Raw genomic sequence first — 72,089 nt, forward strand, 5'->3', positions numbered from 1 at the left:
GTCCCATGATTCTCCGTTGTTGCCGTTTATCTGGTCCTCTGGAAGGTTGCAGACTTTCTTGCAATGAGATGCGTGTGCCCACGTAGGTCGGTCTGCCACCTTAACTGATGCTGCAGTGGTGAGGAGGATCTGGAACGGTCCAAGGAATCTGACAGAGTTCCTGCTTTTCCTCCTACAATTTCCCCCTCCTAAAGCACGGATTTTGGGGTCCGAGTCCCACCTGATGTGCTTGTAAGCAGAGTTGCCAGCAAAGGCATGCTGGCCCCATAACCCAGAGATTGATTGATCAAAACCATTCTCTGTAAAGGCCTGACCTTTACTATCAGTCAAACTACATTTGGACCCGACCTCTATCTAACAATATGTTGAGGAGAAAACTGCTTCCTACCTAGAAATCATCTATTTACGGCCCATAAACCAAATGTCTATGGATCAAGCCATTCTCTTACAATTTCACCTTTCGAAAACAAGAGCATGTGGGCTCAAAGCTTATCTGGGGTTCTTGAAAGCAGAGTAACCATAACCCTGATGTTGATTGATCAACACCATCCTCCACTAATCCTTCCCCTTTGCTACCATAACATGCCCACTACATGTTGAAAAGGAAACAGCTCCTTATTTACACAACGTTTATAGAACAGATGGTCATACTGGTCACAAAACAATTTAAGACCAGTCATGACAACTCAGGAACATCTTCTGACCAGTCATGACAATTCTCCCCTCCTAAACCAAGGATTGTGAATTTGAGTCCCACCTGAGGAGCTTATGAGCAGAGTTATCAGAGGAAGATGCTGGGCCCATAATCCAGAGGTCAATGGATCAAAATCATCCTCTGCTAAGGCCTTTCCTTTGCTACAAAAGGATGTGAACTCATGCAAATATGTGTTGACACGGAAAAAGCTTCCTACCTAGACAACGTGTACTTAACAGGTGTTGATGCTGATCACACAAACGTTCTTGACAATTTCACCTCCCAAACAAAACATTGTTGGTTTGAGTCCTATCTGGCTTCTTCAAAGCAGAATGATGTTTATGGATCAACACCATCCTCCATGAAGTCCTCCCCTTTGCTACCACAACATATGATTCAGGATGTGAACTCATGCCAACTATATGTTGAAAAGGAATCAGCTTCTTATCTCCATAACATTTAATGAACAGGTGGTCATGCTGTTCACAAAACAATTTCAGACCAGTCATGACAACTCATGAACATTTTATGATCAGTCATGACAAGTCTCCCCTTGTAAACCAGCTATTGTGAATTCAAGTCCCATGTAAGGTGCTTGTGAGCAAAGTTCCCAGCAGAAGCAGGCTGGGCCCATAATCCAGAGGTCAATGGATCACAACCGTCCTCATGCTCAACCCATGCTAATATATGTTGACACCGAAAAAGCTTGCTACCTAGACAACGTTTATTTAACAGTTGTTGATGCTGATCGCAAATCAATTTCAGACCAGGCATGAGAACTTTTGACCACTCATAACAATTTACAACCAGTCATGACAATTTTCCCTCACAAATGCATTCTTTGGGATGTGAACTCATGCTAATTGTTGTAATCAAAACAGCTAAGGCATGCTGCCCACATAATCCAGAGTTTGATTGCTCAAAACCATCCTCTCTTGAGAACTTACCTTTACTATCAGACCAAATGCATTTGGACCTAAACTCTAGCTAACTACATGTTGAGGAGGACACTGCTTCTTACCTATAAATCATCTATTTACCAGGTGTTGATGCTGATCGCAAAACATCTTCCAACCATTCATGAAAATCTCCCTCCACTTTTGATGATTTCACCTCCTATACAAGGGATTGTGTGCTCAAGTACCACAGGAGGCTCCCAAAAGCAGAGTGGCGCAGCGGAAGCGTGCTGGGCCCATAACCCAGAGGTCGATGGATCGAAACCATCCTCTGCTAAGGCTTTGTTTTCTGTACCTCAAGATGTGGATTGTACTGATTTCATGTTCAGAACAAAACAGCTTCTTACCAATATAATATGCTCCTAACAGGTGTTCTCTAAACTGATACTGAGTAAGCTTTGAAAAAAAGGGAGCTTCTTACATGTACTTAACAGGTGTTGATGCTGATCACACAAACGTTCTTGACAATTTCACCTCCCAAACAAAACATTGTTGGTTTGAGTCCTATCTGGCTTCTTCAAAGCAGAATGATGTTTATGGATCAACACCATCCTCCATGATGTCCTCCCCTTTGCTACCACAACATATGATTCAGGATGTGAACTCATGCCAACTATATGTTGAAAAGGAATCAGCTTCTTATCTGCTGTTCACAAAACAATTTCAGACCAGTCATGACAACTCATGAACATCTTCTGACCAGTCATGACAAGTCTCCCCTTGTAAACCAGCTATTGTTAATTCAAGTCCCATGTAAGGTGCTCATGAGCAGAGTTCCCAGCAGAAGCAGGCTGGGCCCATAATCCAGAGGTCAATGGATCACAACCGTCCTCTGCTCAACCCATGCTAATATATGTTGACACCGAAAAAGCTTGCTACCTAGACAACGTGTATTTAACAGTTGTTGATGCTGATCACAAAACAATTTCAGACCTGGCATGAGCACTTTTGACCACTCATGACAATTTACAACCGGTCATGACAATTTTCCCTCACAAATGCATTCCTTGGGATGTTACATCATGCTAATTAACAACAAGTATAAACGATGTCAACTAGAAAAAAGTATTTGCTTGCTGTATAAACTGATCATAATGGTGTTACGTAAGCTGTCAAGAATATAGCAATTTCACTGCAGTAAATTGCCAAAATTCTCTATCTTGTTGCCATTGTATATGAAAATGCAGAGTGCATGCAGGCCTCATGACCCATTGTTCAATGGATCAAAACCACAGACTCTTCAGGCCTCTAATTTGCTCCCACAGGATGTCAGCTCATGTATTTGTTGTAAAAAAAACTGCTTATTCCCGACACAACCAGAATCCAACAAGTGCTCATGCTCTTCACAAAAACACTCATGACTACTCACAAATACTTTAAAACCAGTCATGACAAGTTTCCCCTCCTTAACCAGGGATTATCAGTCCGAGTCCCACCTGATGTGCTTATGAGCCGAGCTAAATACTGAGGTTTGCTGCACCCATAATCCAGAGATTGATTGATCAAAACCATCCTCTGTTAATGCCTTTACTATCAGACCAAATGCATTTGGACCTGAACTCTAGCTGACTATATGTTGATGAGGACACTGCTTCTTACCTAGAAATCATCTGTTTACTAGGTGATCGCAAAACATTATTTAACAGATATTAATGTTGATCGCAAAGTGTATTCTTTGGAACCTACAAAAAAGTATTTGCTTGCTGATGAAACTGGTCACAATGGTGTTTCCTAAGCTGTCAAGTATATAGCAGTTTCATAACAGTAAATTGCCAAGAAATAGTTTTTCTACCTTGTTGCCTTGCTCTAAGGGCTCTCGTCTCCTGGTCTAGGTGATTATTGAGCACCTTGTGCAGCTCAACAATTTCACAATTCTTCAGCTGATCTACTTACTGTCTGAGCTGTCTGTGCAGACTCCAACTCATCCGTCAGCACCGGATTTCAATGTGGGCCTTGGCTAGTCGGCACAAAGCCCTTTCCCGCTGCAGACAGGAACCCCCAATACCGACTGCCTGGCCATACCGCAGCCTGACCTCTGCTCCATATGTATTCTCTTTCCATCCCTGGGCATCGACGTCCAGTTGGTGGCCTTGTGCAGGGATGTCCTCTTGATCCTTCAGAGCCATCTGTCTTCTCCAGCAGGGAAGTCCTCTCTCCAAGAAGGTAGACCACTTGTTCTGTAGCACTCCTGTGGATCATGTCCGTTAGTCCATGCTGGCACAGCATTTCAACCACCTTGTTTCTCTGGGTATCTTGCAGAAATATTAGCTGATGCAACTGTCCTCTCTTCTATTGCTTTGGCCAAAAGATTTTTGTCCTCTGTCAAGGCACGGATTGGTGCCAAGGACTTGATTAATTCTGCCATCTCATTGGCATATACCAGGCATGCAAACTTGTCACCTTTTGGCGAAATTTGCCGTTTTGAAACCAAAATTGGTCACCTGGGGGTGGCTTCAATCCATCTGTATGTCGATCTCTCAAAATGTGCGGGCGCCTAGTGTCGTCTGCACCCTGCTGTCACCTGGCTTCAAGAAAAGCCATGATAGGGACATACAAGCTATGTCCCATTTCAGGGGCTTCCGCCTTGTGGGCTGCATTTTAAGACCGAATGCATTACACCGGCACAACGAAGTGCTGGCCCATTCTGAAGGCTCCTTCAAATGCGGTCAAGAAATGAATCCTTGTTTTCCCCGATTTAAACAATATGTTTAAAAAAAAACAATAGATACAATACAACAATATAATCAGTAACAACAGCATCAGACATCACTCCCCTCCTTTCAGAATATTTATAATGGACAAAGAAAAACACATAAATAAATGAGTAAAATAAAAAAATATAAAATAAATAAAAATAATAATTAAGTAAATTAATAAGTGAATCATAATTATAAGAAGAGTTATAATAACAGTATTCATTGTGACAGGTATAGCATTAAAAACAGTACAGGACATACTAACAGTGTAATGCAAGCACTATATTATTCCTTTAGATATTGTTACAGTGCACTCAGCCTTTCTGGTGGTTTACCCAGACCCTTAGTGGTTTATAGAGCCATACAGCGCCCTACGCACCCACCAGGGCCAGCGACCACAGCCAACAGCCCCAGGGAGCACCCAAGACCCCCACAGAACATAACAGCTTCAAGCCTGATCATGGACATCAGTGTTAAGAGAAGTCCTATTCTGTAAAAAGGTTACAAAGCCTCCCCAGCATTCATCAAAAAGTAGTATTTTTTTCCTGAGATTAAACATAATCTTTTCCGAGGGTAAGTATGATGAAAGCTCTCTAAGCCACAAAGATACATCAGGGGGTTCCCCACTTTTCCAGCGAACGGCTATACAATTATTCGCTGCAAATCGGGTAAGCCAGATGAACCGAACATTGCACCTCATATTGATTGGTAAAACTGAGAAGTCCCCCAGAAGTGCCAGTCTCGGGTTAATCTCAACCCCCACAATTATTTTGATGATTCAAGATTCAAGATTCAAGATTTTTTATTTGTCACATACATATACATACTTTCCTACATATATGCAGTGAAATGCAATGCAACGCACCCGGTGATTGCACACAATATGTCCTAGGAAAAAAAATAAAAGTAAAAAATTCCTTAAAATGAAATAAAATGGAATAGATAGAGGGAATATGCCTATGTATATACAGATATGTGCAATTAAAGTGGCATGTGAATTAAAGTGGCATGTGAATGTGAATGAGTGAGTGAGGTAGTGTTTGGGATAATACAGCACAGTATACAACAGTACGGCGCAGCAATAGGGCATCACGAGCAACCCTGAACAGTGACACAGTATGTGGTACAGTATGCTACATACAGTACAGTAGGTAGTGGAGCCTAGTGTATGGCTCAGTTAGGACCCCTGGTGAGGTCATCATTGACAGTTCTAATGGCTTGCGGGAAAAAACTCAGTCTCGTCTCTCTGTTCTCGCTGTGTGACTGCGGAGGCGCTTGCCTGACCGCAGCAGCTGAAACAGTCCGTTGTTGGGGTGATGAGGATCCTTCATGATCCTGCAGGCTCTGCTACTACACCTCCTGGTGTATAGCTCCTGCAAGGGGGGGAGGGTAGTTCCAGTGGTACGTTCAGCTGAACGCACCACCCTCTGCAGGGCCCGCCTGTCCTGGGCAGTACAGTTCCCAAACCAGGCAGTGATGTTGCCTGTCAGGATGCTCTCCACTGCTCCAGAGTAGAAGGACTTGAGGATTCTCACCGAGACCCGGAATTTCCTCAGATGCCTGAGGTGGTAGAGACGCTGCCTCGCCTTTCTCACCAGAGTGTCTGTGTGTACAGTCCATGTTAAGTCCTCTGTGATGTGGACTCCCAGATATCTGAAGCTGCTCACCCTATCGACAGAAGTCCCATTAATCCACAAGGGCGCGTGCGTCCTCGATTGTGATCCACGCCTAAAGTCCACAATAAGCTCCTTGGTTTTGCTGACGTTCAGGTGTAGGCTGTTGTCCTGGCACCAGAGTGACAGGTCAGCCACCTCCTCGCGGTAGGCCTTCTCATCGCAGTCGGTGATCAGGCCCACGACCACGGTGTCGTCAGCAAACTTGATGATGGTGTTGGAGCTGGACCTGGCCACACAGTCATGTGTGTACAGGGAGTACAGTAGGGGGCTGAGGACGCAGCCCTGGGGGGGATCCTGTATTCAGGGTGAGGGAGCTTGACATGTACTTCCCCACCTTGACCACCTGGGGGCGGGCTGTGAGGAAGTCCAGGATCCAGGTGCACAGCGGACCATTCAATCCGAGCTCCATCAGCTTGACAGCCAGTCTGGTGGGGACTATGGTGTTGAAAGCTGAACTATAATCGATTAACTAATCAGATGCGTTAACGTGGTGTGCAGTACCTGAGAGACCGCGTCATCCGTGGATCTGTTTTGCCGGTACGCAAACTGCAAAGGGTCTAAGGTGCGGGGAAGGGAGGCGCAGATGTAATCCTTAATCAGCCTCTCGAAACACTTCATGACCACCGAGGTGAGGGCCACCGGACGGTAGTCATTCAGGCAGGTTGGAGAGGCGATCTTCGGGACAGGAACGACGGTGGACATCTTGAAGCAGGACGGGACCACTGATTCAGCCAGGGAGATGTTGAATATTGTGGTGAACACCGGAGCTAGCTGGTTAGCACAGGTCTTCAGTACTCGCCCAGATATGCCATCTGGGCCCGCAGCTTTCCTGGTGTTCACCCGCATCAGAGCCCTCCTGACCTCGTGCACGGACATTGAGAGGGCGGGCTCATCCCCAGCGGTGTAACTCCAATGAGCCGGCGAGCCAGCGGTGTTGCTGCCAGACTCGAACCGCGCATAAAAGGAGTTCAGTTGGTTGGCTAGGGAGGCGTCCACACTCGTGGCTGGGGAGGAGCTGCTCTTGTAGTTTGTTATTGTTCGCAGCCCCTCCCCTATGGTATCCAAGATAGACCTCCAGTATTGCTCCAGACATCTACACGTCCAGAACATATGTAAAAGAGTCCCTGTTTCAGTCTTACATCTCGGACAATACTCTGAGGAACTGCTACTAATCTTATGGAGGCGTTGAGGTGTCAGGTAAACCCTGTGTATAAGGTTAAACTGTAAGAGTTTGTGTCGACTGTGTCGATATTCTGATGAGAGTAGGGCAATGGGCCTATGGGATCAACAGAGTTCTGGATCTTTGCATGGCTTTAACAGAATTGTAATCAGAGCCTGTTCTAAAGTTTTTGGCAGGTTGTGGATTTCAAGTGCATGCTTAAACATATCCATCAGTGGTGTAATCAGATTAGATGCAAATGCTTTGTAGAAGTCCATAGGAAACCCATCTGGCCCTGGCGATTTTCCTCCCGAAAGCCTTCCTATTGCACCTAGAAGTTCCTGTTTAGCAATGTCAGCTTCTAGACTGTCCCGTGTCTCCGCAGTCAACCCCGGCATGGTGAGTCCCACTAAGAAGTTATTCATTTTATGAGTATCTACACCCTGAGAGGAGTACATGTCCAGGTAGAAGTCCTTGAAGGTTTCATTAATACGTTTAGGATTATGAACGACAGTGACAGCATCATTGATCTTAACTGAGGGGATACATCTTGAGTTGTCCTCTTTTTGGATCTGCCAGGCTAGTTATTTACCACTCTTATCCCTGTGTTCAAATTTATTTTGTTTAGTTCTAGCCATTGCATTTTCAATCACTACAGTGGTTAGCACGTCATACTCATTCCCTTTGTTGTTGAGCAAGTCAAAAGTCATCCCATTTAGCATTTGAATATGCTCCTTTTCAAGATTCTTTATCTCTGATTCAAGTGTTTTGGCCTTTACAAGCTTTTGTTGCATTTTTTTCCATGATGCATAACTTCTAGTCACACCTCTTAAATAAGCCTTTAAGGATTCCCACACAGCAGTTGATGAGGCAGTCCATTTGTTAATGCTAAGAAAACTGTCAATGTTGTTTTATGATAACTTTAACATAATCTGTGTCATTGAGCAGGTGCATGGGGAATTACCAAAGTCTATGACTACTAGCGATATTCTTCTGAGACATCAGGAGCATAAGAGGAGCATGGTCTGAATAAGTTATAGGTAGATATTCACATGAGGATATGAGGTGGATTCTTTCAGCGTGAGCAAGAAATATATCATTCTGGAATAGCTTTTATGAGCATGTGAGTCAAAAGAGTATTCGTGCAACAATTTTTGTCTTTCCCTCTAGACATCTACAAGTTGGAAATCTAACATTTCTTCATGGAGTGCCTTAGCTGCTTGGGTCCATCCTTAGAAGATGACCGATCTAAGGGTGGATCCAAAACTACATTCATATCTCCACAGACTTTGGAAAATTGAGGGCTGTCATAATTCAGGCCATAATATTAACTAGTGTAGTAGATTCACCTGCTATGGTGCCTTTAAGAATCAGGTATCTGCCCTGTGTGTCTTTCTCAACGTTATCCACATGCAAACGGACATTTTTACTGTAAACGATGAATAGAAGATCTGTCCCTGCCATTGACGTGTCAGATTGGCATGTTCAGCATCTGTGAGATGTGTCTCCTGTAGTAGAGCTATGTCTATTTTATGATTTTTTTAGAAAGCTAAGTACCTTTTTACGTTTGGACAGTTTATTGATGTCATAAGTGTTCCATGTCAAATACCGAAGTGCTACAGTTGTCATTTCACGTATCTATTTTTCCCAAAAGGTAATATAAGATCCAATGAAACCAGTTAGGATATTTAGCCCAGGCCACTGTTTTATGTAAGGCGTTCATTTGTATGTCCTGTACCATAGTTGAAGGCAAATATAAAAGAAGAAACAAAAGAAATAAGAAACAAATAAAAAAAACAAAAAAACAAACAAAGGCAAAAAGTCAAACCAAACCCTACATGCACCCCTTTGACCCCACTTCCTGCCCAACTGAGGAAGTGCCAAAACCTTAGTCTTATTGAGACTTTTTTTGTTGCAGCTGTAACCCAACATTATTATACATTAGTAAATGGTACCAATCCTCCTTAAAACTGAAATAGTCTATTAGCCTAATCCACTTGTCATTTAGCCAGGTTCATAACAAAACACAATTTAAACATTTTTCGAAGTAGGACAATTCCCTATAATAACACCTGGGGAGGCTATTCCGGCAACTCTCCCGGTGTGAGAAACCTTGAACATCAAAACCAGAGAAAGTAAAATAAAAACCAACTAAGAGTAAAAGAGCAGCATATGGTAGGATAATCACCTAGACCAGGAGGTGAAAGCCCTTGGAGCGAGGGTGCATTCCCTTGATGCTGAGAAGAGCTCCATGCAAGAGTGGGTGGTATCTCTGCAGGACGACGTGGATTGGCTGGAGTTTGCACTCCAACTGCAGCTGCAAGATGGTAAACAGCAGCTCCTGACTCTACAGGCACAGGCAGACCAGGCCCATGAGATGGCTAAATGTCATGCTTCTGAGTTGGCCCAGATCAACCAGATGCGCAGGATTTTAAATGAGAAGATAATTGCTCAGACAGACTGCCTTGCAAATATGGAGAAAGCAGAGGTAGCACTGCATAATAAGGTGCATCCTTTATCATTTTGAGTAAGCAGTTAGTAAAGGAAGGGATTTTCTAACAGTATAAGGCAGGAGCTACTGTAGATGGGACAAGGGTTGCACAGCAAACAATGTTTAACTTTGCAGCTCTTGGTTTTATGAATTGTTTAAAGATGACAAGACGGACAAACTGACTGTGATGGGAGTGAAAGAAGCAACTTTTTAATTGCTTGCTTATGAGGCCTAGATGTCCAATGCGCTCTCTCCATTAAGATACAGAGACAGAGACACTCTTTGAGTGCGTTCGAAAGGCACATTGACAGAAATAACAAAGAGACACTGTAGGAATTGAAATCCATGACGCCTTCATAAATGTTGCATCACCTGCTACGATGAGGATGGGACTCGAACCCACGCGTGCAGAGCACAATGGATTAGCAGTCCATCACCTTAACCACTCGGCCACCTCATCCGAAAAGGATTGGCACATCCTCAACAACAACCGTGCATACCATTCTTCATCATTTTGAGTTATTCCGGGGAAAGAAAAGTACAGAGTTCTTTTTACACTCCAACTACCTTGCCAAGGACTTACACACTACATGTTTTGGTCTTGTACTGACTCAACTGATGGATAATAAGGAACTGCTCCAGCCAGATTTGAGCAACACACATTGGAGGCAAATTGACAAGATAAAGTCAGGGCAATAATGTAAGGCACGACAATCCAAGAAACCCTCACATGTTTCCCAAAATGGGCATTGGTGGTATAGTGGTGAGCATAGCTGCCTTCCAAGCAGTTGACCTGGGTTCGATTCCCAGCCAATGCAATTTGAGATCTGGTTGTTTATCTAACACTGACTTCCCAGTGTATTTTATATATTTGGAGGCAAATAAACATCAGGGTAATAATTACATTACATTTAGCAGACGCTTTTATCCAAAGCGACTTACAATCATTTAAACACCGATGGACGCAGCCATCAGGAGCAATTAGGGGGTTAAGTGTCTTGCTCAAGGACACTACAGCATGCTAGCAGGAGGAGCCTGGGATCAACCAGCAACCTTTAGATTACTTTAGAAGACTGTGGCAAGTCTGTGCTGTGCCAAGAGTGCAACAGCAACAAAGACCCATCAGCGCGTCATCCAGGGCCCGCCCCATGGAAAACCGATGCCCACGTGAGCACCGTAGATCACAGCGGGAGCGACAGCCGCTGGAAGCCATTCCGTCTGTGACATCCAAATGCACGGATATCTGTGGAAGTATGAACACGTCAAAATCATGCTCCAAAATCTGTCTTGCATTTGTGTATCCTGTGGGCCAAAGAGACCTAGCCATGAAGACCTACATTGTTCTTGATGACCAGAGCAACAAGTCCCTAGGCAAAACTGAATTCTTCCAACAATTCGGAATCCAAGGCACAGGAACAAGATATAATTTGAAGACATGTTCAGGAGTGGTGGATACGGCCGGACGGCGAGCCAGCAACTTCATGGTAGAGTCATAAGATGGCAACATTCACATTCCCTTCCCTACTCTGATTGAGTGCAACATGCTGCCAGACGACAGGTCTGAAATACCATCACCAGACGTAGCCAGACACCATCCTCACCTCAAATACTAGCAGACAAAATCCCAGTCCTGGACCCAGACGCGCCCATCCTTATTCTCCTTGGGAGAGACTTAATTCAGGTACACAATGTGCGGGAACAATGTAATGGGCCACACAACGCACTGTTTGCCCAACGACTCGACCTTGGATGGGTGATAATTGGAGATGTGTGTCTGGGAAGAGCACACAAACCCACCACTGCCAGTGTCTTCAGAACCAGTGTGCTGAGGAGTGGGCGCCAATCCCACCTCAGCCCATGCACCAGCAGCTTAACGGTCAGAGAGAAGATTGACAGCCCTGATCCACGCCACATCCCTCCATGTGTGTCTCATTCAGCCGATGAAACAGACAGCCTGGGCAGAAACCTGTTTCAAAGAACACAACGCGACGACCAATTTGGCCTCTCCATCAAAGATGAGCTGTTCCTTGACCTCATGGATAAGGAGGTTTACATGAATGAAGCACACTACTGGGTAGCACCGCTGCCATTAGGCCAAACAGGCTGCGTCTGCCCAACAACAGTAAACATGCTGTTAACCGCCTTGCCTCCCTCCGCCGCATGCTGGAAAAGAAACATGCAATGAAAGAACACTTCTTCAACTTCATGCACCTGTCACAATTCAATGAAAGGTCTTAGTCAGGGAGCTGTCTGCCGAACAAGCTGAATGGGATGCTCCCCTGCCAGCGTTAAAAGAGGAACAATGGAAAATGTGGACAAACTCACTCTGTGAGCTTGAGCAGCTTCAGATTGAAAGACCCTATGTGCCCGTTTCCTTGTGCTCCACAAAACACAGAGAACTCTGTGTCTTCTCTGATGCTTCCACTATGGCCATATCAGCAGTGGCCTATCTTAAAGCAACAGGTGAAAACGGACACATTCACATTGGATTCGTCATGAGCAAGTCAAAGCTGGCTCCTCATCCCCCACATACTGTTCCACGGCTCGAACTTTGTGGTGCTGTCTTGGCTGTTGAAATGGCGGACTTGATTATAGACAGCGCTACAACAACAAGCAGTGGAGGCAGGAACAGGCGTTGGCCGACGCATTCTGGAAACGCTGGCGTCAAGAGTACCTGGTGTCACTCCGACCAAGGAGAAATTGGCACGTGGACAAGCCAAACCTTAGCCAAGGAGATGTTGTGCTGCTCAAGGATGCACAGGTCAAGCAGAACGAATGGCCAGTCGGAGTGGGGTGAACGCCATTCCCAGCAAAGACTCTGAAGTCTGCAAAGTAGATGTGAGAGTGGTCAGACAGGGTACTCAGCAGGTGTATTCTAGACCAGTCTCTGAAGTTGTTTTACATGTAAAAGGGGAATAGTGTTATAATACATTATAACAAGCGGGGAGTGTAATGTTCTGATGTATATCTGGGGAAAGGGCGACCCTAGTGGTAACTCTAAACGCGATGTTTGTTTTACTATATATCTTGCCGTAGTTTGGGTTTGATGACAGCAGTGTGGCATGGTGGCGCAGTGCGCAGTGCATTGCACTGCTACCTCACAGCAAGAAGGTACTGGGTTCGATTCCCGCCTGGGGTGCTTTTGGCACCGTGCTCCCAAATAGGAGCCTTTCTGTGTGGAGTTTGCATGTCCTCCCCGTGCTCACATGGGGTTTCCTCCACCTCATGTCAGTAAGGACCCCCACTAAAAAACATGCGCCCATCATAGTCTGACCAGCGATGGACATTCATCACCTGGTCCCCGGGCGCGTCCACTTATGCTGCCCACTGCTCCTGGCTGTGCCCCCGGAGGAAGGACAAGCCAGGATGGGTCAAATGCAGAGGATCCATTTCACCGGCCACCATCAAAAGCGTGTGTTGGTGTGTTGCGTGACGAATAAAGACTGTTTCTTCTTCTACCATGCATGAGAATGCCGTTGTCGAGTTCCCAACCATTGATTTACATATTTGAAGTCACAAATTAACCTTTCTCGTTAGTGTGCCTCACGCACACTAATATCCTCCACCAAAACACCCGTTAAACCTCCTTTGTCTGATAAAACATGTACCGCCATCGGCTGTAGCAAAATTTGAAAATAATGACACTACACTGCACTACTCATCTTTGGTGCAAAGGCTCAGAGACAGAAATTTGCAGCTCATCTCAGTTCTCTGTTTCTGGACAGCAAGAATGAAGTCAAAAATCTGGGTGTAATAATAGACGGCGATCAAAGTTTTAAGAGCCATATCAATCACATCACAAAAAATGAATAATTGTACAAAAAAAAACATTTGGAAATGAAGAGGCTTCCTGTCAAAAGCAGAATCTGATAAAATGTATCCATGCATTCATAACAGGGAGATTGTACTACTGTAATGGCCTATTCAACGGCCTCCCAAAATCAGCTGTGCAGAGGCTTCAGTTCATCCAAAATGCAGCTGCACACGTTCCCACTGGGACAAAAAATAAAAAGTGAACACATCTCACCTGTTCTTAGATCTCTACATTGGCTCCCCGTTAAAACTAGGATTGATTTTAAGATTCTGCTACTTGTATATAAAGCTATAAACGGCCTTGCACCTCAGCAAATACAATAAACGCTAGTTATACGCAAAACAGCAAGAACTCTCAGGTCCACTGTCCACGGTCTTTTGACTATGCTCGTACCAACTCTACAGCAGGGGAGGCTGCCTTATCTATGCTCAAAGTGAATGGAACACCCTGCTGGAGGACCTGAGAGAGGCCCCCACATTCAACACTTTTAAAAGCAGGTTAAAAACTTTGCTGTTCACTACAGTCTATGACTGACATCTGCGTGTGCGTGTTCTCTATGTTGTGAGATTAGTGTGTGTGCTCCGTATGCTGTGAGATCTGTTTATTCTGCGCAGAGCCATTTTAGAATCTGTATTAGTGTTGACTGTCTGGGACGTGGTAAGGCTTTGGTAGTTGTAGAATGTGTGTTTCCTGCTCATGTGCACTGTATTTTGTGTTGCTGTTGTGAGGGAAAAATGATTACGATCAACTATTTTGAATGAGGACAAAGGCCTCTACCTCCAAAAGGGGGTTTGAAAACATTTGTCTGTCTTCCCAGAAGAATCAGATCACACGTGGCCTGTTTACCTTCTATAGAGATGGGGGACACCTAGAAGTGAATTGTCATGCAACCCCCATTCTGCATGGTCAAGTTTGCAAGTACCTGTTATTTCCCTTGTCTAGGAAGGGGGGGCACCCAGGAAGACAGTTGGGGGTGGGGGGTGGGCGCAGACCTGTTGGAGACCTCTGACCCAAACCACACCCTGTTCTCCTGTATAAAGCCTCCTGTCTCTCTCTGTGATGTTAGATTGATCCCAGCGCTGATTTGGAGCAGTACTGAATCTTCCTCTTTATTCTGCAGAATAAATAATCTTGGATACTCTCAGTCTTCTTGTAGCGGGCAGATTAACCTTACCGATCATTGCGGAAGAATTTCCTTAACACAGCATTATTGCTGAAAATAATGTTGTTTGAGTGCTGTTGGGATAAAGATGACGGAAATATTATTGTATTGTGAGGGAAAAAGAATGACATGGAAAATGGATGAGAAATGGACTGTTAAAAGTCATGAACGGAGATAGGAGGAAGTGAGCGGCGAGAGCATTGGTCGGGAACCTTTTTGCTGGGAGAGCCAGAAAGGCCAAATATTTCTAAATGTATTTCCTTGTGAGCCATATAATATTTAATACAATTGAATGCAACTTAATGTGTGAATTTTTTAAGTAAGGCATACATTTTTAATGTATAACACATCTCTGAGTACTTAAAAAACTGCTATACATAATCAATTTCTCTGTATTCTTCTTATTAATTGTTGTTATTCTGTAGCTAACCAATAATAAATGAAATACTTTGAACAATTAATGCGACTCTTAGTGCTGCATGGTTTTGCTGATGGCCTTGTACTCTTGTTCATACGTAGTGAGGTTAAGCTTCATGTTGCCTTGAGGCTTCCATCAGTTAAACGTGAGCATAGGTTGGTCTTAATGTTCCTCAGATGCGAGAAAGACTGCTCACATGAGTATGTAGAGCCAAACATGGTCAATACGGCAATACTCACAAGCTGCATTGTGTGGTATGTGACAGGAAGCTCCTTCCAAGTTTTAAGAATCAGCTGGTCTTCAGGTTCAAGTTCAAGAGATTATTTGTCACATACATATTGAACTTTATTCCATTTCTGTCCACTTGCGTTCAGCTGATTGGTCAGACTGGAGGCAGGGATTTTTCTTAATGTTTGTCTGTCTTAAAATGGGGATCGGCGCACGGGCTCGTAAGCAGGCCAGCAATGGCACGCCATTCCTCCTGCACCCAAGAGGATCATTATTATCCACAATTATTACAATAATCCTCAGTGATATATATAATTGTGGCCTGCGTGCGGCATATTGAAATGAACAATAAAACTCTCGCCATGTCGGCGCACCACGGCCAGATGGATTCCATCTCCCTCCCTAAACACTTAGCTGTGGGCAGAGAGTCCTACAAGTGGCGCCTGACCACAGACCAGGGGCAGGGCGCCGAGTAAAAGGCGCCCCGGAGTCTTTCTGTGGTCTTCAGCCGGTGCCTGACTACGCCCCTTTGTCTGCCACATATTTATTTTGAATTTCATTTTCAAAATGAAATTTCTCTTACCTGTTATACTTTAAAAAGACACAGAATAATTGTTTATTACTTGTTAATTGTGATGAAAAATGTTAGCTCATATATATATAAATATTTTTTGCAATTCGCTTTGTTATTTTGTCTGAGGTGGGGCTACCGGTGCATTTGATAGTGTAGCAGGGAGCCGCCATGTTCGGTCTCCACTCACTACTCACTTCCGCTTCCGTCTTCTCGCGAGATCACAGCATGCTCCCCCCCGAGATCTCGTCTTTATACTACAATAGACATTGTTAGAAAGAGCAGTGTTCATATAAAACTGTGAGAGACTCATTTCAAAACCCAGAGGCAATGTATTTTAAAAGCTAGCTAACATACACAAAAGGCATTTGTCCAATATAAAACAGGTAAGACATCATTCAAATAGTTGATCATATGTATTTTTTTCTCACACTCCCAACACCTCAAGGAAAAATGCAATAATGTTTTAATTTCATATACTTTCGGCAAAGGCATCAGAATATAACTATAATGGTAATTGGATACAATACAATTATACTGCAGAGATATCCTTCAATTCTATCTTATCGGAATCTACTGGGAAAACACACATCTTATACTAAATGTAACTATATAAACTCATAGCGGAATATTCCAGATATAATTCAAAGATATCTCCACCTCAACTTGGCCAAAACTCTCTTCTCACATTAGGCTACAGAAGAGTAAAAGACCAGTAAGGGTTATCTACACTATACAATGACAACGCACAAGACAAAAAACCCTTAGTCGTGCAGGAACATCCTGTGTGAAGCCATATTCTAAATTCTAACTAAAAAACAAAAATCATGAATCGCATCGTGAAATAAACAAAATAAACACAGAGATTCCACTAATACATAATACTATGCAGATAAATCAATGGTTATCACTTCATAATGACAACAGCAAAATTCATTGTTCACGTTATGACTAACACATGCAATAAGTAGGGATAACCATAATTCGACAAACATCTTCACCTTTCAAGATCTCAGTATCTCAACATTTCCGTGATCATCATAAGGTGGTTTCCAATCATCTAGTGGTATGGAAATAAACTGTCCCGCCGTCATATTAGTAGTCATCTTACCAAGGATAGGTACTACAAATGCTAGACAGCAACATAGCATTAAACACATTATCAGTACACTTATCAATATTTTTATGAACGTTCATTTCTCACTTGGGACTCTTCTTCTGTATCTGATGTGAGTGATAGTGGGTTGGATGATTCCAGGGTTGGATGATTAACAGGGCGATTGCAATGGCAAGAAGGATTATCACAAAGACGTGATCAATTTTTTCCTGTTGACGGGGCGTCATCCTTTTCAAGTACGAGTTCTGTCATGGCATATCCTCTTCGCGGAGACGGAGGTTACTAGCACATATCCCGCTAGGATCGTGATCTCAGTTCACGTCCCATGATTCTCCGTTGTTGCCGTTTATCTGGTCCTCTGGAAGGTTGCAGACTTTCTTGCAATGAGATGCGTGTGCCCACGTAGGTCGGTCGGCCACCTTAACTGATGCTGCAGTGGTGAGGAGGATCTGGAACGGTCCAAGGAATCTGGCAGAGTTCCAGCTTTTCCTCCTACAATTTCCCCCTCCTAAAGCACGGATTTTGGGTCCGAGTCCCACCTGATGTGCTTGTAAGCAGAGTTGCCAGCAAAGGCATGCTGGCCCCATAACCCAGAGATTGATGGATCAAAACCATTCTCTGTAAAGGCCTGACCTTTACTATCAGACAAACTACATTTGGACCCGACCTCTATCTAACTATATGTTGAGGAGAAAACTGCTTCTTACCTATAAATCATCTATTTACCTATTTACAACTTCCAACAATTCATGAAAATCTCCTTCCTCTCTTGACGATTTCACCTCCTAAACAAGGGATTGCGGGCTCAAGTCTTACCTGGTGCCTTTCAAAAGCAGAGTGGCGCAGTGGCCCATAAACCAAATGTCTATGGATCAAGCCATTCTCTTACAATTCCACCTTTCAAACAAGAGCATGTGGGCTCAAGGCTTATCTGGGGTTCTTGAAAGCAGAGTAACCACAACCCCGATGTTGATTGATCAACACCATCCTCCTCTAATCCTTCCCCTTTGCTACCATAACATGCCCACTATATGTTGAAAAGGAAACAGATTCTTATTTACACAACGTTTAAAGAACAGATGGTCATATTGTTCACAAAACAATTTCAGACCAGTCATGACAGCTCAGGAACATTTTCTGACCAGTCATGACAAGTCTCCCCTGCTAAACCAAGGATTGTGAATTTGAGTCCCACCTGAGGAGCTTATGAGCAGAGTTATCAGAGGAAGATGCTGGGCCCATAATCCAGAGGTCAATGGATCACAACCGTCCTCATGCTCAACCCATGCTAATATATGTTGACACCGAAAAAGCTTGCTACCTAGACAACGTGTATTTAACAGTTGTTGATGCTGATCGCAAACAATTTCAGACCAGGCATGAGAACTTTTGACCACTCATAACAATTTACAACCAGTCATGACAATTTTCCCTCACAAATGCATTCTTTGGGATGTGAACTCATGCTAATTGTTGTAATCAAAACAGCTAAGGCATGCTGCCCACATAATCCAGAGTTTGATTGCTCAAAAGGCCTCAAAGGTAAGGCCTCTGTTAAGGCCTTACCTTTACTATCAGACCAAATGCATTTGGACCTAAACTCTAGCTAACTATATGTTGAGGAGGACACTGCTTCTTACCTATAAATCATCAATTTACCAGGTGTTGATGCTGATCGCAAAACATCTTCCAACCATTCATGAAAATCTCCCTCCACTCTTGATGATTTCACCTCCTAAACAAGGGATTGTGTGCTCAAGTACCACATGAGGCTCTCAAAAGCAGAGCGCGCAGCGGAAGCGTGCTGGGCCCATAACCCAGAGGTCGATGCATCGAAACCATCCTCTGCTAAAGCTTCGTGTTCCGTGACTCAAGATGTGGATTGTACTGATTTCATGTTCAGAACAAAACAGCTTCTTACCAATGTAATATGCTCCTAACAGACGTTCTCTAAACTGATGCTGAGTAAGCTTTGAACAAAAGAGAGCTTCTTACAGGTGTTGATGCTGATCACACAACCACTCTTGACAATTTCAACTCCCAAACAAAACATTGTTGGTTTGAGTCCTATCTGAGCTTCTTAAAAGCAGAGTGATGTTGATGGATCAACACCATCCTCCATGAAGGCCTCCCCTTTGCTACCACAACATATGATTCAGGATGTGAACTCATGCCAACTATATGTTGAAAAGGAATCAGCTTCTTATCTGCTGTTCACAAAACAACTCATGAACATCTTCTGACCAGTCATGACAAGTCTCCCCTTCTAAAGCAGGTATTGTGAATTCAAGTCCCATGTAAGGTGCTCGTGAGCAGAGTTCCCAGCAGATGCAGGCTGGGCCCATAATCCAGAGGTCAATGGATCACAACCGTCCTCATGCTCAACCCATGCTAATATATGTTGACACCGAAAAAGCTTGCTACCTAGACAACGTGTATTTAACAGTTGTTGATGCTGATCGCAAACAATTTCAGACCAGGCATGAGAACTTTTGACCACTCATAACAATTTACAACCAGTCATGACAATTTTCCCTCACAAATGCATTCTTTGGGATGTGAACTCATGCTAATTGTTGTAATCAAAACAGCTAAGGCATGCTGCCCACATAATCCAGAGTTTGATTGCTCAAAAGGCCTCAAAGGTAAGGCCTCTGTTAAGGCCTTACCTTTACTATCAGACCAAATGCATTTGGACCTAAACTCTAGCTAACTATATGTTGAGGAGGACACTGCTTCTTACCTATAAATCATCAATTTACCAGGTGTTGATGCTGATCGCAAAACATCTTCCAACCATTCATGAAAATCTCCCTCCACTCTTGATGATTTCACCTCCTAAACAAGGGATTGTGTGCTCAAGTACCACATGAGGCTCTCAAAAGCAGAGCGCGCAGCGGAAGCGTGCTGGGCCCATAACCCAGAGGTCGATGCATCGAAACCATCCTCTGCTAAAGCTTCGTGTTCCGTGACTCAAGATGTGGATTGTACTGATTTCATGTTCAGAACAAAACAGCTTCTTACCAATGTAATATGCTCCTAACAGACGTTCTCTAAACTGATGCTGAGTAAGCTTTGAACAAAAGAGAGCTTCTTACAGGTGTTGATGCTGATCACACAACCACTCTTGACAATTTCAACTCCCAAACAAAACATTGTTGGTTTGAGTCCTATCTGAGCTTCTTAAAAGCAGAGTGATGTTGATGGATCAACACCATCCTCCATGAAGGCCTCCCCTTTGCTACCACAACATATGATTCAGGATGTGAACTCATGCCAACTATATGTTGAAAAGGAATCAGCTTCTTATCTGCTGTTCACAAAACAACTCATGAACATCTTCTGACCAGTCATGACAAGTCTCCCCTTCTAAAGCAGGTATTGTGAATTCAAGTCCCATGTAAGGTGCTCGTGAGCAGAGTTCCCAGCAGATGCAGGCTGGGCCCATAATCCAATGGTCAATGGATCACAACCGTCCTCATGCTCAACCCATGCTAATATATGTTGACACCGAAAAAGCTTGCTACCTAGACAACGTGTATTTAACAGTTGTTGATGCTGATCGCAAACAATTTCAGACCAGGCATGAGAACTTTTGACCACTCATAACAATTTACAACCAGTCATGACAATTTTCCCTCACAAATGCATTCTTTGGGATGTGAACTCATGCTAATTGTTGTAATCAAAACAGCTAAGGCATGCCGCCCCCATAATCCAGAGTTTGATTGCTCAAAACCATCCTCTGTTAAGGCCTTACCTTTACTATCAGACCAAATGCATTTGGACCTAAACTCTAGCTAACTATATGTTGAGGAGGACACTGCTTCTTACCTATAAATCATCTATTTACCAGGTGTTGATGCTGATCGCGAAACATCTTCCAAAATTTCCCTCCACTCTTGATGATTTCACCTCCTAAACAATGGATTGTGTGCTCAAGTACCACAGGAGGCTCTCAAAAGCAGAGTGGCGCAGCGGACGCGTGCTGGGCCCATAACCCAGAGGTTGATGGATCGAATCCATCCTCTGCTAAGGTATTGTGTTCCGTACCACAGGATGTGACTCAAGATGTGGATTGTACTGATTTCATGTTCAGAACAAAACAGCTTCTTACCAATATAATATGCTCCTAACAGGTGTTGATGCTTATCACACAACCATTCCTGACAATTTCACCTCCCAAACAAAACATTGTTGGTTTGAGTTGTATCTGGCTTCTTAAAAGCAGAATGATGTTTATGGATCAACACCATCCTCCATGAAGGCCTCCACTTTGCTACCACAACATATGATTCAGGATGTGAACTCATGCCAACTATATGTTGAAAAGGAATCAGCTTCTTATCTCCATAACATTTAATGAACAGGTGGTCATGCTGTTCACAAGACAATTTCAGACCAGTCATGACAACTCATGAACATTTTATGACCAGTCATGACAAGTCTCCCCTTCTAAACCAGCTATTGTGAATTCAAGTCCCATGTAAGGTGCTTGTGAGCAAAGTTCCCAGCAGAAGAAGGCGGGGCCCATAATCCAGAGGTTAATGGATCACAACCGTCCTCATGTTCAACCCATGCTAATATATGTTGACACCGAAAAAGCTTGCTACCTAGACAACGTGTATTTAACAGTTGTTGATGCTGATCGCAAATCAATTTCAGGCCAGGCATGAGAACTTTTGACCACTCATTACAATTTACAACCAGTCATGACAATTTTCCCTCACAAATGCATTCTTTGGGATGTGAACTCATGCTAATTGTTGTAATCAAAACAGCTAAGGCATGCTGCCCACATAATCCAGAGTTTGATTGCTCAAAATCAGCCTCTGTTGAGGCCTTACCTTTACTATCAGACCAAATGCATTTGGTCCTAAACTCTATCTAACTATATGTTGAGGAGGACACTGCTTCTTACCTATAAATCATCTATTTTCCAGGTGTTGATGCTGATCGCAAAACATCTTCCAACCATTCATGAAAATCTCCCTCCACTTTTGATGATTTCACCTCCTAAACAAGGGATTGTGTGCTCAAGTACCACAGGATGCTCCCAAAAGCAGAGTGGCGCAGCGGAAGCGTGCTGGGCCCATAACCCAGAGGTCGATGGATCGAAACCATCCTCTGCTAAGGCTTCGTGTTCCGTACCACAGTATATGACTCAAGATGTGGATATAAGTGATTTCATGTTCAGAACAAACAGCTTCTTACCAATGTAATATGCTCGTAACAGGTGTTCTCTAAACTCATGCTGAGTAAGCTTTGAACAAAAGAGAGCTTCTTACATGTACGTAACAGGTGTTGATGCTGATCACACAGCCGTTCTTGAAATTTCACCTCCCAAACAAAACATTGTTGGTTTGAGTCCTATCTGAGCTTCTTAAAAGCAGAGTGATGTTGATGGATCAACACCATCCTCCATGAAGTCCTCCCTTTTGCAACCACAACATATGATTCAGGACGTGAACTCATGCCAACTGTATGTTGAAAAGGAATCAGCTTCTTATCTGCTGCTCACAAAACAATTTCAGACCAGTCATGACAACTCATGAACATCTTCTGACCAGTCATGACAAGTCTCCCCTTCTAAACCAGGTATTGTAAATTCAAGTCCCATGTATGGTGCTCGTGAGCAGAGTTCCCAGCAGAAGCAGGCTGGGCCCATAATCCAGAGGTCAATGGATCACAACCGTCCTCATGCTCAACCCATGCTAATATATGTTGACACCGAAAAAGCTTGCTACCTGGACAACGTTTATTTACATTTAATCATTTAGCAGACGCTTTTATCCAAAGCTACTTACAAGGGAGAATAACATTCAAGCTCCATTGCAACAGAGATTAGTGTAACAACAACATTAGTGTAACAATAAATACTGCTAGGTAGTGCTAAGAAATTGTAGGTTAGGACAGGAGGTACTCATTGAAGAGCTGGGTCTTCAAGTGCAACTTAAAGACAGCGAGGGAGGTTCCTGCTCTGATCATTTTTGGCAGCTCGTTCCACCAACGTGGAACTACAAATGAGAATAGCCTGGATTGCCGTGGCTGTATGGCCGGCAGAGCCAGGCGACACTCATTTGACGAGCGAAGCATCCGGGGGGCAACATGCGCTCTTACAAGAGCATTTAAGTAGGCGGGAGCATTCCCAATAATCACTCTGTAGGCCAGCATAAGAGACTTGAACCTGATGCGAGCGGCTGCAGGCAACCAGTGGAGCTCGATGAGCAGCGGAGTGACATGTGCCCTCTTTGGCTGGTTGAACACCAGTCGCGCCGCCGCATTCTGTATCATCTGTAGTGGCTTCACCGCACAGGCCGGCAAGCCTGTTAAGAGGGCGTGGCAGTAGTCGAGACGGGACATCACCATGGTTTGTAGCAGCAGTTGAGTGGCATATTGGGTCAGGTACGGCCTGACTTTTCGGATGTTGAGTAGTGCAAAGCGGCAGGACCGGGAGACGGCGGCAACATGGTCCGAGAATGTCAGTTGATCATCAATAATGACACCAAGATTCCTTGCAGCCTTGGTAGGAACAAGAGATAGAGAGTCGATTTTAAAATCAATGTTGTGATAAATACCTTGTTTGGCCGGGGAGACCAGCAGTTCCGTTTTCGCCAGATTTAGTTGAAGATGATAATCCTTCATCCACGTGGATATGTGAGCGAGACAATCCGAGAAACCCTCACATGTTTCCCAATATGGGCATTGGTGGTATAGTGGTGAGCATAGCTGCCTTCCAAGCAGTTGACCTGGGTTCGATTCCCAGCCAATGCAATTTGAGATCTGGTTGTTTATCTAACACTGACTTTATATATTTGGAGGCAAATAAACATCAGGGTTATAATTACATTACATTTAGCAGATGCTTTTATCCAAAGCGACTTACAATTATTTAAACACCGATGGATGCAGCCATCAGGAGCAATTAGGGGGTTAAGTGTCTTGCTCAAGGACACTACAGTATGCTAGCAGGAGGAGCCTGGGATCAAACCAGCAACCTTTAGATTATTTTAGAAGACTGTGGCAATTCTGTGCTGTGCCAAGAGTGCAACAGCAACAAAGACCCATCAGCGCTTCATCCAGGGCCCGCCCCATGGAAAACCGATGCCCACGTGAGCACCGTAGATCACAGCGGGAGCGACAGCCGCTGATAGCCATTCCGTCTGTGACATCCAAATGCACGGATATCTGTGGAAGTATGAACACGTCAAAATCATGCTCCAAAATCTGGCTTGCATTCGTGTTTCCTGTGGGGCCAAAGAGACCTAGCCATGAAGACCTACATTGTTCTTGATGACCAGAGTAACAAGTCCCTAGGCAAAACTGAATTCTTCCAACAATTCGGAATCCAAGGCACAGGAACAAGATATACTTTGAAGACATGTTCAGGAGTGGTGGATACGGCCGGACAGCGAGCCAGCAACTTCATGGTGGAGTCATTAGATGGCAACATTCACATTCCCTTGCCTACTCTGATTGAGTGCAACATGCTGCCAGACGACAGGTCTGAAATACCATCACCAGACGTAGCCAGACACCATCCTCACCTCAAATACTTGGCAGACAAAATCCCAGTCCTGGACCCAGACGCGCCCATCCTTATTCTCCTTGGGAGAGACTTAATTCAGGTACACAATGTGCGGGAACAATGTAATGGGCCACACAACGCACTGTTTGCCCAACGACTCGACCTTGGATGGGTGATAATTGGAGATGTGTGTCTGGGAAGAGCACACAAACCCACCACTGCCAGCGTCTTCAGAACCAGTGTGCTGAGGAGTGGGCGCCAATCCCACCTCAGCCCATGCACCAGCAGCTTAACGGTCAGAGAGAAGATTGACAGCCCTGATCCACGCCACATCCCTCCATGTGTGTCTCATTCAGCCGATGAAACAGACAGCCTGGGCAGAAACATGTTTCAAAGAACACAACGCGACAACCAATTTGGCCTCTCCATCAAAGATGAGCTGTTCCTTGACCTCATGGATAAGGAGATTTACATGAATGAAGCACACTGCTGGGTAGCACCGCTGCCATTAAGGCCAAACAGGCCGCGTCTGCCCAACAACAGTAAACATGCTGTTAACCGCCTTGCCTCCCTCCGCCGCATGCTGGAAAAGAAACATGCAATGAAAGAACACTTCTTCAACTTCATGCACCTGTCACAATTCAAGGAAAGGTCTTAGTCAGGGAGCTGTCTGCCGAACAAGCTCAATGGGATGCTCCCCTGCCAGCGCTAAAAGAGGAACAATGGAAAATGTGGACCAACTCACTCTGTGAGCTTGAGCAGTTTCAGATTGAAAGACCCTATGTGCCCATTTCCTTGTGCTCCACAAAACACAGAGAACTCTGTGTCTTCTCTGATGCATCCACTATGGCCATATCAGCAGTGGCCTATCTTAAAGCAACAGAGGAAAACGGACACATTCACATTGGATTCGTCATGACCAAGTCAAAGCTGGCTCCTCATCCCCCACATACTGTTCCACGGCTCGAACTTTGTGGTGCTGTCTTGGCTGTTGAAATGGCGGACTTGATTATAGACAGCCCAATCGTATTGGGCTACAACAACAAGCAGTGGAGGCAGGTACAGGCTTTGGCCGACGCATTCTGGAAACGCTGGCATCAAGAGTACCTGGTGTCACTCCAACCAAGGAGAAATTGGCACGTTGACAAGCCAAACCTGAGCCAAGGAGATGTTGTGCTGCTCAAGGATGCACAGGTCAAGCAGAACGAATGGCCAGTCGGAGTGGGGTGAACGCCATTCCCAGCAAAGACTCTAAAGTCTGCAAAGTAGATGTGAGAGTGGTCAGACAGGGTACTCAGCAGGTGTATTCTAGACCAGTCTCTGAAGTGGTTTTACTTGTAAAAGAGGAATAGTGTTATTATACATTATAACAAGCGGGGAGTGTAATGTTCTGATGTATATCTGGGGAAAGGGCGACCCTAGTGGTAACTCTGAACGCGATGTTTGTTTAACTATCGATCTTGCCGTAGTTTGGGTTTGATGACACATGTGGAAGTGAGCTGCCACATGCTTTTCTTTTTTTTATCCGGTTGGCTGGATAACACGTTTGTCTTTTTACAGTGCTTTCTATGTATAAGTTTGAACGATACAAGCCGCTTCATTCTTGGAAAAACTGTTACACACACACACACTGAAGCGGAGGCAAAAAAAACCTCATATATATTTATCACTAAAGGGGCAAGAAATATTTCTTTTATGAATTATTTAACTGCTCACCACATATTTATACCTATTTAATAACCCATGTATTCTATATATCATTTATACATATACACGACCAAAACCCAAATCTCTTCACATCTCTTTAGCCGGCACACTCACACACACACACAGGCACACTCACACCCCAAAAGGAAAAAGAAGACATGTCTTTCTGGCACCACATCTGAACAGCGCTTAATTTTATACTTTAACGTCAACTCATGTATACTTTTCAAGATTTTCACTTTGGCCAAACTTTTCCCCATTTTTTCTCAAACTTATTTTTCATCTTTTAAGCCTTTAACTTGTAACTCTTTTTGCTTCACTTTTCGTCTTTTTCATCTTACTTTAGACTTTTATCTCCTTTTCACTTTTCATCCTTTTTCATCTTTATTCATATAATTTTATTTTGAGTCAATTCCCCTGGCCAGGGTTATTTCCTCTTTGTTTTTCCTACATAGATTTGATTATATTATATTTTCATTTCGCCACTTTCACGCAGCATTTAATGTACACATGTCTAACTGATTAAGGAGAAACGGGCCTTGTTTTCGTTAATCCTGCATGGTTATTTAAATAACTTTTGGCTACTCGTTCTGCCATTCTATAATTACTTTTTACTTAAACTTTCTCCACATCTTTTAAGCCTTTATCTTTTACTTTTAACTTCATCTTTTATTTCTCTCCTCTCTATTCTCTATTTCCACTTAATTCTCTTTTTCTTCGTTTATTATTCTCTTATTCCCCTTATTTACGTCTTTTACAAATTAATAAACCCCAATTTAGACGGAAACTCACTTCACACATCAACACATCATCTCCATCTCCGCACAATTTGCTCTTGTCAGTGCAGTGTATCCACCCAAAATACTACCGCTTTAAAAACCACACACAGCTCAATTTGTGAGATAACACTCACCCTGAGAGTGGTTATTCGCTGGAGCAAGCAGCATCGGCAGATGAGGCCCAGCAGATCCTAGTTCGTGACGCCACTTTGTAGTTCCTTGATGAATTTGATGTATTGATGAAGAAGAAGTGTACCCGTAGTAATTATCTTATACAATGGGGCTGTATTGGAATGTCACAATTGTTCTGGTACCTCTCTGTTGTACAGGAAGAGTAGACACGTCGAAGAAAATGCAACAGTGATCTGAAATAGCAACATCCATGACATAGGGTACAGTGATATTTAGTCCTTTTGATATGACCAAGTCCAGAGTATGCCCCTTAGTGTGGGTGGGTCCAGAAACATGCTGAGTGAGGTCAAATTTCTCCAATAGGCTAATGAATGGTTGAGCATCTGGGTCTATTTGATTGTCAACAGGAATATTAAAACCACCTGAGATTATTACACGATCATAATCAGTGGAGACCTTGGACAGTAGCTCAGAGAATTAATCAAGAAAGCAACATTTCGATTTTGGTGACCGATAAACAGCGATGATTAAAATCGGGGTACTGCAGTTCATAGATATAGCAAGGTGTTCAAATGACATGAATTGTCCGAGGAGAATTTCCTTGCAAGTATAGATATCAGAGAAGAAGACAGCAGCTATTCAACTGCCTCTCTTATCAGCTCTAGTTGTCTGAATGAAATTGAAATGAGGAGGTGCTGTCTCAATGAGGGTGACTGTGCCATTTCTATCCTGCCAGGTCTCAGTCAGGGGAGAGAAATCCAAGTTATGGGTACTTATAAGCTCATTAACTAAAAATGACTTGTTAGTTAGTGACCTGATGTTTAATAGAGACATTTTTATTGTTCTGGGTGCATGGCTTAGTGGGGTACTTAGAGTTTGAGTCTGAACTGAGAGTAAATTGTTTAGATTCCTGTATGTTACTGGGAAGTTAGGTAATTTCGGTCTATTGTTAATAGCTACAGGAATTTGTAAAGCAGAGTGACAGTCGTCAATGTCAGAGTGGATCGGACTCACCAAACATCAGCAGCGAACAGAGGATTTCAGCGTAAGTTCCATGTTCAAGGTGATGAGGCGTGATCCGTGAAAGTTTGGATGAACTCCATCATGTCTGAAGACGTTTGGATGGTTTAAGAAGGTGCAGAAGTTGTCCACAAACGGTACGTTGAGGGAGCAGCAGAATCGCTTGAACCATGTGTGTAGCTGAAGGACATGCGTGAATTTTATGTCTCCAAAGCTGGGACACGGCAGCAGGCCGGATACGATGAACCGGCGGTCCGACTGTAGAAGACTGTCAATAAGCTTCAAAATGCCTTCTTTAAGTGTCTTTGATTGTTTGTTCCTGAGATCGTTGGTTCCCATGTGGATCAGAACAGTGGAGGCAGACGGGTTTTGATCCAGCAGCTGTGGGATTCTGGAGTCAATATCCCGGACGAGAGCACCCGGGTAGCAGATGCATCCTTTATCATTTTGAGTAAGCAGTTAGTAAAGGAAGGGATTTTCTAACAGTATGAGGCAGGAGCTACAGTAGATGGGACAAGGGTTGCAGAACAAACAAAGTTTAACTTTGCAGCTCTTCGTTTTATGAATGGTGTAAGGATGACAAGACAGACACCTGACTGTGATGGGAGTGAAACAAGCAACTTTGTAATTGCTTGCTTATGAGGACTAGATGTCCAATGCGCTCTCTCCATTAAGCTACAGAGACAGAGAACATTTTTGAGTGCGTTCGACAGGAATAATAAAGAGACACTGTAGGATTGAAAGCCATGACGCCCTCATAAATGTTTTATCACCAGCTACTGTAGTGGAAAAAACTGCATCTAACAATTAAACTGAAGAAGAGAAGTTCGAGAGAGTCGAGGTCTGAAGATATAAGACTTTATTATCACTTGCAAGAAGTGACAACAGAATCTGAGTTGGTTTGGCAAAGAACTGCCGAGCCGCTCATGGACTCCTCCTTTTAACCTCTTTCTGTTGGTAGAGAAAGTACATCTGTTTACTCAATTAGGATCCCTTCCTTCCTCCTATACGGTCAATAGTGAAAAGAAGCCATTTGTCTGCATTCTTTGACATCAGTTACAACAACAAACCTCCCGACACTAGTCCAGGCCACATTTTATGAGGGGATGGTTGCATTCACACACCTTCCCATGTCACATGGCCCACAGTCAACAAAGCACTTATTCATGTCTTTGCTGACCCCTGTCTCACACACACTTACTTCATTCATATAGCATATGGGCAAGATAACGAATGCTCTTTCTTATTTAATGGTAGAATATAATGAACATATTTACTTTAAATGTACTAGTAAATTTCTCCCATATATCCCCCCTTTGGGACTTATTAAGTCCCAATGTCAATTACCATTATCTTTAATAACCCAAATTTAACTGCTAGATAAACGAACAGTATTCACATTTGATTACCTGGAAAAAACGTCTTGCTTTCTTATCATCACAGGAATTTCAACCTGTTTCAGGGTTTTCAACCTGAACCTTCTACTTAAGCAAGTTAAAAAAGGTTACCAAATGTGCGATACCCTATAAGTGTTTCAATCCTCTGAGTTGGTACCCATAATGAAATATATAATCGAATATAAATACATGCAATACAAAAATTAAAAGTTAACATAAAAACCTTTAGCATACCTATATCAAATTGCATATTATTGCAAAACATCTTAACATGAGTACAAGTTAACTTAGTAAATCACTTAGCATAGTGAGTTCAGTTATAAATGTCATGTAAGCGGCAGCCTGTTATTTAAGTAGAGTCTTGCATGTGTTATTTCCTCTATAAATCGTGAAAAACATCTAAATCATTATCTCTCCACAACCCATAACCTAGATAAACATCATATAAGTACTTCAACAAATGCATAACACAAAATTAAACAAACTTTCAGCATGCATTGAAAGTCATCCTTACAGGAAGTATGTATCACAGAATAAGAAATAAAACTTAAATTCTTTCAACATGCATTGTCGTGGATGATCAGGTGATCTTCATGTATTGGTGTGCTGTATGTTTGTGGGGGGTTTTGGGCATTATTGTAGTCGTTGCTTCAGCTTTCATCAGCCTCTTCATGTCCGGTTATTTGATGAGTTCAGTGTTCATCCTGCTTAACAAGGGTGTGACCCACATGGAGAGGTTACTAGCACAATCACATGTGAGCCTCCTCAAGGCCAGGTCAAACCTTGAATTTCTCCCCTTCCATGTCGTCATCATCCCCATATTCACTCTGGCTTTTATTCCCAACATATTCCCATTCTAATCCTTTCTCCTCACCTATGCCTTTGGACATAAGGAACATTTGCTTGTTTAGCCTAGATTCTATCATGGACCTTAGTATTGGAATACAACAACAAAAAATCAGTCCCATCATTGTGAATACAATCAAAAGAACTAATCCTATTTGAGCCAATATTGTTCCCCATTTTCCCATACGCAGTTCTAGCCATGACATCCAATCATTCCCATGTCCCGCATTATCTTTAACCTCCTGTCTTAGCTTTTTAAATTTATTCATGGCAAGTGTGAATGTTCCTTCCGTCTGAAAAATGGATACGGCATCATCTGTTGTTATCACACTACCCTTTACGGTGACGCTTGTTATATTAGTATTATTATTAATTATGTCCGAATCCATAGTTAATATTTTATTTGCCTTGGTCATATCATTATTCTCTTGTATTATACAAGAGGCATTTCGTCTTAATAAGGAAAATATTTTTGTATCTTCACGTATATTTGGAATCTGCAGTTTCGTAATTTCTAATCTGTAGTGGTTTATCTCATAGTTCCATTGATTTGTAGGTTCGACTGTAAAACACCAGTATGCATGAGTCTTTGAAATACTTATTTTGCATTGTTCTTGTCCCCAGATAATTGGTTTGAAATTCTTGAGAATCATTACCGCACATTGACGTTCTCCATCTGCCATAATACTTAAGATAATTTGTTCATTGTCAAATTTTACTTCTTGTGGGGGTGTTTCAATATGTAAGGCTTCTCTCTCTGACCTCTTTTTCCTTACACTATTTACTTTTCCTGAATACCTCGGGGCTAGCCTTTCCTGCAACACTGTCATGTTTTCTCTGTTGTTACCATCTGATTCCTGGTTGTTCCAGGTCTGCTCTGTTAGTGTGATTTCATCCTTCCTCTGAATCCGTCCTTGGGCCACTGGGGTCTGCCCAAAGCCGTAGAGGATCAGGAACAGCTTCATCAGCTTCAACATCATCATCATCCTGGCTGGGCTAGGTCTGGTCTTGGGGTGGTGGGTCAGTATCGGGTGCGTCAGCATCCGACTCCTCCCCACTCTCTTCCCTCGTCCTGGGTTGCGCAGCTTTCGTGCAGTGGTTGAGGTGGTACCAGGTGGAACTCCCTTCCACCTGGATGGCAGTTGGGGTTGCATTGGTGACTTTGTATGGTCCTTCTCTCCTGGGCTCGTTCCACTTTCTCCGGAACACCCTTAGGTACACCTGGTCGCCTGGTTCCACCCCCCTTGGTGGGTCGTCTTCTGGTTCTGGTACTCGGTTCTTCTCCTGTTGGAATATATGCTTATGTATGCCAGTTAGTTGCTTGATATATTCTCTAATTTCTAATTGCAATTGTTCCAGTGGAGGACCCTTATGGGGTCCTCTGAGGTTAGGTGCAGGCATGGGTCGACCCGGAGCATTTCGTGCGGAGTTAAATGTGTCATTCTGTTAGTTTGCATGCGATAACTCATTAGTGCTAATGGGAGTGCATCTACCCAGTTCAATTTAGCACTTGCACAAATTTTGTTAATTTTTGTCTTGATTGTTCCATTCACTCTTTCCACCATTCCTTGTGATTGAGGGTGATACACACAACCCAATCTTTGTTTGACATGTAATTGCTGTATTACTTGTTTAACAGTTTTTTGGATAAACGCAGAGCCGTTGTCTGAGCTTATTTCTGTTGGAATTCCAAACCTTGGCATGACCTCTCTGGTCAAAAATTTGATTACTGTAACCGCACTCTGATCTTTTGATGGGACTGCCTCCACCCATCTGCTAAATCTGTCAATGACTACAAGCATGTATCTTTTCCCATTTACTTTTTTGATCATGTCCACATAGTCTAAGACTAGATGTCTGAATGGTCCCTCTGGTGTTGGAATGTGTCCCAATGGGGTGGTGATTGTTTTTCTTACATTATTTTTCGCACATACTTCACATTCATTGAGCTGATTTTCAACCATTGTTTGCAAGTATGGTGACCAAAAACCTTGTTTTCTGATTCTCCTTACTACTTCCCCCCTTGCGCAATGGTCAAAACCATGCGCATTAGTGATAAGCAATCCTAACAACGCGGTCGGTGCCACTAACATCCCATCATGAGTTCTCCATAACCCAGTCGGAGTGCGCACCGCACCCCTCTTCAGCCACATGTTTTGCTCATAGACACCAGCCTTCTCTTGCATGCGGACAACATCATCTTCAGTAGGTGACGCCACAGGCATAGTCAACACTGCCTGAATCAGAACACAACTGTTAGAGGCTCTCTTGGCCGCCTCATCTGCAGCACTGTTACCTTTTGTGATATAGTCATTTCCTTTCTTGTGTGCCTGACATTTGATTATCGCCACTTGCTTAGGTAGCAACAATGCCAACATCAGTTCCACAATCTGATCACAATGCATTATGGGGGACCCATCAGTCTTCTTAAAACCCCTCATTTTCCATACTGCTCCGAACAGATGACACACACCATGTGCATATGCAGAATCAGTATATATGTTCACAATTTTACCTGCCCCTTCCCGGCAGGCAGCTGTAAGAGCTTTCAATTCAGCCACCTGTGCTGAACATGGTTGTTTACAATAAGAACTTTGAATGACAGCAAAAGTTCTATCCGGGTTTTGTCGTACTACTGCAAATCCTGCATGGTTACCCAAATGATCTCTGTAGCACGAACCATCTACAAACAACTCCTCCTCAGCCCCAATTAGTGGTGTTGACAACAAATCAGGCCTTAACTTGGTAAACGTCAGAGAATCAGTCACACAGTCGTGTGACGTCCCTTCAAAATCATGCAGAATTTTTTCTGCTGGGTTCACCGTTGAACACCTTCTGATGGTAACATCGGGGAACGTAAGCAAGGTCAAATATTCCAACAACCTCGCGTTTTTCAACACAAATTTCCCCTGTTCAATCAGTTCAGTAACTTTATGATGTGTAAAAATAGTTACCGGATATCCCATCGTGATGGACGAAGCTTTGTCATAAGCATACTGTACCGCAGCTAATCCCTGATAACAGGGTGGGTAGCCTTGTGCTACTGTATCCAATTTTGAGCTATAATATGCTATGGGTTGATTTCGCCTCCCACTGCAGGATTCTTGCATTAGTATTGCTGATGCGTACCCCTGACTCCTATTTGCTACATACAATAGGAATGGTTTTGTATAGTCTGGAGTTGCCAATACACTTGCTCCCTGAAGTTCTCATTTGATGCTTTCAAACGCTGCCAATGCATCTGCATCCCACATAAGTTTAGCTTGAAGGTTAGTTGTTCCTACGTTCTTCATTATTGCTCTTAATGGTGCAGTTTTAAGGGCATAGTCCTCTATCCAATCTGAACTAAACCCTGTCATCCCCAGAAATGTCATCATTTGTCGTACCGTGTCTGGTTTAGGTGCTTTGCTAATCCCCTCGAGCTGATTGGGTGCTATTTGGGGGCTTTAGTTTGGTGTGCTATCAGCCTCCCCAAGTATTCAACATCTGTCTGGCAGTATTGTAATTTTTTCCTGGACACCTTGTGCCCCCCTATTGCCAATCGTGTTAATACAGCCATGGAGTCCTCATGACACTGTTCCAATGTAGGAGAACAGATCAGGAGATCGTCCACATACTGTATCAGTGTACCATGTAGTACCAGTTCGTTCAAATCACTTTTCAACACCTGATTAAACAAATGTGGAGAATGTTTAAACCCCTATGGCATTCTTGTATAAGTGTATTGTTTACCTTTATACGTAAATGCGAACAAATGTCTGCTTTCTTCTGCAAGAGGTACACTGAAAAATGCACCACATAAATCAATCACTGTGAAATACTTGGCATCAGGAGGAACGTTGGTCAGCATCGTGTGTGGATTTGGAACTTCAGCCTGCATGTCCTCAACAACATCATTGACAGCTCGCAAATCATGCACCAACCGCCATTTTTGTTTATCTGCTTTTAGCACAGGAAGCAAAGGAGTGTTACAGTTACTTTTTGTCTCTATTATAACACCTGCCTTTATTAGTCCTTCTATGGTGGGAGCAATGCCTGCCTCTGCCTCGGATTTCATCTGTCTCGGGGTCCCCCGTCCCAGGGTGTAACTAGTCTGTCCCTGCTGCTAAATATACCTTGAATATTCTCGCTGTCCCCTATACTGGTTCTGTGTGTTCCCACTATTCTGCGTATATACATTAACCACAGGTGGGGTGAGTGACCCTTGGCTCTGAGGCTGTCGTGCCGGGGGGGGGGTAGTGTCTGTTGAAGAGGTTGGATCTGTGGCGGGGCCTGTTGGACGTTTTGCATTGTTGCAACATCTGGTTTCACAACAACCGCCTGCTTTTTCTTTTCTTTCTTCGTGAGTTCTTCTAGCTGAAGCTGAGTCAGCTTTCTCTGCACCTCTTTGCTTTGTTCTTGAATCTTCTGTTATTTTTGTCGATATCTCTCCACTGCGTGGACCAGATGATCGCTGAACTCTTTATGGGGCATTGATGAGGTCAGTCCCACCACATCTCCTAGCTTGCTTTTGACCGGGCCAGGCAATGCTTCTATTATGGCATTTCTGAACAGCATCGAGATCAATCCATCATTTTCTGGATCTTTCTCCGTCTCCAATTGCCACCTCCTAACTTGGTTCTGCAGGAATGTTGCAGGGTTCTCTGTGTCGCCTATTGTGTGACCTCTCAGGATCCTGTGGTCAATACAGACTGGGTACTCGCATCTGAGTGCTGTCCAAGTTCTTTGTCTATAAGCGTCAAATGTGGTTCCATCAGAGGCCTCGTCCAACAGTTGGCTCAAACCCCCGTTTGTTAGTATGCTCTTCATCTTCTCTATCCCCAACACTCTGGCCAACAAAGCTTTCAGATCACCCACCGCCATTATATTCCCTATGGTGTTTTCCTCAAACATCCCTATCCACTTTGCAGCCCCTTTGTTAATATTAGGTAACTTTTTTACCAATCCTTCTAAATCTTGGGACCCCCATGGGATATATTGGGCTTGTTGTCCTTTTACCAGGATAGGATATATTCCTGAATAAGTCTTAGCTGCTCTTTTCTTCCTTTGTGATCTCCTAAGTTCCTCTTGAGAGTCGAACACTAGGGGAACTTGCGCTGATATACTGCTGCTGGGCTCGGCCCCCTCCCTTTCTTTCCCTGGTGTCCCACTGAAGCTCTCTCCCTCATGGCTGCGCTCCGCTGTCATCTCCATCTGGCTATCTTTTAACCTTCTTCCTCTATTAACCACCTCGTCTCCATCACTATCACTTCCGCTATCACTACTCCACTCGTTTGCTGTCCTTCTAAGGCCTTTATAACAGTCCATCTGTAAGGGTGGTCCTCTCCCTCTCTGTGTTCTACAAGCCTTATCCCTCTCTTTGTCCAGCTGAACCTCCCCTTTAACCTCTACCGTACCTGTTATCATTGGGTACTGTCCTGTGTTATATGGAGGTGGCTGAACCTTTTCAACTTCCTCAACTCCACTCAACATTTCCCTAGCTGTTCTTTCTCTCTGCCTCCACTTTGTACCTTCTTTTTGAAACATTGCTAATATTATCCTCTCTCTTTCTCTTTTCTCAATCGCTTTTTTCCCGGTTTTATTTATTTTGTGATTCTTCATCATCACCTCCATTTCTTCACACACCGTTGCATCAAATGTTCCTCCCTCTGGCCACTTTGTTCCCAATTTGGCAGTCCTCTTACCCCATTTGGCTGAGATTTTTATTATCTCCTCTTTATTTAAAGGGTTTTTTTTAGTCAGTATTTCCACGGCTGTAGGTGCCATGATACTAATGTATGTAACTATTAATTATCTAGTTTTACTTTATTATTATTCACTACAGTTTACGTTCACGCCTTTTTCTCTGTCTTCTCCAAGTGAATGTAAAGCTGCTCCACTCCCCTTTTTTTTCTTTTCTGACTTGCGGCTCCCCCGGAGCTCCTCGACCCCCACCTTTTCTCTTGTCTCCTCTCCTCCTTTCTAACCCCTGCTCTCTACAGGCTTCCCAAGCCACTCTGCTTGGCCCTATTATTAGAAATGTATTTTATATTAGTTGTTAATTACAATACCTTATCTTCACCTATATCTCTATCTATTACTTCTAGAACTCCTTCTCTAAGCTAATTAACTACAATAGACGAAGACAAACACAATTCTCTGACTATGCAGACCCTTTCTCTCTTGAAAGGCGGTTTCCCAGATTTACCAACACATAACAAAGCTCCTAACAAACACAAAACAACACAAAATAACTCTTTCGACCAACTGGGCCCTCTCGTCAGAGGGAGAACCCCAGATTTTTAAACTTCAAAACAAACTTAAAATAGATAATCACATGAGTGATAAGCCTCTGAGCACTGTCCCTATGCTTTTAATGGACTTTCTATATGATTACCCGCAGACAAAATTAAAGAGATCTATACAGGCCGTCTCTACCCTGCTTACCAAAAATAGATCTTATACAGGAAAAACAAACTTATAATAGATAATCACATGAGTGATAAGCCTCTGAGCACTGTCCCTATGCTTTTAATGGACTTTCTATATGATTACCCGCAGACAAAATTTAAGATAGATCTATACAGGCCGTCTCTACCCTGCTTACCAAAAATAGATCTTATACAGGACGTCACTAACCTGCTTACCAGAAATAAAAGAGATCTATACAGGCCGTCTCTACCCTGCTTACCAAAAATAGATCTTATACAGGACGTCACTAACCTGCTTACCAAAATTAAAGAGAGATCTATACAGGCCGTCTCTACCCTGCTTACCAAAAATAGATCTTATACAGGAAAAACAAAACTTATAATAGATAATCACATGAGTGATAAGCCTCTGAGCACTGTCCCTATGCTTTTAATGGACTTTCTATATGATTACCCGCAGACAAAATTAAAGATAGATCTATACAGGCCGTCTCTACCCTGCTTACCAAAAATAGATCTTATACAGGACGTCACTAACCTGCTTACCAGAAATAAAAGAGATCTATACAGGCCGTCTCTACCCTGCTTACCAAAAATAGATCTTATACAGGACGTCACTAACCTGCTTACCAGAAATAAAAGAGATCTATACAGGCCGTCTCTACCCTGCTTACCAAAAATAGATCTTATACAGGACGTCACTAACCTGCTTACCAGAAATAAAAGAGATCTATACAGGCCGTCTCTACCCTGCTTACCAAAAATAGATCTTATACAGGACGTCACTAACCTGCTTACCAGAAATAAAAGAGATCTATACAGGCCGTCTCTACCCTGCTTACCAAAAATAGATCTTATACAGGACGTCACTAACCTGCTTACCAGAAATAAAAGAGATCTATACAGGCCGTCTCTACCCTGCTTACCAAAAATAGATCTTATACAGGACGTCACTAACCTGCTTACCAGAAATAAAAGAGATCTATACAGGCCGTCTCTACCCTGCTTACCAAAAATAGATCTTATACAGGACGTCACTAACCTGCTTACCAGAAATAAAAGAGATCTATACAGGCCGTCTCTACCCTGCTTACCAAAAATAGATCTTATACAGGACGTCACTAACCTGCTTACCAGAAATAAAAGAGATCTATACAGGCCGTCTCTACCCTGCTTACCAAAAATAGATCTTATACAGGACGTCACTAACCTGCTTACCAGAAATAAAAGAGATCTATACAGGCCGTCTCTACCCTGCTTACCAAAAATAGATCTTATACAGGACGTCACTAACCTGCTTACCAGAAATAAAAGAGATCTATACAGGCCGTCTCTACCCTGCTTACCAAAAATAGATCTTATACAGGACGTCACTAACCTGCTTACCAGAAATAAAAGAGATCTATACAGGCCGTCTCTACCCTGCTTACCAAAAATAGATCTTATACAGGACGTCACTAACCTGCTTACCAGAAATAAAAGAGATCTATACAGGACCGTTTCCACACTCTGCTACAATGTGTATAATTCACAGAGCGTTGTGTGTGCATGCATGCGTCAACTTCATTCCAAGCCACTCTCTTTCTCTCTCCTCCTTCTTTACATATATGCTTTTGGTTCTTTTTGGAGAGACACAAAACCTACCACCGGGCATGAGAATCGGGCAGACAATGATCACACAAATTTACTAAACTAATAGGTAAGAACAATGCTTACCTTTTCAAATTGGGTGGCCACCCGTTTTTGTGTGACCCTTGCCGGTCCCCGACCCACAGCCCAGCAGCCGGCGGGTCCCTGTTCTTCAATCCTGCCGACAACGCCAAATATGTAGTGGAAAAAACTGCATCTAACAATTAAACTGAAGAAGAGAAGTTCGAGAGAGTCGAGGTCTGAAGATATAAGACTTTATTATCACTTGCAAGAAGTGACAACAGAATCTGAGTTGGTTTGGCAAAGAACTGCCGAGCCGCTCATGGACTCCTCCTTTTAACCTCTTTCTGTTGGTAGAGAAAGTACATCTGTTTACTCAATTAGGATCCCTTCCTTCCTCCTATACGGTCAATAGTGCAAAAAAAGCCATTTGTCTGCATTCTTTGACATCAGTTACAACAACAAACCTCCCGACACTAGTCCAGGCCACATTTTATGAGGGGATGGTTGCATTCACACACCTTCCCATGTCACATGGCCCACAGTCAACAAAGCACTTATTCATGTCTTTGCTGACCCCTGTCTCACACACACTTACTTCATTCATATAGCATATGGGCAAGATAACGAATGCTCTTTCTTATTTAAATTTCTCCCATACTACGATGAGGATGGGACTCGAACCCACGCGTGCAGCGCACAATGGATTAGCAGTCCATCGCCTTAACCACTCGGCCACCTCATCCGAAAAGGCTTGGCACATCCTCAACAACAACCGTGCATACCATCCTTCATCATTTTGAGTAATTCCAGGGAAAGGCAATTTAAAGTACAGAGTTCTTTCTACACTCTGACTACCTTGCCAAGGACATACACACTACATGTTTTGGTCTTGTACCGACTCAACTGATTTATAATAAGGAACTGCTCCAGCCAGATTTCAGCCGATTTCAACACACATTGGAGGCAAATTGACAAGATTAACGTCAGGGCAATAATGTAAGACATGACAATCCAAGAAACCCTCACATTTTTCTCAGCATGGGCATTGGTGTTATAGTGGTGAGCATAGCTGCCTTCCAAGCAGTTGACCTGGTTTGATTCCCAGCCTATGCGATTTGTGTCTGGTTGTTTATCAAACACTGGCTTTGCAGTGAATTTTATATATTTGGAGGCAAATAAACAAGATAAACATCAGCGTAATAATGTACTTAATGTATTAGAATTAAAAGTCATGTTATATTCAGTTCCCTGATGTACAATGGGAGCCACTTAAAGAGGCCGTCCAACTCAACTCTACATAATAGCTCAAATAAAGGCATAGTAGTGATTAAAATAAAACAGTATTTAAAAAAATCAAAAATGCAAAGGAGTAGTATAAATCATATTAAAGTATTTACCTAAAAGAAAAACTAGTAAAATAAAGACACTAATAAGTGATATTACATCTTTAATATCCGTGGGCCACAATAATATAGTGTCATACTGAATGGTAAGGTAGAGACATTGTTGTCAGACAAACACTGCAATTTACTACTAAGAGAGAGGTAAGTCACAGTTTTCCCTTGTTTAAAAGTGGCCAAGTGTGTAGATTTATAGGTTCTAGTCAATGGCCTTTTGATTTCAATATCAAGGTCTTTGAACTTTCTATTTTTAGGAGTTATTGGGATCAAAATAATTGTGAAATATTGCAATAGATTTCTGCATTTGCAGTGCTCTCTGAGAAACGCCTCATCCCCCCTCAACCACCCCACATTCAATAGATTAAATTTAAAATTTTCAAAAAGCAACAATAAAACAATAACACAATATCACAACATTGATATTAAAATCGACTCTCTATCTCTTGTTCCTACCAAGGCTGCAAGGAATCTTGGTGTCATTATTGATGACCAACTGACATTCTCGGACCATGTTGCCGCCGTCTCCCGGTCCTGCGGCTTCGCACTACTCAACATCCGAAAAGTCAGGCCGTACCTGACCCAATATGCCACTCAACTGCTGCTACAAACCTTGGTGGTGTCCCGTCTCGACTACTGCAACGCCCTCTTCACAGGCTTGCCGGCCTATGCGGGGAAGCCACTACAGATGATGCAGAATGCGGCGGCGCGACTGGTGTTCAACCAGCCAAAGAGGGCACATGTCACTCCGCTGCTCATCGAGCTCCACTGGTTACCTGTAGCCGCCCGCATCAAGTTCAAGTCTCTTATGCTGGCCTACAGAGTGATTGCTGGGAAGGCTCCCGCCTACTTAAATGCTCTTGTAAGAGCACATGTTGCCCCCCGGATGCTGCGCTCGTCAAATGAGCGTCGCCTGGCTCTGCCGGCCATACAGCCACGGCAATCCAGGCTATTCTCATTTGTAGTTCCACGTTGGTAGAACGAGCTGCCAAAAATGACCAGAGCAGGGACCTCCCTCTCTGTCTTTAAGAAGCACTTGAAGACCCAGCTCTTCAGTGAGTACCTCCTGTCCTAACCTACAATTACTTAGCACTACCTAGCAGTATTTATTGTTACACTAATGTTGTTGTTACACTAATCTCTGTCGCAATGTAGCTTGAATGTTATTCTCCCTTGTAAGTCGCTTTGGATAAAAGCGTCTGCTAAATGACTAAATGTAAATGTAATGTATAACATATGAACAATCAATAAATAAAAGTCAATAGAATAAAATATACACCAGCAATATGTACAAAAGATAACTAGGCTTCATAGTGTATGGATTCTGCTGAACACTCAAGATTGTTTCACTGTTAACACAGTTTTAAGTTCATGGTTTATATTAAAAAAAAATAATAATTATCCTTTTTTGGAGCTGCAACAATTAGTCAACAGATTAGTTGCCAACTATTTCATGAATCGCCACCTTTTTTTGATAATGATTAATCGCTTTGAGTCATTATTTAAGATGACCTATATGACAGTAAACTGAATAACCTATATAGGTTCCTCCACTACAGAGAGCCCATTGGATTGGGAGGATCGGAATTTTCACCTCTCCGTGAAATAGGGTTGATTGCTCCATTGGAATGTCAAATTTTTTGTCAATGGGTTTGTGTTTGCATATGTTTGTGTTAGGTGTGGTGGCTTCCAGACCTTGGGAGGACACAACGATTAAGTGCAAACAAAAATGTAGCCCAAGGCTTTATCTGTGGCCCACTTCGGTAGTCAATGAAAAGTGGTTATAATGTGTTAGAATATAAAAGTGGAAATAATTATTGATGTATGTGTATAAAAATATATCATCATCTGGGAATCATCGTAGACCTCACGACACGATACCATCCCGATATGAAGAGTTTTGCGATAGATTTTGTATTGGGATTCAATTTGTTGCGATATATCCCAATAATTTTAAATAAAATAAAGTTGGATAGAAAATATTTAATTTAAGGTGTGAGGTGCGGCTCCCGGTCAGTCTGAAAGGCTCTCAGAAATAAATGCATTAACTTTACTAATTGGACCAGCTCCAGACTTATCGATCAGATGAATCACATCCTATCTGATCAATTCTTTTATCCATCAATCACATTGTGATTGATGGTAAATAGGTACATGAAAAAGGGAATAAAAAGGGAGAAAAAGTAAATACCAATTGACACAAAGGAAATCTCCAGGTTAAAAAGCAATTATTACATAAATTAATAACGAAATAAATAAATAAATTAAAAAAAAAATTTAAGTCGCCTTGGTAACAGTAATAGTAATAAAAGTAATAGTAAAACACTACAGAAGGATCAACAAGTTAGGGATTCGAAGGAATGTTACAAATGTATGTGTCAGGGTTCGCCCGGGTCCTACCAGCATCAGCCACTAGATGCCGCCAGTACTGCCTTTTCAAGGTTGCTCTGCTTCACCTATTTCTGTTCCTGATTACCCTGCCTCATTAGATGATATGTTTCACCTGTGTCTCGTTTGGTCGTCCCTATTTAGACCCTGTCGTTTGTGTCCTCGGGCGCTCAGTCTTGAGTTTGCCTAACCTCATGACAACACTCTTGTTCCAAGCTCCCGAGACTTCTTATTTGTTTTTGCCCAGTTTTTGTACTTGTTTTGAGTAAACCTCTATTTTTGCCACCTCGCCTCTGCCTTGTTCTCTGCACCTGGGTTCACTCAGCACACCTCCTAACAGCAAGACTGAGCCACAACATGGACCCAGCAGAGAGCCAGCCTCCAGAGGTGGAGAGCCTGCAGGTGGCCTTGACGAACCAAGGGGCTGCGATTGGCCGACACGAGCGGCTTCTCCAACAAGTCCTGGACAACCTGCAGTCGCTCGCCCAGGCCGTCCAGCAGAGCCAGGCACAGGCTCCACCTATGGCCCCTGCGCCAGCGCTGCCTCCCATGGACCCGCGTCCTCCAGAGCACCGCGAACCACGACTGCCGGCGCCAGAGAGGTACGACGGTAACCCAGGGGGCTGTCGTGGCTTTCTGACACATTGCTCCCTGGCTTTCGAGCTCCAGCCATCACAGTTCCCCACCCAGCGCTCACAGGTAGCATACGTGGTCACGCTACTCACCGGCAAAGCACTCTCCTGGGCCACAGCCATCTGGAATCGGCAAACCCCGGCCTGCTCCAGCTACCAGGCTTTTGCCGGAGAGATGCGCCGAGTGTTCGACCACTCAGTCAGTGGGAGGGAGGCGTCGACACGGCTACTCCGGCTCCGCCAGGGGGGACAGAGCGTGGCGGACTACGCCATCGCATTCCGCACCCTCGCCGTGGCGTCTGGATGGAACAGCGAGGCACTCATCGCGGCCTTCCAGGAGGGCCTCAATGAGGGGGTCAAGGACGAGCTGGCATCCCAGGAGGCGCAGGAGGACCTGGACACGCTCATCGATGCAGCGATTCGGGTGGACAACCGCCTCCGGGAGAGACAAAGGGAACGCGATTTTCCCGCTTCACCAACACCAGCGCGCAGAGCGGCTCTGGGGACGAGGCCTCCCGAGCAGCTCCTGGCTATCCCGAGCTCGCCTCCAGCATCAAGGGAGGAGCCGATGCAAGTAGGCAGCACACGAATCTCTCGGTCCGAACGTGACCGGCGGATGAGAGAGCGCTGCTGCTTGTACTGTGGGATCCCGGGGCATTTCCGTTCTTCCTGCCCTGAGCTCTCGGGAAAAGCCAACTCTCGTCCAGGGTAGGGAGAACTGCGACGAGGCCAACCCGAGCTCGAGGCGACCAGGGTCCTGCTGGCTGCCTCCCTCGCCTGGGGAGATCAACATCACTCCCTCCAAGCTATGGTGGATTCCGGCGCTGCAGGAAGCTTACTGGATGTAGGGCTAGCAAAAGCCCTAAAGCTCCCTCTGGCACCTCTAGAGCATCCTCTCACGGTGACAGCCCTGGATGGAAGACCACTGGGTTCCGGTAGCGTGTGCCATCTCACCGCCCCACTTTGGCTGTCACTGGAGGGAAAACATTCAGAGGTAATCCAGCTCCACCTCATCCACTCTCCTGAGTTTCCACTGGTCCTGGGCTACCCATGGCTAGCCCGTCACAACCCACATCTGGACTGGGCCTCCGGGCGTCTCACCGAATGGGGCCCTGCCTGCCACACCACCTGTCTTCGTTCTAGTCCGTCTTCTCACCCTCTCGAGTCTCCAGTCCGTGTCCAAGCTCGGGCCCCTTCCCAAGCCCCTGCCCTCTCCGGAGTTCCTGTCCGTGTCCTGGCTCCAGGTCCCATCCATCCCGAGTTTTCACGAGTGCCCCACGAGTATGCCGATCTGAGGGAGGTCTTCAGCAAGAGACGGGCCACCACGCTTCCTCCCCATCGGTCCTATGACTGCGCCATGGACCTTCTGCCTGGCACCTGCCCTCCTCGAGGACGTCTCTTCTCTCTCTCTGCCCCTGAGACTACAGCCATGGAGGAGTACATCCGGGGGGCGCTCACCTCAGGGTTCATCCGCCCTTCTACCTCCCCGGCGGGCGCAGGGTTTTTCTTCGTGGGTAAGAAGGATGGCGGCCTGCGTCCCTGCATTGATTACCGTGGTCTGAACAAGATCACGGTCAAGAATCGCTACCCCCTTCCTCTCATGTCCACATCTTTCGAGCAACTGCAAGGCGCCACCATCTTCACCAAACTCGATCTTCGAAACGCATACAATCTCGTCCGCGTCCGCGAGGGGGATGAGTGGAAGACCGCCTTCAACACACCTACCGGCCATTATGAATACCTGGTCATGCCTTTTGGATTGGCCAATGCTCCCGCTGTCTTCCAGGCCTTTGTAAACGACGTCCTCCGTGAGTTTCTCAACCGCTCCGTGTTCGTCTACATCGATGACATCCTCATCTTCTCCAGGACCCTTCCCGAACACATACAGCATGTGAGACAGGTCCTTCACCGCCTGCTCGCCAATGGCCTCTATGTGAAGCTGGAGAAGAGTGAGTTCCACGCCACCACCGTTCAGTTCCTGGGGTTCGTCATCACCGAGGGTCACGTCCAGATGGATCCTGCCAAGACCGAGGCCGTCCGGGACTGGCCACCACCCACCTCGGTCAAACAGGTGCAGCGCTTCCTCGGGTTTGCCAATTTTTACAGGCGATTCATTCGGTGTTTTAGCACGGTGGCAGCTCCCCTCACCGCCCTCACTAGGACATCCACAGCCCGCTTCGCCTGGACTGCGGAGGCTGAGGGGGCGTTCAGGGCTCTCAAGATGCGGTTCACCGCTGCCCCTGTCCTGGCCACACCAGAGCCTACCCTACCCTTCGTGGTGGAGGTGGATGCTTCCGATGTGGGAGTGGGGGCCGTTTTGTCCCAAAGGACTCACGACAGGAAGCTCCATCCATTTGCTTTCTTCTCCCGTCGCCTCACCCCAGCGGAACGGAACTATGACATAGGGAACCGGGAGCTACTGGCAGTCAAACTGGCGTTGGAGGAGTGGCGGCACTGGCTGGAGGGGGCCCAACACCCATTTGTCGTCTGGACCGACCACAAGAACCTGACATACATTCAGGAGGCCAAACGCCTCAACTCCCGTCAAGCCCGATGGGCCTTGTTCTTCAATCGGTTCAACTTCATCCTGTCGTATCGTCCCGGGTCCAAGAACCTCAAGCCCGACGCTCTCTCCAGACAGTTTGACCCTCCTGAGCTGGTTGAACTCCCCGAGCCCATTCTCCAGAGCTCCTGCATCTTGGCTCCGGTCCGCTGGGGAATCGAGACGCAGGTCCGGCAGGCCCAAAGGAGGGAGGCGGATCCCGGCAACGGGCCCCCGGGTCACCTGTTTATCCCGAAGGCTGTCCGATCACAAGTCCTGCAATGGGGGCATTCATCCCGCCTCACTGGCCACCCGGGGATCTCCAGGACCCTCGAGTTCCTCCGCAGGCGTTTCTGGTGGCCTACCATGGAGCAGGACGTCCGGTCCTTCGTCGCTGCCTGCACCATCTGCACCTAGAACAAGAACCCCCGGTCACGTCCCATGGGGCTGCTGCATCCCCTTCCCATCCCATCCCCAGTCGGCCCTGGTCACACCTCTCAGTGGACTTCATCACCGGCCTTCCACCGTCTCGGGGCCACACTGTCATCTTTGTCGTTGTAGACCGGTTCTCCAAGGCTTGCCGTTTTATTCCTCTGCCCAAGCTCCCCTCAGCACTGGAGACTGCTGAGCTCATGGTGCAGCACGTTTTCAGGGTGTTCGGCCTGCCCCTGGACGTGGTGTCAGACCGCGGTCCGCAGTTTGCATCCCGGTTCTGGAAAGCATTCCACCAGCTCCTCGGCGCCTCCGTCAGCCTGTCCTCCGGTTTCCACCCGCAATCCAATGGCCAGACGGAGCGGGTCAACCAGGACCTGGAGACAACACTGAGGTGCCTCGTGTCCTCCAACCCTGCCTCCTGGAGCGACCATCTAGTGTGGGCGGAATACGCTCACAACACTCTGCGCTGCTCTTCCACTGGCATGTCCCCGTTTGAGTGCCAGTTTGGGTACGTACCTCCTCTGTTTCAGGAGCAGGAGGCGGAGGTGGAGGTGCCGTCAGCCCAGCGGTTCGTCCAGCGGTGCCGACGGACCTGGCAGAGGGCTCGTCAGGTCCTGCTGAGGACAGCTCCGTCTGGGCCAGAGGGTCTGGCTGTCCACCAGGGACCTTCCATTACGGGTGGAATCACGCAAGCTCGCGCCACGGTATGTTGGGCCCTTCAAGATCGTGCGGCGGGTCAATCCTGCCGCATACCGTCTTCTGCTCCCCAGGTCCATGAGGATAAACCCCACCTTCCACGTGTCGCGGCTCCGACCGGTGGTCACCAGCACCTTGGCGCCCACCACGAGGCCTCCTCCGGCGCCTCGCATCATCGACGGTCAGCCCGCCTACACGGTCCGCCGGCTCCTGGACTCCCGCCGGGTCCGTGGGGCCCTGCAATACCTGGTGGACTGGGAGGGTTACGGGCCGGAGGAGCGCTCCTGTGTTCCGGCCCGGGATATCCTGGACCCCTCTCTGATCCAGGATTTCCGCCGTCGCCACCCGTCGGGAGCCGTTCCTAGACGGGGGGGTCCTGTCAGGGTTCGCCCGGGTCCTACCAGCATCAGCCACTAGATGCCGCCAGTACTGCCTTTTCAAGGTTGCTCTGCTTCACCTATTTCTGTTCCTGATTACCCTGCCTCATTAGATGATATGTTTCACCTGTGTCTCGTTTGGTCGTCCCTATTTAGACCCTGTCGTTTGTGTCCTCGGGCGCTCAGTCTTGAGTTTGTCTAACCTCATGACAACACTCTTGTTCCAAGCTCCCGAGACTTCTTATTTGTTTTTGCCCAGTTTTTGTACTTGTTTTGAGTAAACCTCTATTTTTGCCACCTCGCCTCTGCCTTGTTCTCTGCACCTGGGTTCACTCAGCACACCTCCTAACAGTATGAGTTTGGTAGAATGGGAAAGCTCAGGTTTTCCCACAGGAGGAAGCTTTAGTCTAAATCAGCTACAGCAGCTGAAAGTTAGATTACAAGATAAAGGAATGAAAAAGAGGAAGTACAAGGCCGATTGGTGGGCTTTTGGAGAGTGGGTAGAGGAAGCAAATAAAAGTGAAAAGAACAAAGATGAGAAGCAGGGAGAGGGAAAGGGCCGAGAGATGGAGATCAGGGAAAGAGACAGGGCAGGATACAGGATACCACAAGCCTACGCCGGAGGCCTGAAAGTTGTTTTCCACAACCACAGTTGACTGGTGAAACCTGGAAAAAAGGGGGCACTTCCCCTGACACCATATAAGACTCATCTACAGTCCACATTCATCAATCGACTGATGTTCCCACTCGGTGACATGTTGAAACGCTCGTTTGTCACCTGGAAGACGGCGACCCTCGGTGACACCATCCTCCATGCTCAACACGCCTATGAGACAAACCAAAGGGACAAAGAAGGCAAACAAGATCAAAAGGCCAGAGCCCACGAGGCGGAAGATTCCGTGGAAGCTGTCGCAATAGACCGAGGCCGAGGAAGTCCCAACATAGGCCGCAACACCTGCCATCGCTGCGGCCAGAAGGACACTGGACCAGCGACTGTTCCATGCTGCGACAGAAACGACCACAGGGCAACTGGGTCGGACAGGGGAATCTGGACAATATCCGAGTTGATGCCCGGAGGAGGGGACCCCAGGGAACGACCCAAGCCATGGCTCTGCACACCCTGATCAGATGACACATACACATACACACACAAATGTGAATATTGTGAATCGCACCCACACACACTCAATTACACCCGATAAAAGTAATGATGAAATACACACGTCCATGAATGAGAATGCCGTTGTCGAGTTCCCAACCATTGATTTACATATTTGAAGTCACAAATTAACCTTTCTCGTTAGTGTGCCTCACGCACACTAATATCCTCCACCAAAACACCCGTTAAACCTCCTTTGTCTGATAAAACATGTACCGCCATCGGCTGTAGCAAAATTTGAAAATAATGACACTACACTGCACTACTCATCTTTGGTGCAAAGGCTCAGAGACAGAAATTTGCAGCTCATCTCAGTTCTCTGTTTCTGGACAGCAAGAATGAAGTCAAAAATCTGGGTGTAATAATAGACGGCGATCAAAATTTTAAGAGCCATATCAATCACATCACGAAAAAAGAATAATTGTATAAAAAAAAACATTTGTAAATGAAGAGCCTTCCTGTCAAAAGCAGAATCTGATAAAATGTATCCATGCATTCATAACAGGGAGATTGTACTACTGTAATGGCCTATTCAACGGCCTCCCGAAACCAGCTGAGAAGAGGCTTCAGTTCATCCAAAATGCAGCTGCACACGTTCCCACTGGGACAAAAAATAAAAAGTGAACACATCTCACCTGTTCTTAGATCTCTACATTGGCTCCCCGTTAAAACTGGGATTGATTTTAAGATTCTGCTACTTGTATATAAAGCTATAAACGGCAAATAAAATTGCACCTCAGCAAATAAAATGAACGCTAATTATACGCAAAACAGCAAGAACTCTCAGGTCCACTGTCCACGGTCTTTTAACTATCCTCGTACCAACTCTACAGCAGGGGAGGCTGCCTTATCTATGCTCAAAGTGAATGGAACACCCTGCTGGAGGACCTGAGAGAGGCCCCCACATTCAACACTTTTAAAAGCAGGTTAAAAACTTTGCTGTTCACTACAGTCTATGACTGACATCTGCGTGTGCGTGTTCTCTATGTTGTGAGATTAGTGTGTGTGCTCCGTATGCTGTGAGATCTGTTTATTCTGCGCAGAGCCATTTAAAATATCTGTATTAGTGTTGACTGTCTGGGACGTGGTAAGACTTTGGTAGTTGTAGAATGTGTGTTTCCTCCTCATGTGCACTGTATTTTGTGTTGCAGCATTATTGCTGAATTAATGTTGTTTGAGTGCTGTTGGGATAAAGATGATGGAAATATTATTGTATTGTGAGGGAAATAGAATGACATGGAAAATGGATGAGAAATGGACTGTTAAAAGTCATGAACGGAGATAGGAGGAAGTGAGCGGAGAGGGCATTGGTCGGGAACATTTTTGGCTGGGAGAGCCGGAAAAGCCAAATATTTCGAAATGTATTTCCTTGTGAGCCATATGACATTTAATACAATTGAATGCACCTTAATGTGTGAATTTTTCAAGTAAGGCAAGTAAACACATCTCTGAGTACTTAAAAAACTGCTATACATAATCAATTTCTCTTTATTCTTCTTATTAATTGTTGCTATACTGTAGCTAACCAATAATAAATGAAATACTTTGAACGATTAATGCGACTCCTAGTGCTGCATGGTTTTGCTGATGGCCTTGTAGTCTTGTTCATACGTAGTGAGGTTAAGCTTCATGCTGCCTTGAGGCTTCCATCAGTTAAACGTGAGCGTAGGTTGGTCTTAATGTTCCTCAGATGCGAGAAAGACTGCTCACATGAGTATGTAGAGCCAAACATGGTCAATACAGCAATACTCACAAGCTGCATTGTGTGGTATGTGACAGGAAGTAGGTTCCAAGTTTTAAGAATCAGCTGGTCTTCTGGTTCAAGTTCAAGAGATTATTTGTCACATACATATTGAACTTTATTCCATTTCTGTACACTTGTGTTCAGCTGATTGGTCCGACTGGAGGCAGGGATTTTTCTTAATGTTTGTGTTAGGAGGTGTGCTGAGTGAACCCAGGTGCAGAGAACAAGGCAGAGGCGAGGTGGCAAAAATAGAGGTTTTACTCAAAACAAGTACAAAACTGGGCAAAAACAAATAAGAAGTCTCGGGAGCTTGGGACAAGAGCGTTGTCACGAGGTTAGACAAACTCAAGACTGAGCGCCCGAGGACACAAACGACAGGGTCTAAATAGGGACGACCAAACGAGACACAGGTGAAACATATCTAATGAGGCAGGGTAATCAGGAACAGAAATAGGTGAAGCAGAGCAACCTTGAAAAGGCAGTACTGGCGGCATCTAGTGGCTGATGCTGGTAGGACCCGGGCGAACCCTGACAGGACCCCCCCGTCTAGGAACGGCTCCCGACGTTCCTCCAGGGAGTGTCGGGTGGCGACGGCGGAAATCCTGGATCAGAGAGGGGTCCAGGATATCCCGGGCCGGAACCCAGGAGCGCTCCTCCGGCCCGTAACCCTCCCAGTCCACCAGGTATTGCAGGGCCCTGCGGGAGTCCAGGAGCCGGCGGACCGTGTAGGCGGGCTGACCGTCGATGATGCGAGGCGCCGGAGGAGGCCTCGTGGTGGGCGCCAAGGTGCTGGTGATCACCGGTCGGAGCCGCGACACGTGGAAGGTGGGGTTTATCCTCATCGACCTGGGGAGCAGAAGACGGTATGCGGCAGGATTGACCCGCCGCACGATCTTGAAGGGCCCAACATACCGTGGCGCGAGCTTGCGTGATTCCACCCGTAATGGAAGGTCCCTGGTGGACAGCCAGACCCTCTGGCCCGGACGGAGCATAGGCGCTGGTCTGCGCCGTCGGTTGGCCTGGATCTGCTGCTGCCGGGATGTCCTCAGCAGGGCCTGACGAGCCCTCTGCCAGGTCCGTCGGCACCGCTGGACGAACCGCTGGGCTGACGGCACTCCCACCTCCGCCTCCTGCTCCTGAAACAGAGGAGGTACGTACCCAAACTGGCACTCAAACGGGGACATGCCAGTGGAAGAGCAGCGCAGAGTGTTGTGAGCGTATTCCGCCCACACTAGATGGTCGCTCCAGGAGGCAGGGTTGGAGGACACGAGGCACCTCAGTGTTGTCTCCAGGTCCTGGTTGACCCGCTCAGTCTGGCCATTGGATTGCGGGTGGAAACCGGAGGACAGGCTGACGGAGGCGCCGAGGAGCTGGTGGAATGCTTTCCAGAACCGGGATGCAAACTGCGGACCGCGGTCTGACACCACGTCCAGGGGCAGGCCGAACACCCTGAAAACGTGGTGCACCATGAGCTCAGCAGTCTCCAGAGCTGAGGGGAGCTTGGGCAGAGGAATAAAACGGCAAGCCTTGGAGAACCGGTCTACAACGACAAAGATGACAGTGTGGCCCCGAGACGGTGGAAGGCCGGTGATGAAGTCCACTGAGAGGTGTGACCAGGGCCGACTGGGGATGGGAAGGGGATGCAGCAGCCCCATGGGACGTGACCGGGGGTTCTTGTTCTGGGTGCAGATGGTGCAGGCAGCAACGAAGGACCGGACGTCCTGCTCCATGGTAGGCCACCAGAAACGCCTGCGGAGGAACTCGAGGGTCCTGGAGATCCCCGGGTGGCCAGTGAGGCGGGATGAATGCCCCCATTGCAGGACTTGTGATCGGACAGCCTTCGGGACAAACAGGTGACCCGGGGGCCCGTTGCCGGGATCCGCCTCCCTCCTTTGGGCCTGCCGGACCTGCGTCTCGATTCCCCAGCGGACCGGAGCCAAGATGCAGGAGCTCTGGAGAATGGGCTCGGGGAGTTCAACCAGCTCAGGAGGGTCAAACTGTCTGGAGAGAGCATCGGGCTTGAGGTTCTTGGACCCGGGACGATACGACAGGATGAAGTTGAACCGATTGAAGAACAAGGCCCATCGGGCTTGACGGGAGTTGAGGCGTTTGGCCTCCTGAATGTATGTCCGGTTCTTGTGGTCGGTCAGACGACAAATGGGTGTTGGGCCCCCTCCAGCCAGTGCCGCCACTCCTCCAACGCCAGTTTGACTGCCAGTAGCTCCCGGTTCCCTATGTCATAGTTCCGTTCCGCTGGGGTGAGGCGACAGGAGAAGAAAGCACATGGATGGAGCTTCCTGTCGTGAGTCCTTTGGGACAAAACGGCCCCCACTCCCACATCGGAAGCATCCACCTCCACCACGAAGGGTAGGGTAGGCTCTGGTGTGGCCAGGACAGGGGCAGCGGTGAACCGCATCTTGAGAGCCCTGAACGCCCCCTCAGCCTCCGCAGTCCAGGCGAAGCGGGCTGTGGATGTCCTAGTGAGGGCGGTGAGGGGAGCTGCCACCGTGCTAAAACACCGAATGAATCGCCTGTAAAAATTGGCAAACCCGAGGAAGCGCTGCACCTGTTTGACCGAGGTGGGTGGTGGCCAGTCCCGGACGGCCTCGGTCTTGGCTAGATCCATCTGGACGTGACCCTCGGTGATGACGAACCCCAGGAACTGAACGGTGGTGGCGTGGAACTCACTCTTCTCCAGCTTCACATAGAGGCCATTGGCGAGCAGGCGGTGAAGGACCTGTCTCACATGCTGTATGTGTTCGGGAAGGGTCCTGGAGAAGATGAGGATGTCATCGATGTAGACGAACACGGAGCGATTGAGAAACTCACGGAGGACGTCGTTTACAAAGGCCTGGAAGACAGCGGGAGCATTGGCCAATCCAAAAGGCATGACCAGGTATTCATAATGGCCGGTAGGTGTGTTGAAGGCGGTCTTCCACTCATCCCCCTCGCGGACGCGGACGAGATTGTATGCGTTTCGAAGATCGAGTTTGGTGAAGATGGTGGCGCCTTGCAGTTGCTCGAAAGATGTGGACATGAGAGGAAGGGGGTAGCGATTTTTGACCGTGATCTTGTTCAGACCACGGTAATCAATGCAGGGACGCAGGCCGCCATCCTTCTTACCCACGAAGAAAAACCCTGCGCCCGCCGGGGAGGTAGAAGGGCGGATGAAACCTGAGGTGAGCGCCCCCCGGATATACTCCTCCATGGCTGTAGTCTCAGGGGCAGAGAGAGAGAAGAGACGTCCTCGAGGAGGGCAGGTGCCAGGCAGAAGGTCGATGGCGCAGTCATAGGACCGATGGGGAGGAAGCGTGGTGGCCCGTCTCTTGCTGAAGACCTCCCTCAGATCGGCATACTCGTGGGGCACTCGTGAAAACTCGGGATGGATGGGACCTTGAATACGGACTGGAGCCAGGACACGGACAGGAACTCCGGAGTGGGCAGGGGCTTGGGAAGGGGCCCGAGCTTGGACACGGACTGGAGACTCGAGAGGGTGAGAAGACGGACTAGAACGAAGACAGGTGGTGTGGCAGGCAGGGCCCCATTCGGTGAGACACCCGGAGGCCCAGTCCAGATGTGGGTTGTGACGGGCTAGCCATGGGTAGCCCAGGACCAGTGGAAACTCAGGGGAGTGGATGAGGTGGAGCTGGATTACCTCTGAATGTTTTCCCTCCAGTGACAGCCAAAGGGGGGCGGTCCGATGGCACACGCTACCGGACCCCAGTGGTCTTCCATCCAGGGCTGTCACCGTGAGAGGATGCTCTAGAGGTGCCAGAGGGAGCTTTAGGGCCTTTGCTAGCCCTACATCCAGGAAGCTTCCTGCAGCGCCGGAATCCACCATAGCTTGGAGGGAGTGATGTTGATCTCCCCAGGCGAGGGAGGCAGCCAGCAGGACCCTGGTCGCCTCGAGCTCGGGAGAGAAGGTTGGCCTCGTCGCAGTTCTCCCTACCCTGGACGAGAGTTGGCTTTTCCCGAGAGCTCAGGGCAGGAAGAACGGAAATGCCCCGGGATCCCACAGTACAAGCAGCAGCGCTCTCTCATCCGCCGGTCACGTTCGGACCGAGAGAGCCGTGTGCTGCCTACTTGCATCGGCTCCTCCCTTGATGCTGGAGGCGAGCTCGGGATAGCCAGGAGCTGCTCGGGAGGCCTCGTCCCCAGAGCCGCTCTGCGCGCTGGTGTTGGTGAAGCGGGGAAATCGCGTTCCCTTTGTCTCTCCCGGAGGCGGTTGTCCACCCGAATCGCTGCATCGATGAGCGTGTCCAGGTCCTCCTGCGCCTCCCGGGATGCCAGCTCGTCCTTGACCCCCTCATTGAGGCCCCCCTGGAAGGCCGCGATGAGTGCCTCGCTGTTCCATCCAGACGCCACGGCGAGGGTGCGGAATGCGATGGCGTAGTCCGCCACGCTCTGTCCCCCCTGGCGGAGCCGGAGTAGCCGTGTCGACGCCTCCCTCCCACTGACTGAGTGGTCGAACACTCGGCGCATCTCCCCGGCAAAAGCCTGGTAGCTGGAGCAGGCCGGGGTTTGCCGATTCCAGATGGCTGTGGCCCAGGAGAGTGCTTTGCCGGTGAGTAGCGTGACCACATATGCCACCTGTGAGCGCTGGGTGGGGAACTGTGACGGCTGGAGCTCGAAAGCCAGGGAGCATTGTGTCAGAAAGCCACGACAGCCCCCTGGGTTACCGTCGTACCTCTCTGGCGCCGGCAGTCGTGGTTCGCGGTGCTCTGGAGGACGCGGGTCCATGGGAGGCAGCGCTGGCGCAGGGCCCATAGGTGGAGCCGGTGCCTGGCTCTGTTGGACGGCCTGGGCGAGCGACTGCAGGTTTTCCAGGACCTGTTGGAGAACCCGCTCGTGTCGGCCAATCGCAGCCCCCTGGTGCGTCAAGGCCACCCGCAGGCTTTCCACCTCTGGAGGCTGGCTCTCTGCTGGGTCCATGTTGTGGCTCAGTCTTGCTGTTAGGAGGTGTGCTGAGTGAACCCAGGTGCAGAGAACAAGGCAGAGGCGAGGTGGCAAAAATAGAGGTTTTACTCAAAACAAGTACAAAACTGGGCAAAAACAAATAAGAAGTCTCGGGAGCTTGGGACAAGAGCGTTGTCATGAGGTTAGACAAACTCAAGACTGAGCGCCCGAGGACACAAACGACAGGGTCTAAATAGGGACGACCAAACGAGACACAGGTGAAACATATCATCTAATGAGGCAGGGTAATCAGGAACAGAAATAGGTGAAGCAGAGCAACCTTGAAAAGGCAGTACTGGCGGCATCTAGTGGCTGATGCTGGTAGGACCCGGGCGAACCCTGACAGTTTGTCTGTCTTAAAAACGGGATCGGCGCACAGGCTCGTAAGCAGCCCAGCACTGGCACGCCATTCCTCCTGCACCAAGAGGATCATTAATATCCACAATTATTATAATAATCCTCAGTGATATATATATTTGTGGCCTGCGTGCGGCATATTGAAATGAACAATAAAACTCTCGCCATGTCGGCGCACCACGGCCAGAAGGATTCCATCTCCCTCCCTAAACACTTACCTGTGGGCAGAGAGTCCTACAAGTGGCGCCTGACCACAGACCAGGGGCAGGGCGCCGAGTAAAAGGCACCCCGGAGCCTTTCTGTGGTCCGCAGCCGGTGCCTGACTACGCCCCTTTGTCCGCCACATTTTTATTTTGAATTTCATTTTCAAAATGAAATTTCTCTTACCTGTTATACTTTGAAAAGACACAGAATAATTACTTATTACTTGTTAATTGTGATGAAAAATTTTAGCTCAAATTGTCTGCAAGCAGCATCCAAAGAGGCAGAATTAGATTGCGAGCCAAAGGTTCCCGACCCCTAGGCTAAAGGTTTGGAGCGTGCTGAGAGAAGTTTCTGGAAGAGATTCCAACTGCATGCGCTTTGCTGATTAGCCACCACTCAGCAAGATTATAACACTGAGTTGCACCCAATCCAAGCTACACACATTTGGCATAGACAATCGTGCTGATTATTAACTAAAACCCACATATAACCACGACTGAACCCAACTGACCCCAACGGAACCACCAGAACTGTCTCCCCCGCTCACCGACATCCTTGCCAACCTGTGGACAAAACTACACCAACGCCATCAGCGAAGCACATTGCATCCATTTAACCCATTAAAACGACTCTGCAGGGTCAAAGGGACCCTAGTATTCATACTAATCACAACATTATTAATAGTACTCCAGATACTATGGCATGATGCTCAACCACTAAAAGATAATGGGGTCCTCGTACCTACGACCCCACAACCAATGGAGTACACGTGGCCATACGTCTGGGACTGCACGATACACTGCGCCCATGTCAACTGAAAAATAACACAATCTGTGAACGCCCCCTGTGTCTCTATAAATGCCTTCGTTGGCTTGTGGGCGATGGTGGTGCAGGAGGTAGAGCGGGTTGTCCAGTAATCAGAGAGTTCCTGGGGTAATGCCCCGTCACTCCTGGCAGCACGTCAAAGTATCCTTGAGCAAGACACTGAGCCCTAAAGTGCCCTCGATGAGCTGGTGTGCACTGCCGCTGCTATCGATGAGTGAAATTGAGGCGTAAATTGTGAAGTGATGGTTGGTGATTAATGGGACTTCTGTCGACAGGGTGAGCAGCTTCAATTACCTGGGAGTCCACATCACAGAGGATTTAACATGGACTTTACAAACAGACACTCTGGTGAGAAAGGCGAGGCTGCGTTTTTACCACCTCAGGCAGCTGAGGAAATTACAGGTCTCGGTGAGGATCCTAAAGTCCTTCTACTCTGGAGCAGTGGAGAGCATCCTGACAGGCAACATCAATGCCTGGTTTGGGAACTGTACTGCTCAGGAGAGGCAGGCCCTGCAGAAGTTGGTGCGTTCGGCTGAACGTACCACTGGAACTACACTCCCCTCCCTGCAGGACTTATACAGCAGGAGGTGTAGTAGCAGAGCCCGTAGGATTCTGAAGGATCCTCACCACCCCAACAACGGACCGTTCCAGCTGCTGCGGTCAGGCAAGCGCCTCCGCAGTCACACAGCGAGAACAGAGAGACTGAGACTGAGTTTTTTCCCGCAAGCCATAAGAACTGTCAATGATGACCTCACCAGGGGTCCTCACTGAGCCACACACATAGGCTCCACTACCTCACTGTACTGTATGTAGCATACTGTACCGCACACTGTGTGACTGTTCTGGGTTGTTCAGTATTACCGTATTGCTGCGCCTATTCCCTTTTTCTATTCTATTTATTTTATTTTATTTTATTTTAGTCTATATATTTTTATATTATTCTATAGTATTCGACTTACTGCATTACGTTTTAGGAATCAGTTAGTTGGTCAGTAAACAGATACCTTCCAGATGATTAACAGCTTACTCAGAAGAACAAACACTGAGCTTGGCAGTTTCCAGCATGGAGCACAGCAACAGAGAGATGGTGGTCTCCTTCATCAGCTACAAATTGTCTCAGCAGAACAATCCAACACTGCAGTTGGCGCCGGAGAGCGCCAGTGAAAAGGCACTTCGGGAGTTGGCGGACAAGTTTGAGCTGCGCTATATGAAGGCCCTCAGCGACATGTCATCCCAGCTCCACATGACTACCGCCATGGCCTACAACAGCTTTGAGAATGTGATGGACGAGGTTTTTCGGGACAGGATCAACTGGGGACGCATGGTGGGCCTGTTAGCCTTTGGAGGTGCCCTCTACGTGGATTGCGTGCAGAAGGACATGATCAACACATGGTGCCCTGTATCATAGACTAGATGACCATATACCTGGGCCACCACCTTGATCCATGGATCCAGAGTTAGGGAGGATGGGTGAGTACCTCCGTTTAAACAAAGTAACCTTGTTGCCTTAACATTTTAAGTAGAGACTTTGTTATTTCAACAAATGCATTAAAATTGGGTTAGGCAAACAAAAAGAAAAAAGAAAGCGACCTGGTGTTAGTTGGCCTGGTTTCAGTTGGGCCGGTACAATGTGATCTCGTCTTTATACTACTTTTTCTTTTATTTTTTTAAACTGTGTTGTCAGCATGCTGGCCATACAACATAGAGTATTTGTATGCCATTGCATTCAGGACAGAGTTAGTCTGCAAGTGGAGTTCAAGTTCTTAACCTGCAATGCAACTCTTTATTAATTCTTAAATCTTCAAGAACTGCTGCAATAACTCTGTCCTGTGGATGACCTGTAGAATGACAAGAGCACAGTTTTTGGTTATGGAGAGCCACCACCAACCCCCCTCTTTGGAGACCTATTTATCATGTTTGGGTATATAAACAACTGATCACTACTCCAAGAGGGGGACAATCATCACGGTGAGAAAAATAAACATAGAAACAAACAACATTTACACCAAAACATGAACATTGGACGACAACATGTCTTGAAAAACTGAATTAGGTCAAGGAAAACTGGAACTCAAACTGGTCACGTGGCCTCTTCCTGTCATAGTTATGGTAGTAAATGAGGGAGGAAAGCAACCAGGAGGTTTCTGGGGTAACCTCCAGGCAGACGTGCGTGCGTGCGTGCGTGCGTGCGTGCGTGCGTGCGTGCGTGCGTGCGTGCGTGCGTGCGTGCGTGCGTGCGTATGTAGGATGTCCACCGGTAAGTCTACATGACTTATCCCCATAGGTACTGGTGTAGAAGGTCGGTATTATGTTGCGGCGCCTCCAGACAGTGCAAGGGGCCACGAAGCCTCCCCGAACTCCGGCTGTAATAAGTGATTTTTCTCTATCACGTTTCAATTGATTGGCAAGAAATTTACCTGATTTGTCATTGAATTCAAAAAAATTTGCTCTTGTTCCTGTCATAAGGAATTGTGTCTTTGATGGATTTCAAGTTGAGATGTAATTGTTCTGATCTCATTTCGGATTTGCTCAGAAGATGAGTGGGATTGTTGGGAATGCAACTCCTTTAGTCGCTGTTCGAGTTTATTTGGGCATTCCTGTCCTTTCTTTTTCTCGTGAGTGGAGAATGAAACAATATTACCTCTTAGAACTGCCTTAGCTGTTTCCCAAATTAAGGATGGTGATATTTCTGGGGAGTCATTCAGTTCAGTGAAGGAAGTCCATTCTCTTGAAAATAAATGGTTAAATTCTTTATCTGTTAAAAGTGAGGTGTTAAACCGCCACCTGCTGGGAGGGTTCCGGTTTGTTTCCTTTATCAGGTTGAAACTAATCGGCCCGTGATCGGAAATTACAATAGGGTGAATTTCTGGATTTGTGATTTTGGACAGTGCGGAGTTAGTTGTCAAGAAAAGGTCGATTCGAGAGAAACTTTGGTGGGATGGTGAATAATATGTGTATTCTATAGAATGTGGGTTATTTGATCTCCAACAATCCCCAACAGCAAGATCACTCATATATTGTTTTATAGTGTCCGGCAAACGCCAGGATTTGGGAATATTTCTGGTTTGAGAAAGGTCTAAATTTGGATCCAGTACTGTGTTGAAGTCTCCTCTCATAAATGATTATTTATTCAGAAAATTTTAAAAGTTTTGAAAATATATTGTGAAAGAAATTTCGGTCATCTTCATTGGGGCCATAAATATTAGCTAAGGTTCATTTGATGTTACCTAAAATCCCATTCATCATTATGAAACGCACTTCTGTGTCTGATATTGTGGTTTCATTTTGATATGGGATACTTTTATTGATCAATATAGATAGACCTCTTTTTTTTGAGTTGTATGATGCCGAAAACATCTGACTAAGCCATTTAGCTTTGAGTTTGAGGTGCTCAGATGCAGTGAGGTGGGTTTCTTGCAGTAGACAGAAGCTGGGGTTCATCTTGGTGAGGTGAGTTAGCATTTTGCTACGTTTAGCAGGTGAGCCCAAGCCTCTCACATTCCAACCAACAAACTTAATGGGTGTCATTGAAGCGAGTTAGGGGGTGATGGCACAGTGCATCCAAGGCAATAGCTATACTTCCGTTCCCATGCTTTCCCATGGATAAGTCTGGGGTTTCCTCCTTTATATTCCTTTTCATTGCCATAGTATTGTAGGAAGTTTGTAGGGATACATAACTACACAAACAAATGATGAGTAGACAACGATAAACACAGAACATTGCCGGATTAGACATACATAAAGTGAAAGACATTATAGAGTGAGAGTGATAGGAGAAGTAAGGAGAGAGGGATTAGGGAGGTGAGATAATGCTAGAAGTATGGAGGGGGAATTAGGAAGGTGAGATGAGAGTGTGCAATATTTTAAATCCTGACATAGATAGCATGCCTATACCTACATCTTTCAGTATATAATAACTGGAATTATAAGAATACGTACATTATGATAAGAATAACCAGGGTGTGGTGGAGAAGTCTCGGTATAACAGACCGTCTATATATAATTTGTCAACAACCATCGATCCGTGTTTAGCTCCCGCCCTTTGCTTTTAACCAGCTCCTTGTGATGAAGTGTTCGAACTTAGCAATGATGGAGCGGGGATGGTACCCCACGCAGTGTCCCAGTCGATGAACTCGGTGAAAGGTGATCTGCTTCATGGTGTCCGTCGGGAGTTTCAGGGCGGTGCGGAGAAAGTCTTTCACCATATTTTTTGGGGACTCGGTGATGTTCTCTGGGATCCCAGAAAAGATAAGGTTGTCCCCATACTTCTGATTTGAATATCCAGGATAGTCTCTTTCATTATTTTATTTTATTTTTTTACAACTTCCATCTCTGCTGTGAGACGCTTCACGGAGATTTTAAGATCCACGTTGTCTTTTTGCATCTCGCCGACCGTGTGATGCTGGAAATCAAGGCTGGCTTGGATCTCGGTAATGTCTCGGAGAAGTGGACCGAGCATGTTCAGCCTCGTGTTAATCTCATCCAAGACACTAACCTCTACTGCACACGGTATGAGATCGTCAGTGTCCGTTGCTGAGTCGGTCTTCTTCCATTTTGCGGGATAATTGGAGTCCTGGTCCTCTTCCATCACGTAGGCGTTATAAAAAAAATCGAAATAATCCTTGAGGTCCTCCACTATGGTTTTGCACGGTGTTCCCTTTTTTTATATATATATATATATATATATATATATATATATATATATATATATATATATATATATATATATATAAATATTATTTGCAATTCGCTTTGTTATTTTGTCTGAAGTGGGGCTACCGGTGCATTAGTTAGTGTAGCAGGGCGCCGCCATGTTCGGTCTCCACTCACTACTCCCTTCCGCTTCCGTCTTCTCGCGAGATCACAGCATGCTCCCCCCCGAGATCTCGTCTTTATACTACAATAGACATTGTTAGAAAGAGCAGTATCTTCATATAAAACTGTGAGAGACTCATTTCAAAACCCAGAGGCAATGTATTTTAAAAGCCAGCTAACATACACAAAAGGCATTTGTCAAATATAAAACAGGTAAGACATCATTCAAATAGTTGATCATATGTATTTTTTTCTCACACTCCCTCATTTTGCTCCTACTGGAACAACACCTCAAGGAAAAATGCAATAATGTTTTAATTTCATATACTTTCGGCAAAGGCATCAGAATATAACTATAATGTTAATTGGATACAATACAATTATACTGCAGAGATATCCTTCAATTCTATCTTATCGGAATCTACTGGGAAAACACACATCTTATACTAAATGTAACTATATAAACTCATAGTGTTATATTCCAGATATAATTCAAAGATATCTCCACCTCAACTTGGCCAAAACTCTCTTCTCACATTAGGCTACAGAAGAGTAAAAGACCAGTAAGGGTTATCTACACTATACAATGACAACGCACAAGACAAAAAAACCCTTAGTAGTGCAGGAAAATCCTGTGTGACGCCATCTTCTAAATTCTAACTAGAAAACAAAAATCATGAATCGCATTGTGAAATAAACAAAATAAACACAGAGATTCCACTAATACATAATACTATGCAGATTAATCAATGGTTATCACTTCATAATGACAACAGCAAAATTTATTGTTCACGTTAGGACTAACACATCCAATAATTCGAAACATAATTCAAACATAATTCGACAAACATCTTCACATTTCAACATCTCAGTATCTCAACATTTCCGTGATCATCATAAGGTGGTTTCCAATCATCTAGTGGTATGGAGACAAACTGTTCCGCCGTCATATTAGTAGTCATCTTACCAAGGATAGGTACTACAAATGCTAGACAGCAACATAGCATTAAACACATTATCACTACAGGTATCAATATTTTTATGAACGTTCATTTCTCACTTGGGACTCTTCTTCTGTTTCTGATGTGAGTGAGAGTGGGTTGGAGCAGTGGCTATTTTTTAAGTCTCGCTGTGGAACTGTGTTCCAGGGTTGGATGATTAACAGGGCGATTGCAATGGCAAGAAGGATTATTTACAGACCTGATCAATTTTTTCCTGTTGACGGGGCGTCATCCTTTTCAAGTACGAGTTCTGTTATGGCATATCCCTTTCGTGGAGATGGAGGTTACTTGCACATATCCCGCTAGGATCGTGATCTCAGTTCACGTCCCATGATTCTCCGTTGTTGCCGTTTATCTGGTCCTCTGGAAGGTTGCAGACTTTCTTGCAATGAGATGCGTGTGCCCACGTAGGTCGGTCTGCCACCTTAACTGATGCTGTCTATGGATAAAGCCATTCTCTTACAATTTCACCTTTCAAACAAGAGCATGTGGGCTCAAGGCTTATCTGGGGTTCTTGAAAGCAGAGTAACCATAACCCCGATGTTGATTGATCAACACCATCCTCCACTAATCCTTCCCCTTTGCTACCATAACATGGCCACTACATGTTGAAAAGGAAACAGCTCCTTATTTACACAACGTATATAGAACAGATGGTCATACTGTTCACAAAACAATTTCAGACCAGTCATGACAACTCAGGAACATCATCTGACCAGTCATGACAATTCTCCCCTCCTAAACCAAGGATTGTGAATTTGAGTCCCACCTGAGGAGCTTATGAGCACAGTTTTCAGAGGAAGATGCTGGGCCCATAATCCAGAGGTCAATGGATTAAAATCGTGCTCTGCTAAGGCCTTTCCTTTGCTACAAAAGGATGTGAACTCATGCATGACACGGAAAAAGCTTCCTACCTAGACAACGTGTATTTAACAGTTGTTGATGCTGATCGCAAAACAATTTCAGACCAGGCATGAGAACTTTTGACCACTCATAACAATTTACAACCAGTCATGACAATTTTCCCTCACAAATGCATTCTTTGGGATGTGAACTCATGCTAATTGTTGTAATCAAAACAGCTAAGGCATGCTGCCTACATAATCCAGAGTTTGATTGCTCAAAACCATCCTCTGTTAAGGCCTTACCTTTACTATCAGACCAAATGCATTTGGACCTAAACTCTAGCTAACTATATGTTGAGGAGGACACTGCTTCTTACCTATAAATCATCTATTTACCAGGTGTTGATGCTGATCGCAAAACATCTTCCAACCATTCATGAAAATCTCCTTCAACTCTTGATGATTTCACCTCCTAAACAAGGGATTGTGTGCTCAAGTACCACAGAAGGCTCCCAAAAGCAGAGTGGCGCAGCGGAAGCGTGCTGGGCCCATAACCCAGAGGTCGATGGATCGAAACCATCCTCTGCTAAGGCGTTGTATTCCGTACCTCAAGATGTGGATTGTACTGATTACATGTTCAGAACAAAACAGCTTCTTACCAATACAATATGCTCTTAACAGGTGTTCTCTAAACTGATGCTGAGTAAGCTTTGAACAAAAGAGATCTTCTTACATGTACTTAACCGGTGTTGATGCTGATCACACAACCATTCTTGACTTTTCACCTCCCAAACAAAACATTGGTGGTTTGAGTTCTATCTGAGCTTCTTAAAAGCAGAGTGATGTTGATGGATCAACACCATCCTCCATGAAGGCCTCCCCTTTGCTACCACAACATATGATTCAGGATGTGAACTCATGCCAACTATATGTTGAAAAGGAATCAGCTTCTTATCTGCTGTTCACAAGACAATTTCAGACCAGTCATGACAATTCATGAATATTTTCTGACCAGTCATGACAAGTCTCCCCTTCTAAAGCAGGTATTGTGAATTCAAGTCCCATGTAAGGTGCTTGTGAGCAGAGTTCCCAGCAGAAGCAGGCTGGGCCCATAATCCAGAGGTCAATGGATCACAACCGTCCTCTGCTCAACCCATGCTAATATATGTTGACACCGAAAAAGCTTGCTACCTAGACAACGTGTATTTAACAGTTGTTGATGCTGATCGCAAAACAATTTCAGACCAGGCATGAGAACTTTTGACCACTCATAACAATTTACAACCAGTCATGACAATTTTCCCTCACAAATGCATTCTTTGGGATGTGAACTCATGCTAATTGTTGTAATCAAAACAGCTAAGGCATGCTGCCCACATAATCCAGAGTTTGATTGCTCAAAACCATCCTCTGTTAAGGCCTTACCTTTACTATCAGACCAAATGCATTTGGACCTAAACTCTAGCTAACTATATGTTGAGGAGGACACTGCTTCTTACCTATAAATCATCTATTTACCAGGTGTTGATGCTGATCGCAAAACATCTTCCAACCATTCATGAAAATCTCCCTCAACTCTTGATGATTTCACCTCCTAAACAAGGGATTGTTTGCTCAAGTACCACAGAAGGCTCCCAAAAGCAGAGTGGCGCAGCGGAAGCGTGCTGGGCCCATAACCCAGAGGTCGATGGATCGAAACCATCCTCTGCTATGGCGTTGTATTCCGTACCTCAAGATGTGGATTGTACTGATTACATGTTCAGAACAAAACAGCTTCTTACCAATACAATATGCTCCGAACAGGTGTTCTCTAAACTGATGCTGAGTAAGCTTTGAACAAAAGAGATGTACTTAACAGGTGTTGATGCTGATCACACAACCATTCTTGACAATTTCAACTCCCAAACAAAACATTGTTGGTTTGAGTTCTATCTGAGCTTCTTAAAAGCAGAGTGATGTTGATGGATCAACACCTTCCTCCATGATGGCCTCCCCTTTGCTACCACAACATATGATTCAGGATGTGAACTCATGCCAACTATATGTTGAAAAGGAATCAGCTTCTTATCTGCTGTTCACAAGACAATTCATGAATATTTTCTGACCAGTCATGACAAGTCTCCCCTTCTAAAGCAGGTATTGTGAATTCAAGGTGCTTGTGAGCAGAGTTCCCAGCAGAAGCAGGCTGGGCCTATAATCCAGAGGTCAATGGATCACAACCGTCCTCATGCTCAACCCATGCTAATATATGTTGACACCGAAAAAGCTTGCTACCTAGACAACGTGTATTTAACAGTTGTTGATGCTGATCGCAAAACAATTTCAGACCAGGCATGAGAACTTTTGACCACTCATAACAATTTACAACCAGTCATGACAATTTTCCCTCACAAATGCATTCTTTGGGATGTGAACTCATGCTAATTGTTGTAATGAAAACAGCTAAGGCATGCTGCCCACATAATCCAGAGTTTGATTGCTCAAAACCATCCTCTGTTGAGGCCTTACCTTTACTATCAGACCAAATGCATTTGGACCTAAACACTAGCTAACTATATGTTGAGGAGGACGCTGCTTCTTACCTATAAATCATCAATTTACCAGGTGTTGATGCTGATCGCAAAACATCTTCCAACCATTCATGAAAATCTCCCTCCACTCGATGATTTCACCTCCTAAACAAGGGATTGTGTGCTCACGTACCACAGAAGGCTCTCAAAAGCAGAGTGGCGCAGCGGAAGCGTGCTGGGCCCATAACCCAGAGGTCGATGGATCGAAACCATCCTCTGCTAAGGCGATGTGTTCCGTACCACAGGATGTGACTCAAGATGTGGATTGTACTGATTTCATGTTCAGAACAAAACAGCTTCTTACCAATACAATATGTTCTTAACAGGTGTTCTCTAAACTGATGCTGACAAAGCTTTGAACAAAAGAGAGCTTCTTACATGTACTTAACAGGTGTTGATGCTGATCACACAACCATTCTTGACAATTTCACCTCCCAAACAAAACATTGTTGGTTTGAGTCCTATCTGAGCTTCATAAAAGCAGAGTGATGTTGATGGATCAACACCATCCTCCATGAAGGCCTCCCCTTTGCTACCACAACATATGATTCAGGATGTGAACTCATGCCAACTATGTGTTGAAAAGGAATCAGCTTCTTATCTGCTGTTCACAAAACAATGTCAGACCAGTCATGACAACTCATGAACATCTTCTGACCAGTCATGACAAGTCCCCCCTTCTAAACCAGGTATTGTGAATTCAAGTCCCATGTAAAGTGCTCGTGAGCAGAGTTCCCAGCAGAAGCAGGCTGGGCCCATAATCCAGAGGTCAATGGATCACAACCGTCCCCATGCTAATATATGTTGACACCGAAAAAGCTTGCTACCTAGACAACGTGCATTTACATTTAGTATTTTAGCAGACACTTTTATCCAAAGCGACTTACAAGGGAGAATGACATTCAAGCTACATTGCGACAGAGATTAGTGTAACAACATTAGTGTAACAATAAATACTGCTAGGTAGTGCTAAGGAATTATAGGTTAGGACAGGAGATACTCACTGAAGAGCTGGGTCTTCAAGTGCTTCTTAAAGACAGAGAGGGAGGTCCCTGCTCTGGTCATTTTAGGCAGCTGGTTCCACCAACGTGGAACTACAAATGAGAATAGCCTGGATTGCCGTGGCTTTATGGCCGGCAGAGCCAGGCGACGCTCATTTGACGAGCGCAGCATCCGGGGGGCATTCTGTATCATCTGTAGTGGCTTCACCGCACAGGCCGGCAAGCCTGTTAAGAGGGCGTTGCAGTAGTCGAGACGGGACATCACCAAGGTTTGTAGCAGCAGTTGAGTGGCATATTGGGTCAGGTACGGCCTGACTTTTCGGATGTTGAGTAGTGCGAAGCGGCAGGACCGGGAGACGGCAGCAACACGGTCCGAGAATGTCAGTTGGTCATCAATAAAGACACCAAGATTCGTTGCAGCCTTGGTAGGAACAAGAGATAGGGAGTCGATTTTAATATCAATGTTGTGATAAATACCTTGTTTGGCCGGGAAGACCAGCAGTTCCGTTTTCGCCAGATTTAGTTGAAGATGATAATCCTTCATCCACGCGGATATGTCAGCGAGACAATCCGAGATCCGCGTCGAGACAGTGGGGTCATTGGGCGGGAAGGACAGATAGATTTGAGTATCATCCGCATAGCAGTGATATGAAAAGCCATGTGAGCGGATGATCGGGCCCAGTGAGGAGGTGTATATGGCAAAGAGGAGGGGTCCTAGCACCGAGCCTTGGGCAACCCCTGTGGTGAGGTTGTGAGGCACAGACAGCTGGCCTTGCCATGTCACACTGAACGAGCGCCCAGAAAGGTAAGATTCGAACCAGGAAAGTGCACTGCCCGTTATGCCCATACTTGAGAGTATGGACAGGAGAATGCTGTGATTGACAGTGTCAAAAGCACCTGATAAGTCTAGCAGAGTGAGAACCGAGGATTTGGCAGCAGCTCTAGCAGTTTTTAAGGCCTCTGTCACAGACAACAGGGCTGTTTCGGTGGAGTGACCACTTTTGAAGCCAGATTGAAGTGTATCGAGAAGGTTGTTTCTTGACAGATATTCTGTAACCTGTCTAGAGACCGCCCTCTCTAAGGTTTTGGAAAGGAATGGGAGGAGAGAGACCGGCCGATAGTTTTCTACTTGATTGGGATTGAATGAGGGTTTTTTGAGCAGTGGTGCGACCCGAGCCGCTTTGAAAGCGGAAGTGGGGCGGAAGAGAAGAGGAGAGCACAGAGGAGAAGTGGGTGGGAGACAGGTTGCGAAGATTGCGGCGGATAGTAACCATGGGTGGGGGGTTGTTTTGGTAGCTGGACATTGAAGTGGATGAAGAAGTGGTCAGAGAGATGAAGAGGAGTGACCCTTAGGTTGTCCGTGGTGCAGCTCCGAGCAAGAATGAGATCAAGCTCTTTTCCAGCCTTGTGAGTCGGTGGAGTCGGGACCTGTCTTAGGTCGAATGAGCGAACCAAAGACAGGAAGTCAGCCGAGCTCGCACTGTCCAAGTGGATGTTCATGTCTCCGAGGACGAGCATGGGACACTCATGCTCAGGAATTGATGACAGCAGGGTGTCAAGCTCATGCAGGAAGTCACCTAGTTGTCCTGGTGGATGGAAGATGACGACCACATAGGCTTTCACCGGAGCAGTCACCAAGACGGCGTGATATTCAAAGGAGGCAAAGTTGTTTAAAGGCAGCAGTGGATTAAATTTCCATGTGTTGGAAATAAGCAGTCCAGACCCACCACCACGGCCAGATGGTCTGGATGTGTGGGAGAATGTGTACAGCTGTTGATGCTGATCGCAAAACAATTTCAGACCAGGCATGACAACTTTTGACCACTCATGACAAATTACAACCGGTCATGACAATTTTCCCTCACAAATGCATTCTTTGGGATGTTACATCATGCTTATTAACAAGTATATATGATGTCAACTAGAAAAAAGTATTTGCTTGCTAGCAATTTCATTGAAGTCTAACTGCAGCCCCAGTGGCCTAATGGATAAGGCACTAGCCTCCTAAGGCAGGGATGGTTGGTTCAAGTCCAATCTGGTGTGCTGAGTGCATTCTCTTTAGGCCTCTACTTTGCTCCCACAGGATGTCAACTCATGCTATTTGTTGTAAAAAAACTGCTTATTCCCTACACAACCAGAATCCAACGAGTGCTCATGCTCTTCACAAAAACACTCATGACTACACACAAATACTTTAAAACCAGTCATGACACCCCTCCTTAACCAGGGATTATCAGTGCGAGTCCCACCTGATGTGCTTATGAGCAGAGCTAAATGCTGAGGTTTGCTGCACCCATAATCCAGAGATTGATTGATCAAAACCATCCTCTGTTAATGCCTTTACTATCAGACCAAATGCATTTGGACCTGAACTCTAGCTGACTATATGTTGAGGAGGACACTGCTTCTTACCTAGAAATCATCTGTTTACTAGGTGATCACAAAACATTATTTAACAGATATTAATGTTGATCGCAAAACAATTTCAGATCACGCATGAAAACTTTTGACCACCATTTACAACCATTCATGACAATTTTCCCTCACAAATGCATTCTTTGGGATATTACATCATGCTTATTAACAAGAAGTGTATTCTTTGTAACCTACAAAAAAGTATTTGCTTGCTGATGAAACTGATCACAGTGGTGTTACCTAAGCTGTGAAGTATATAGCAGTTTCATAACAGTAAATTGCCAAGAAATAGTTTTTCTCCCTTGTTGCCTCGCTCTAAGGGCTCTCGTCTCCTGGTCTAGGTGATTATTGAGCACCTTGTGCAGCTCAAAAATTTCACAATCCTTCAGCTGATCTACTTCCTGTCTGAGCTGTCTGTGCAGACTCCAACTCATCCGTCAGCACCGGATTTCAATGTGGGCCTTGGCTAGTCGGCACAAACCCTTTTCCCGCTGCAGACAGGCACCCCCAATACCGACTGCCTGGCCATACCGCAGCCTGACCTCTGTTCCATATGTATTCTCTTTCCATCCCTGGGCATCCACGTCCAGTTGGTGGCCTTGTGCAGGGATGTCCTCTTGATCCTTCAGGGCCATCTGTCTTCTCCAGCCGGGAAGTCCTCTCTCCAAGAAGGTAGACCACTTGTTCTGTAGCACTCCTGTGGATCATGTCCGTTAGTCCATGCTGGCACAGGATTTCAACCATCTCCTTTCTCTGGGTATCTTGCAGAAATATTAGCTGATGCAATTGTCCTCTCTTCTTCTATTGCTTTGGCCAAAAGATTTTTGTCCTCGGTCAAGGCACGGATTGGTGCCAAGGACTTGATTAATTCTGCCATCTCATTGGCATGTACCAGGCATGCAAACTTGTCACCTTTTAGTGAAATTTGCCGTTTTGAAACCAAAATGTGTCACCTGGGGTTGGCTTCAATCCATCTGTATGTCGATCTCTCAAAATGCGCCGGCGCCTAGTGGCGTCTGCACCCTGCTGTCACCTGGCTTCAAGAAAAGCCATGATAGGGACATACAAGCTATGTCCCATTTCAGGGGCTGCCGCCTTGTAGGCTGCATTTTAAGACCGAATGCATTACACCGGCACAACGAAGTGCTGTCCCATTCCGGAGGCTCTTTCAAATGCGGTCGAGAAATGAAGCCTTGTTTTCCCCGATTTAAACAATATGTTTTAAAAAAAACAATAGATACAATACAACAATATAATCAGTAACAACGGCATCAGACATCACTCCCCTCCTTTCAGAATATCTATAATGGACAAAGAAAAACACATAAATAAATGAGTAAAATAAAAAAATATAAAATAAATAAAAATGATAATTGAGTAAATAAATAAAGTGAAGTAAAATAAAGAACTGTAAGAACAGCTGTAACCCAGCTGTAACCCAACATTATTATACATTATTAAATGGTACCAATCCTCCTTAAAACTGAAATAGTCTATTAGCCTAATCCACTTGTCATTTAGCCAGGTTTATAACAAAAATTGTTACTGAGTTGATGCGAAAACACAATTTAAACATTTTACTAAGTAGGACAATTCCCTATAATAACACCTGGGGAGGCTCTTCCGGCAACTCTCCCGGTGTGAGAAACCTTGAACATCATAACCAGAGAAAGTAAAAAAAAAAACAACTAAGAGTAAATGAGCAGCATATGGTAGGATAATCACCTAGATCAGGAGATGAAAGCCCTTGGAGCGAGGGGGCATTCCCTTGATGCTGAGAAGAGCTCCATGCAAGAGTGAGTGGTATCTCTGCAGGATGACGTGGATTGGCTGGAGTTTGCACTCCAACTGCAGCAGCAAGATGGTAAATAGCAGCTCCTAACTCTACAGGCACAGGCAGACCAGGCCCATGAGATGGCTAAATGTCATACTTCTGAGTTGGCCCAGATCAACCAGACGTGCAGGATTTTAAATGAGAAGATAATTGCTCAGACAGACTGCCTTGCAAATATGGAGAAAGCAGAGTTAACACTGCAGAATGAGGTGCACAGACTGGAGTCTGCCCTCCAAGATCAGAGAGAACGGACTAAAAATCAGCTCCTTGCTCTCCAGATCCAGGCTGGCCAGGCCTGGCTGAATCTCCTCCATCTGAGCTGGTCCAGAGGAACCACAAATGCAGGATCTTAAACAAGGAGCTTATTACTCAAATAGACTTCCTTGCAAAGAAGGAGCAATCGGTGGGATCACTGAAGAAGGAGGTGGACAGACTAAGGTCTGCCTGACAGCTAGGGATGGCCGATACCAACATTTTTCCTTTCGATACCATTGGTAAAGTACCTATATGGTACTTTTTCATAGATACCGATACCGAAACTTTTTGCCCCTTAAAGGGAAATCACATGATTGCACAGTGTTCATTCACAACTTTATTGCAAGGGCAATACGAAATACAAATAAAACTCATTTAAATAAACACTTGAAAGAAATGCTTATAAAATGAGAATGAAATAGATCAATGAGTTAATAAAATAAACATAAGATGAAAATAAATGTTTTTTTAATAATAATGGAATAATGAAAATAATCAGACTTCAAATAAATACAAAATAACATTTCTTAAATTTAAACATCATAACACATCGTTATCACCAACACTAGCAGCATCATCATCATCATCCTCAACATAAGCAGCAACAACATCATCAACAACAAAATGCAAAATGACAATTTTACTCGTTTTTATTACACTGAAAGAGAATTCAGACGTTGACCTTATTGTGATTTCTCATCATCCCTTGTATGAATTATGAACAGCACTTGAATTATGAATTATTAACAACACTTGAATTATGAATTATTAACAAAACAACACAATTTTGAACAAATTACAAAAAGGGAAATCAAAATGTTATAACATTCTAATCATAATCATGTGACCATGGACTGTTCACACAGACACTCTGGTGAGAAAGGCGAGGCAGCGTCTCTACCACCTCAGGCAGCTGAGAGACGCGAACAAATTACAAAAAGGGAAATCAAAATGTTATAACATTCTAATCATAATCATGTGAACATGGACTGTTCACACAGACACTCTGGTGAGAAAGGCGAGGCAGCGTCTCTACCACCTCAGGCAGCTGAGGAAATTCCGGGTCTCGGTGAGGATCCTCAAGTCCTTCTACTCTGGAGCAGTGGAGAGCATCCTGACAGGCAACATCACTGCCTGGTTTGGGAACTGTACTGCCCAGGACAGGCGGGCCCTGCAGAGGGTGGTGC

The sequence above is a fragment of the Zeus faber genome, assembly GCF_960531495.2.
Source record: "Zeus faber genome assembly, chromosome: 21".
In the NCBI taxonomy this organism is placed as follows: Eukaryota; Metazoa; Chordata; class Actinopteri; order Zeiformes; family Zeidae; genus Zeus; species Zeus faber.